This window comes from Lycium barbarum, chromosome 6 (assembly GCF_019175385.1).
Source record: "Lycium barbarum isolate Lr01 chromosome 6, ASM1917538v2, whole genome shotgun sequence".
Lineage (NCBI taxonomy): Eukaryota > Viridiplantae > Streptophyta > Magnoliopsida > Solanales > Solanaceae > Lycium > Lycium barbarum.
In genome coordinates, this window is record NC_083342.1 from 26240943 (window position 1) to 26313031 (window position 72089).

Here is a 72089-nt window from a genome sequence, read left to right on the forward strand (position 1 = left end):
ACAGGTGAACAAGAAAAGAAGATGATATGTGTCTTGCGGAAGTACGAAAAGGCTATTGGATGGCTGATAGCAGATATTCAGGGGATTAATCCAACACTTTGCATACATAAAATCCTGCAGGAGGAAAATACCAAGCTGGTGGTGCAACACCAACGCAAGCTAACTGAGAAGTTAGAGGAAGTTGTACAAAAAGAAGTGGTAAAGCTTTTAGAGATTATATTCCCTATTTCTGATAGCACTTGGATTAGCACTATCCATGTTGTGCCGAAGAAAGGAGGGATGACGGTGGTGCAAAATGAGAATAATGAATTGATTCCCACTCGAACTGTCACAGGGTGGAGAATGTGTATCGACTATCGGAGATTGAATGATGCAACTTGAAAAGACCATTTTCCACTTCCGTTCATTGATCAGATGCTCGAGAAAGTAGCTGGTCAGGGATTTTACTGTTTCCTTGATGGCTATTCGGGGTACAACCAAGATTTCCATTGCTCCTGAAGACATGGAAAAAACTAGTTTTACATGTCCTGCGGGGATATTTTCTTACAGAAGAATGCCTTTCAGTCTTTGTAATGCACCAGTAACTTTCCAAAGGTTCATGATTTCAATCTTCTCTGACCTGAACGGGATATGTCTAGAAGTCTTCATGGATGACGTCACCTTGTTTGGAGAAGATTTTGATAGCTATTTGAGGAATCTAGAGTCTGTTTTAAATTGATGTGAAGAGACTCATCTGGTATTGAATTGGGAGAAGTGTCACTTCATGGCTCGAGAAGAAATTGTTTTGGGACACTAGGTTTCTGTAGATGGAATAGAGGTGGACAAGGGCATCAAAAGTTTTCTCGGACATGTGGGTTTCTACATGAGGTTCATTCAGAACTTCTCTAGTATCTCGAAGCCTTTGACTACACTACTGGGAAAAGATGCTAAGTTCACTTTCACCTTTGGTTGTCTAAGATCATTCAATCTGGTGAAGGAAAAGCTCACTAGTGCCCTATAATGGTGACTCCAGATTGGGATCAGCCATTTGAGCTTATGTGTAATGCAAGTGATTTTGTAGTGGGAGAAGTTTTGGGACAGAAGAAAGACAAGTTGTTTCGGCTGATTTAAATATGCCGGCCACACTTTAAATAGTGCACAGGTGAACTATGCCACTACAGAAAAGGAACTCGTCACAGTGGTATTTGCTTTTGATAGGTTCAGATCGTATTTGATTGAGAGAAAAGTGATAGCTCATACATATCACTCTGCTCTTAAATATCTATTGAGTAAAAAAGAGGCTAAACCGAGGCTTTTACAATAGATCCTTATGCTCCAAGAATTTTATCTGGAGATCATTGATAGAAAAGGTACAGAGAATTAGGTTGCTGATCAATTATCAAGATTGGAGAACCCGTCTGTGGAGATGGTACCAATCAAAGAAGAATTTGCCAATGAGCAACTATTCTCAGTAGCTGCTATTTCAGAAAGACCACTTTGGTATGCCGATATAGCCAACTTTTTGGTTAGCGGATGGGTACCCCAGGATCTCACCTATGAACAAAACAGGAAATTACCAAAGTGAGGTAAGAAGTTACTTTTGGGATGACCCATTTTTATTTAAATGTTGTGCAGGAGGTGACACTCAATAAAAGTAAGGGTGCACTTGTTAAAAAAAGAAAAAGAAATAATGTATGCGACTAGTAGGGAGCAAGAAAAAAAAATATACATTATTTTTTTGCTCCTTGTTAGTTATGCATGAATGTGTGCTTAATGAGATAGGGAAATTGAATGGAAGTAGTGGTTGGAAGTGGAGAATTTAACAATAAGTGGTGAATGAAAGAAATACACTTAAGAAGGAAGAGGTAAGGTATTAAAGTGCTTAGGAAAGTTAGTCACTATTTACCCAAATATTCCCTACCCGTCCTTTAGCCTATATTATAACCCTCAAAGTCCTACTTGATCTTAGACTCAATATATTTATATTATTAGAGTATTACACTAAGGGCAAGCCTATGGTTCCTCGTATGTTACATGTGATTTTTCTTTGGGAGTGTGAGCGCATTTCCTTTTATACTATGCCCATGTGTGATTAAAATATATTTGTGGTGGTATTATTGGGAAACTCACTAAAATTTGGTGAGGGGCACATAACTTGCGAAAAAGAGGTGAGGTTTTTGGTTTTCTTGGTCAAGGTAAGTATCAAGCGGTTTGGTGAGTCGAGTTATTGAGGCTAGGGTGTTTCAATGGTGTTCATATTTATTTGGCATGATTAGTTAAGCTAATAAAAAGAAAAGAGATTGTTTTCCTAGAAAGTCTAGTTTCTTGCTAGAGGACGACCAATGGTCTAAGTGTGGAGTGTTGATGATAGGCTAGAAACATGGATTTTTTAGCGTTATTTCACATCTATATTGACTATACTTTAATTCTTATTGAGTTATAATGTAGTATTCTGTACTCATTACGTGTGTTCTTCTGTCAGACTTGATTCCGAGAAAACAAGCATGTTTGGTGCTAAAATTGTGATTATGGGACTTCAAAGTCTAAGTAGAAGTTCAATGGACAATGGCCATAAACATGGAATTAAAGCAATGTTAAGACAAATCAAGATTGTCTACGTGGCATCAACAAGCAAACATGCAGCCTAATTATTGAGAAATAATATTCTAATGAGTGGACGAAGTAAAAAATTAGATCACGTGAATTGGCAATTGAATTTGAACTTGAAGACTAGGCAACCAATCAAAATGGAGGACTCATTGTTGTTATCTATGTGGCATCTAAGTGACCAAGAGGAGCAATTACACATTGTAATCTTCAGAGAAAGAACTTGAAGTGCAGATCAATTGTATTGCTGCAGCGCACAGGGCGGGGCATCCCGTGTCGCGGTAATGTACTTCGGGCAGATTTTTTTTCTGATTTTTTTGAAGGGTATTCCGGTCCGGGCCTAGTTTTGGAGGGTTTAAATACCTAAAATACATGTTTTTGAGGTATCTTTTGGACGACTACCAAGAGGAGACAACTTAGAGTTGGATTGAAGATTTTGGAACTTTCTACCATTGATTAAATACGAAAATTTGGATCAAAATTTGGTTGTAATGACTTCTAGTTTAATTTCTATTTCTTCTAAGTCCTTTTATACTATTATAGAGTAGTTTTCTTATAGGGTTTTGACAGACATGCTGTTTTGAGATTTGTTTATAGATTGATTTTGTTCTTGCTAGAATATTCGTATGGGGTTTTGAACGTTATGCATAACTTTTCTTTATTTTAGTTAATCGAAAGAGAACTACTTTATTGAGCATTTTTGCTAGTATATTGTTATTGAAGTGCAATTCTTGTTAGTAATCGTAAGAGCTTTCTTGAATTGTTCTTGAATCAAGATTGAAAGATATTCGAGAGAAGTTTTCCTGCTATTAAATCCATTCGATAGTTCTAGCATATGTTCTTGAGCTCAAATTAGTCTATTTTGAAGATATTTAGTTCATTCAAAAGAAGAGTTTGTATATTGTAGGTAGACTTATCATTCGTTGAAATCGAAAGAGTCAACGAATCTTCGAAAAAGAACTTTGGGCGTTTATTAATTATGAATATTTCTTTTGCACCAGTCTTGTCATTTGTCCTTAACTCTCTTATTGATAGTAATTGTTGATCAAGTCCAAAGTTTTAATTATTCTCTTATGTCCATAGTAAGTTTGTTACTCATGGTTTACACCAAAAAAACTCTAAGGATTTGATTTCTTGAATAATACGGAGCAAGACTTTGTTTGAGTTATTAATAACACCAATCCCAGTGGAGATGATCTTAAATATATTATTTTTGACTAGCAAAGCGCTTAAGGAAATTATATTGTGTTTTGTGCACGTCAACATTCATGCATGATCACTTATTTTGGAAATATTGTGAGGAAATAGGGTAAGTTGAGGTTACATAACAGTAGATCGGGTTGCACGCTGGAAAAGTGGATCGGGTTACACACAGTAATAGTGGATCGGGTTGCACACCGCAACAGTCGATCGGTTTGCACGCTGCAACAGGTACATAGAAATCACGAGCCCCCCATGGGTCATGACTATTGATGGCGAGATGCCCTTAGCATGTGTGTACGGTACTTGAGAGAGAGATGGCCATTGCATTCATCGACTCATATGTTTTAGCTGATAATTTGGTGACTCATGTCTGTCTTGGGTTGATTTCATGATTTCTTGACACTTTACTTGTATACGATATGTGACCATACTTGTTTGCTCTATGTGCTACTTGTTAGTCTCCACTTTTTCATATGTTATCTAATCATTATTGGCATATGATACTTACCAATACTTGTGTTGTAAATATACTGCTCTTGCAGCACTTTTGTTGAGTGCAGAGTACGATCCAGGCTCCAGTTCTACGCCCTGTGGCTGATACGCAAAGGTGACATCCTCGGGTCATTCAGGGTGGGCTACCTGGTCATCTGTGGCCCCTGAAGGATACTTTTTTATTTACTTCTATATTTACATTCGACAGATAGTATGTAGCCTTTAAGCACTTTCAGACTTATTTTCTAGATTGTATTTAGCGCTCTTGTACCTTTTGACCAAATTTTGGGGATGTTTGGTTATTTCTAGTTATTATAAGTATTTAAGACCTAGTAAATTATTCTTATTTAATTTTTTTCTTATTTAACTTGTTTCAACAATTTGGGAATATAGTTCGCCCCCCTGGGGGAGGGGGTTATGTAGCTGCCACCATGACCCGCGATTTTGGTCATGACAAATTGATATCAGAGCCCTAGGTTACGCGGTCTTACAAGTACAAAACCTGTCTAGCAGAGTCTCGCGGATCGGTACGAAGAGCTCTGTACTTATCAGCGAGAGGCTATTGGACATTTAGGAAACTTCTATCTTCTTCACTCCTTCGTGCTACTTTATTCAAATTGGTATTTTTGTTGATCCAGATCGGTATCTAAGTTTAGTTTCTACTCTCTCACTGATGATGAAAACACGTTCTTGAATTTGTAAATGAGTGGGTTAATATGACGTGGAGTGGTATGGTACTAGGTGTGGCACTCTGATACGGACGTATGACCAAGTTCAGTTTCCAGCTGTGATTGAGACTCTTTAGTTCCATATGGGAAGGTAAAATGATAATACAGAGGACTGCATGATCTCCATGCCTTCATCGATTGGTTACTCGGAAGTAGTAGAAGTGCAATTATGACTTAACAAGAATGGTATGCTCAGGGTATGATTGGCTGGGAAAGTTTTGGTTTCGTCAAGTTATTATTATAGTCGGGTGGCACGAGTGTATTAATGGAAAATTAACGGTTCAGCAATAGCAGAGTATAGATTTCGATATATGGAAACAAGTGTAAGCTTGGGGTGGATCATCGGATTTGACAACAGATTTGACAAGAGAATAGTGATTGTGCTATGATGATGAAGAGAAGTTGAGGACGTAAGATTTCTTAAGATATTATGATAAAGTACTTCATTCTCCTACGAGACAGAGGCACAAGAAAGTGAATTTGGATGGATCAATCTCCGCTATATGAAGGGAACGATTGGTATCTGACGTGCTCGTCAGGATAAGGTTGCCAAATGTGCATGGGTGGATGTCGTCTAAGGTTATGGAAAGTTAACTTGGGCTTCGATATGTCAAAATTGTAGTGGTGGAGTAATAGCTAATGGTTTGAGGGTTCCTTCAGGAAATGATTATCTGTTATAGGTCTGGTAGAAATGTTATCTATGACGAGTGAAGTTTAAGGGAATAAACAATTGTGATTCTTCATTGAAGGGTGTGTTCATCAGGCCATTGGTGTTTCGAGGTTAGTGATAGAAAGAGATAATTTGAACCAACGGTTGTTGATTAACAGTTTTGTTGCAGTTATTTAATGTAGAGTGAATGTAAGGGTTCATGAATGTAATGAACCGTTTAGTTGTTATTGCATTTTCGATCCTTTTTAACTCTTTTTCGAGCTTCATTAGCTCATATTTGACCCGCGGGGACCATTGGCACGCTTCTCGAGGTCATCAGAGTTAATTTTGATAAGTTTTGGCCGGAAATTTGCTTTAAGCAAAAAAGAGTTGACTCAAAATTGACTTTTGGGTAAACAGACCTCTTTTGGAAATCCGTCGATTCCGAGTGGTCCGGATGGTCATTTAGAACTTGTGTGCATATTTTGGTTAGGCTCCCAATGCACTCGTGTACATTTTGAGACTTGGGTTGGGAAGTTTGAATTTAGTTATCGGGGGTTGACTTGGTTAACGAGGCCTCTGATGGGAATTCCGAGGCCACGAGTGCGTTCGTAGCGTGTTTTTATGTGTGTCTATGTATGTGATTTGTGAGCAGATGGCCTCGGGTATTAGTCGTGATTTTGGTTTGAGATTGTGTTTATTTTGAGAAATTATGGTCTGGTGTCCACCATAGCGGCCGCATTACCGTCCCAGCGGCACCGCCATTGCGGTGGGATGGGCTGCCGGGGTGGAATTGTATATTTGCAGCCGACCGTGTAGGGGGTCTGAGAGCCCGTCGGGGCGGCACCGCCGCAGCGGTCCCGACGCCGCCGTATCTGTCATGACCCGACTCGGGGCCACGACGGGCACCGAGTGCTAGCCCCCCCTCCCCCTCCCCCCCCCCCCCCCCCCCCCCGAGCACCCTCTTAGCTTACTCTTATACTTACATCTAGGTGAGCCACATAATTATACATACATTTCCATTCATGCGTCAACTAGTCCCAATTGGACAACAGTACATTTATATCACCATAGGCATCTATGCCACATCAATGTACATGGACAGACGTGGCCGACAAAATGATATACAAAACATAGGCCGACAAGGCCGGACATTTCTAACCATATACACATGACTACGAGCCTCTAGGAAGAGTATAACATATCACATGAGCGGAACAGGACCCCGCTATGCCCATAATTATATACACAAAAGAATAAGTACCCAAAATATGTGGCTCCGGAGGAAATGGAGCTCTCTATGAAATCTCTGAATAGGCAGCTATGGATCAAGTCCGTCTCCCTGAGCACCTGCGGGCATGACGCAGCGTCCACAAACAAAAGGACGTCAGTACGAAGAATGTACTGAGTATGCAAAGCATGATCAACATCGATATACAAGCATAATGAACCACATATGAAATAGCACAGGAGGGGAGACAATAATATCATCGTCATAGTACTTACCTGCCTTTCGTAGGACTTTCCATTTTTCATACGTATTAGTACACCTACGTCATCATCCGTATTCCATAATAGTACTCGTACCATACTTGTGCTCATATTCGTATACATGTCCTTATTCGTATTCTTATACATAGTCTTATCACATTCATATTCATATTATATACATAGTCCTTTCATATACATAGCATTTACATAGCATACCCGACCTCATAGGATCGGTGTTTCGTACATACTTGGAAAACCAAGGCTCAAGGTTACTCATACCTGGCCCTACCAAGGCTTCAGGGTTATCAGTACCATCTGCAGATGTGTGCGCGCGTTTCGTAATCGTATACATACTTTATACATATTCATATACATATATCCTACCCGACGTTATAAGCTCGGGGTGTCATTATAGCCTTTCATAGGCACATGTGAATATAATAGCCTGTAGGCACCTTTAGCATCATTATTATTATCATCATCATCACTAACATCATCGTTTTCGCTACATCTCTATCTTATGCTTACTCGTCAAATGGGGTGCGTAGTACATTCGTAGCACGTATCGAGGGTCGTGAGCTTATGAGCTCAGAGTGTCAATCACTTGAATACAACATACTCATATAGAGGATTTAAGAGTTTGGCCAAGGAACCATGCCTTATGAAAGAAGGGTTAGCCTTACATACCTCCTCGTCGAACTATTTTACACTTGCGCGTACTCCTTCGATGCTCAAGTTTCTACCTTCATTAATATAATAACAATAGCCATTAGTCATTAGTCATTCACATTACCCACATTCCTCATTTTACCCTCCATTGACCATTTTAGTATATACTTCTACCATCCAAGTATTTCAACTCCCCAATATGTTAACCAACATATGAATATCAAGAATCTTACCTTAGATGATGTAGGGACAAGCTTTGGTTGATAATACTTCACTTTGAGCAAAACCCTAGTTTTTCTCCATTTGCATTTCTTGTCTTGAATGGTATTTAATGGCTTGCTTACACTTGATTCACTTGTTTATGTTGTTGGTGACTTATAATCCTTGAAAACTTATGAAATAAATGTAGAGAGATGATTCTAGAGAGAAGTGGTGTAATGTAGAAATGAAATAAAACAAGTCTTTGTCCTCATATTTAATGAATTAAAAATCTGTGCTGAGGTGTACAGTGGTCGTCCATGGAGGTTTACGGTCTGTATTATAGTTTACGGACCGTCCATCGTGGTCGTCTTTAACCTAAGTAGAACCAGAAACTTTGGCTGCATGCATGGTGATTTACGACCATGGTTTACGAGTCGTAAATCACTTTACGGTCCGTCCTCCTGGTCGTATTTTACCACTTCTCAACTGGGCAGAAAGTTGAAACCTTGCATGGTAATTTACGACTGCCAATTTATGGACCGTATTCCATTTTACGGTCCGTATTTTGCACTTTATGACCACTGGGCAGTTTTGCCAACTTTTAACTTTTCACATTTCTCGACTTTTCATTCTAATCATTCTCGTCCATATATGCACATTGCTCATGAAACATTATACACTCGCACTCCTCGCACACATCACTAGTTCGTTTACTTGCGTACCAACGGGAAATTTTTCGAGGTGTAACAGTATCGGTATCGGGCCTGTTATTTCATTAAGTGTGTATTAAAAGCCCTTAATCTCTCATTTATTACTATTCCGAAAATTGAGCTTTTAGGAGAAATTCTAAAGTATTCTTGGTGGTAAGTCCTTCTAATCTCCTTGCTATTTCATTTTCCCTAATCATCTTAGAATCTCTTTTCCTTGATAATTCTTTAAGTAATGGAAGATTAAAAGTGGGTTTAATGAATATTCCTTCTAGGCTTCTAAATCAGGATTTGTTGATTGGGTTAGCTTCTTTAAGCATTGAATTGATGATTAGAACCCTTATTTCATTACTTCTTCCTAATTAGAGGCTAATTTGTGGAATTGGAAGTTAGGGTTTATACCCAAATTTGGGGGGCTTTTCCTAGAATTTGAATTAGAGTGATTTATTGATTATTCTAGCTTGCTAATGATGGGAATTGATCACGTAGAGGTTTAATTTAATGTTGGGACCTTTAGATCCCAAATTTCACCCTTCTAGTTCATAAACCCTATTCCATAGGTTGGGAATTTAGGTCTTGATAGAAGTAGGGTTGTTTTTATGTTCTTCTCTATTCTAATTCCATGATTCGCATATGCCTAGACTTTCTTGATCTCGAGGCTCAGCGAAAAGGGAAGGCTAAGGAGTGATTTTTGGTGTTATTGCTGTTCGGCCTTCCAGTAGGTTACGGTTCACCCTATGGTGAGACTTCATTTAGCGAAGCATATATTTAGACGATATTATCAGAGAAAGCATGTAAACCTTCAGGTATGAAGTTGGGTTGGATATTGTCATAGGTTGGGCCCTGTTGTGTGATTGGGGCTAGCCACCCCGTTGTGTTGTGACTTGATTTGTTCTAGTGTTGTTGGCTTAATGCCACGTGGTGATAGTAGACATTGGAGACTATTGTTATACCTCTTCATGATATTGAAATATCTTACTTGTTGACGTTTGATACGAGGATAGCGCTATATATGGCTTGTGTAGCCTTTTCATGATATTATTGGCGTACCCATGCTTGGTACTGCTGATATTGATCTTACTGTTGATGATGAGATCATGCTTACTGTTGAGTTGATTTATATAAGTCTTGCTAGGGCTTATAGTGTTGTGACTTCCATACCATATTCGTTAGCATTTATTGCATTGAGTTAGCATTTATGCATTCATACATGATGGAAATGGTTTGGAACTAATTAATGAAAGATTTATGGTATCTATAAGAGAAAATGTTTTAAATGCTCGATGGGAAATGGTTTCGGTTGATGTGATATTATATGATATAATTTGATAAAGATCCTCCGTGAGCAAAGATCCAAAACGAGTGGTACATGGACATTGCGGGTCCCTCCATGGGTTGTGCTACAAGGACGTCGATACTTTCGTTCGGAGTACATGTGTACATAGCATTCCATTGCATTGCATTTTATACATTATTGCATTGCCTTGTACTATGGCTTATATTGTGATGATCTGGTGATTTACTTCTGTTATTTGGATTTATTGAGACTTGGCACACTTGGGTTTAGAAGCTATAACCTAGGTGATGACGTGTACTTAGTTCTGGCTTGTGTTTGATTTATACTTATTGATTTATCTTCTTATCTTACCTTATTGTCTGAATTGTGTTAGCTAAACTTAGTCGGCCTATGATACCTACCAGTACTGTGATTTTGTACTGACCTGCACTTTCTGCATTCTTTTAGGAATGCAGAATTCCAGGTTGGATCTACTTCTATTTCTCGTGGCTAATAGTCGATATGAGAGTTTATTAGAGTCTACAAGGTGAGCTAGAGACGTTCGCTGACTTGAAGATTTTTCTTTATTTATGTCTTATTCTATCTTGAGACATATTCAGACTTGATGTATTATTGATATTTTAGACTTGTATATTCTAGTTAGGTGCTCTTGTATGGATTAGACCAGACTCTGGGGTGTATTTTCCTTATTTCCGCACTTTCTCTACATTATTATCATCAGACTTACGTGAATTTACTTCTTCCACTTATTTAATCATTTATTTATGTTTTGACTATTATTGGTTGAGGGTTCGCCTATCGAGGTGGGAAAGGTAGGTGCCCGCGCGACTTAGCATAGATTGGGTCGTGATAAATTGGTATTAGAGCCCTAGGTTACCCAGTCTATAATACAAGAGCGTGTCTAATAGAGTCTCGTGGATTGGTACAATTAGCTCCGTACTTATCATTGAGAGGCTATAGGACATTTAGGAAACTTTCAATTCTTTCATTCTCTCATGCGACTTCTTTCTAATTGGTATCTAGTCGATTCCAATTGGTATCTGACATGGTTGTCAGGATAAGGTTACGACTGGTGCCAAAAGTTATTCTTGATATAAGCTCGTTGATGTTAAAAGACTACTCGGTTATTAAGTGAATGCTATAGGAATATCGTTTGATCAGTAAATTGAATGGGTTGTATACTTCTGAGAAGTTAGTAATCAACTGATGGAAATGACTTCAGTTATGGGCGTATGCGATGAGTTAATGACTTAGGAAGTTGCTGGTCTCTACAATTCGATTTGACGAGAGGTATTATTTTTTGTTGTGGTTCGTTCGGCTCAGAGGAATGATTGGTTTAGAGGATAAAGTGGATTTAAGTGTTGTTGGTTGATAGTGATAGAGTAATTTAAGATGGAATACAGGAACTGAAGGATTACAATGAGGCATCCTGCCATCGGGTTCAAGAGATTAGGGTTCGTAAGACTTGAGGTGAGGTAACATGAGTACGTAAGTTGTGTTTGGACTGCGGGGGAATTAAATCACGACGTACGGTAAGGGGTGTGATCGATGAGGTTAATTGGTGACTTCAAGATTAAGGGCAAAAAGGAAATCATTGAAACACGAGTTAGCGATGTGAGAGCTTGGTTGCAATTGTACAGTGCAGAGTGGGCTTGAGAGTTTATGAATGAGTTGGAATGTTCAGTTATATCATAGACTAATAGAGATTAGTGGTGAACTTAGGTTGGGAACCTTGTATTCATTGGGTAATTTTTTTTTGGTTAGATCCCTCTATCAGTGGTGTTATTACTCGGCCTGGGTGATTGGATTAAAAGGGATAATCGTGCAAGTGGTTAGAGGTATTCAGATTCGATAATTGATGTGATTCTTCGAGGACTAGTAATGTTAAGGATTTGAGTAAGGGATTAGTAAACCTGGGTACTTGAAATGATAGAATAGACGATGATGGGTTAACTGAGTTAAGTTCGGTATACATTTCAAAAATTGAGTAAGGCAATTCGGGTAAGGACGATTCAGTGGGATACATGAGGATATTAGGGATACTGCTATGTGATACGTCGGATTTAGGGAGCATTCAATTCAGAGTGGTAAGCATTAAGGAAACACTAATGTGCAGAGTGTATGGTACGATCCTATCACCAGGATTAATTCGGCTAGTTTACAAGATTTATGATTATGTGGTATTCGATGGAGTGGATTCGAGGATTGATTACAATATCGATGATCGTGAAGTGATTAGAAAATTGGGAGTTGACAAGTCGAGAAATGGTATAGATGATTGTGAATCGATAAGAAAAAGGTATATCTTGGGGATTTCGTGGGTCAGTATGGATTGTGGTGTCGTCTTCTTGCATTTTCCAGTTGAGATATGTTTGTTGCGAGAGCTTAAAAAGGAAATCTATAGGGATGGACTATGTGATATGACAGAGTTCCGTGAGGTTAGTGATCCGCGACTAGTGAGAAGCATATTTCAGTGAACCGACTTGTTGAGGTTCATAAAAAGTGACTTGGTGGTACATCGCGAGATAAGTTTCGTGACCTTTCACAGTGGATGAGTTAGCATGTGTTAAGAGAGAAGATTATGGAATTCCTATCATGTGAGGTCTAGAGTTATATTTTTGAGGTGAGACCCTACTCATGGTGATATTTTTGTTGCAAGCAGTATTGACTGGACAATTTGGGTAATCGCTTTTGGATATTAAGGACTTGGGAGTAATTGCGTGAGATTTAGAGCAGCAGTGTAAGACCGGATACTTTCAAAGAATTTTTAAGCATGTCGAGGTGACACTATGTGAGGTTCGATGGTTATATAATTACTATATGAGGCTTCCAGTTTTACGTCGAAAGGTTCGGGGTGTATCAGATTTGCGTATCCGGTAAAGGTTGAGAAACATGAAGATTGTGCCCGAGTTGGACACTCGTATACGTACCTGTTAGATACAATCAGACTGATACTAAGGACAATGTGAAAATCAGTAAAAGCATGCTGTAGACTCATAATGCCATATATCAGTATGAACCTGTCTCCTGAGGAGTCACAGTTAACCAAACATAACAAAACATGCAAGCTGATAAGGCTGCCACTACACACGGGAATATCCAAAACGAACTATATCTGTATAGCCGACCAAATCATATATATACAACCCACATGTGTCTACAAACCTCTAAGAGTATAGCATAATTTATATCAAAAAGATCTGTACCAAAATATCTCAATCTCCGGAACAATGGAGCTCTCACGCAGTCGAGCAGAAGTCCTAAGCCGAAGGGTCACCAAACTGGGTATCTGTACCTGTGGGCATGAAACGCAGCCCCGAAGAAAGGGGGTCAGTACGGAAAATGTACTGAGTATGTAAAGCATGAAGTGTAATAAAGAATATCATGGCTAAGCAAAAGTTGACAGGAGACGCGTATGATAATCAAAGATACCAGTGCATATGTGCCTTATAAGATGAGTCATGCATACATATATAACATATCGTACCCGACCCTCTAGTGAGGGACTCAGTGAAATAATCATACATATACCGTACCCGGCCCTCTAGTGAGGGACTCGGTGAAATAATCATACCTATACCGTACCCGGCCCTCTAGTGAGGGACTCAGTGAAATATGATGCGTACTCGTCCCTCTAGTGAGGGACTCGGTGAAATATATAATATACATACCCGGCCCTCTAGTGAGGGACTCGGTGAACAATACAATAAAACTGTTCACGATTTCGTACCCGGCCCGGGACTCGGTGAATGATATATTAATGATATGCGCACGAGTAGAATATCATGAGTAACCATATGCAAACTAAATCATCATCTGAGACTCCATAGAATAATTAGAGTAAACCAACACTTGAGAATCAAAGACAATTATCATGTCAAGCACCACTGAGAATTAGAGTTCATTGGAGTCATGGATGTTAGTCGTTCGCTCACTTTATGTAATTCATGCCAAAAAGGAAAGAAGGGGTGACTTTACATACCTTGAAGCTTATATATTCGCTCACTTCCTACTTCTTGAACTCGCAAATCTACAATCAAGGGAATTTATACTATCGTTAGGCTCGTTACCAAATGCTTATCCTAAGTCTTTAAATTAACTCTTTCTAGGATCTGCCGAATTTTCGGCAGCACCTCCCCTATTTATATCCCTAGCCCGAATTCTTAATTCATCAACCAACAATAACAACAACAATACCAATATCAATAATATCAATTCCCATATCAAAGTATTCCATAAAACAGCCCACACGCTGTTTTTCAAATTTTCATAACTAATTAACTCACTATACAGTCGTTTAACCGTTCTATCTTTGTAAATAAACCAATATCATCCTAAATAGGAAGAGATTCATACCTTTCTCCCGTTAATAATATTGTATCTTCACATTTCCGCCCTAAGTTTAGGCCACAACACTCCGCTATACGATTCTGCACCAATAACTATACGTTATCCGGACTGGAATTTGGAAATTATACCTGGTTTGGGCTAAAAAGTGGGTTTGGGAAGGTTGGGGCATTTTCTAGAGTGTTTGGGATGTTTTTGTGTGTGTTTGGCTGAAAAATGGGGGATAACCCCCTTTTTATAACGGTCCAGGTTCTGCCTGGACCGACATAAAAAAACTTCAGTGTGATCGTGTCCCCTTTGGGCGCGTTCGCGCAGGTCTAAATTCTCTAACTGGATGTTCGTTCAGTAAAACGGTCATAACTCGTGTGAGGGCGCACGACCTATGGTTGGAAATATAATTAAATTATCTATAACATTCATTCTTTGTGTTTTCCCAAATTCCAAACTTATCATATCGTTGTGGCCCTTCCAATTCAGATCATCCGAAAATATTTCCTTGAATTATCTCTTTGGAGGGCCTATGCCCATATTTGGGTTAAGGGTCCTTCTTAGGACTTGCTCAACTTTCCATGTACTACTCATATATCTCCTCATATGTCCTCTATAGAGCCCCGACATGTGGGCCCCACTTAGCTTACAGTAACGACGGCTTTTCATCGAGCGCCATATGAACCGATTCACCCCATATGGTCTCCAAATATCATACATAGGTTATTATTACATTCTTATCATATAACCTTCATCCCGAACCTGGTCCTCAAAATTGCTCAGCGCGTTCGCGCCTTGTTGGCCCTTGGCCTTTTGCGCGTTCGCGCCACTCCCTGGCGCGTTCGCGCAGACCATTTTCTTGGTCTGCCAGCCCAACTGGTAATATCCACATCTCCTTACTCCGATGTCCCTTCGAGGGGCGGTTTGTTGCATTGGAAACTAGACTTCCCGAACTTCACTTTAGACTTTTGTTTCACTATCAATTAGGCCAAATTTTCTGTACCAACCCTTGCCCAACTTTCCTTCAAAGTCTTGGAAGCTTAATCCCCTTAACTCACTGGTTTTCCAATCCTCCTACGACCTTATTACGCAAACTCGGACTCTTATAATCGTAACACGAGCACCTATGATCTTGCATCTTCTCGATACCAACTTCGATGGCTGCGATTGAATAGCTAATGCCTAACGAATATCAACGAATAAAAACTATGAGGTGTAACAGAAATCGTAAAGTATAGCTCTTCAGTACTAAGTTGATAACTTGGATAGGACTCAACTTGTGGAGTCGGAAGTGATAGCCATGATTTGTTATGCATGAGGAAAAGATAAGATTGACTGCCACAGAGATGCATGGTATGAATGTGATTGGTTTCACAATTCGGAGTCAGTTCTACTGACTATTGGTGATATTTGAGAGTTGCGCATTCGTTCAGGGTTAGCGTTGTTCACGTTAAGCTGAAAGGTCTATGATTACACTTCCAGGAAGATATCTAAGGACTCGAAGCGTTTTAGCTCAGATTTGAGGTATGACAGATTTACCGAGCCTTTCAGGGTTTTCTAGTGGATTTGATGATATTTTCAGAGAACAATTACTTGGATAGAATAACGGTTTACAATGAGATTAGTACAGATTGAGAAGGAACTGTTGTGCTAGATGTCTTTATGGTGATCAGTTGGGTTCCGACGGACTCTACTCGGCGAGGTATCAGTGGAATGGTTCCTGTATTGTGATTTGAAGGTTTAAAAAGACTTGGAGCTAGCTAAGTTGGCTGTCAGTAAGATTAGTCTTGAGGGGATTGCTTAAGGATCTCAGATGAATCAAGGGTTCTTTTGGCGAGAGTAAGTTATGGGTTTAGAATTTTGGTATGTGTGTTCATATGTTCCAAGGAATTGCGGTGCGAGTAACGACCTTAGAGGATGTGGGAGAAGGAGTTGGCGGAATCAGAGTGTTTTATTGGTTCAGAATGGGCTATGGTTTGTGACCATGTTTCAGAGGATTGCTTTGGTTGGGGGAAAGTGTTGTGGGGTCTATTGCATTCAGAGTTGAGGTTTATCAATCATAGAATTCGAGTAGAGAAATTCGTTTATTCGAGGATCAGTTGTGAAGAAAATTCGAATACGGGGATATGAGGGTTGAAGATTGAGCTAAGTTTAGAGAGGTGTGACTGGTAAAGTGATCCCGAGGTATAGTGGCCTGTCTGAGACTATCCGTTGTTAGATCCTATGTTTTGAGAGTTAGTTGTTCTCTAGATCTGTCGGGAGTTCATCCGGTTTTCCTTGTTTCTATGTTGAAGGAGTGCCGTTTTGACGGTACCTATATCGTTCATTGGTATTCAGTTTTGGTTTGATGAGAATCCTTCCTAGTAGGAGAAGACCGTTATGTGTTGAGCTATCCCAGTTGTTGCGGGCTCAGATATCCATCCCCGTTCTCTTCCTTGTCGCTCGAGGACAAGCGATTATTAAATTGGTATTTGATATAACGACCCGTTTGGTTGTTATTACGTTTCCAAGCCTTTTTTACCCCTTTTCAAACTTTATTAGCTCATATTTAACTCGCGGGGACCGTTGGCACAATCCTCGAGGTCATCAGAGTTGATTTGGATAAGTTTTGGGGGGAAATTGGCTTTAAGCGAAAAAGAGTTGACTCCAAGTTGACTTTTGGGTAAACGGACCTTTTTTGAAAATTCATCGATTCTGAGATGTCCGGATGGTCATTTAGAACTTGTGTGCATATCTGGTTCGGTTCCCAATGTACTCGGATGCATTTTGGTACTTGGGTTAGGAAGTTAGAATTGAGGTATCGGGGGTTGACTTGGTCAACAAGGCCTCCATTGGGAATTTCAAGGCCACAAGTGTGTCCGTAGCGTGTTTTTATGTGTGTATGTGTATGTCGTTTTTGAGCAGAAGGCCTCAGGTATTAGTCGGGATTTCGGTTTAAGATTATGTTTATTTTAGGAAATTCTGGTCTGGTGTCCGCCAAGGCGGCACTATTACCGTCCCAGCAGCACTGCCATAGCGGTGGGATGGGCCACTAGTTCGACATTGTATATTTACAACCGACAGTCTCGCAGGTCTGAGAGGCCGTTGGGGCTGCACTGCCGCAACGGTCCCGACACCACTGTATAGGTATCGGGCCTGTTAGTTCATTAAGTGTGTATTCAAAGCCCTTAGTCTCTAATTTATTGCAATTCCAGAAATTGAGCTTTTGGGAGAAATTCTAGAGGATTCTTGGTGGTAAGTCCTTCTGATCTTCTTGTTATGTCATTTTCCCTAATCATCTTAGAATCCTTTTTCATTGATAGTTCTTTAAGTAATGGAAGATTAAAAGTGGGTTTAGTGAATATTCCTTCTAGGCTTCTAAATCAGGATTTGTTGATTGGGTTAGCTTCTTTAAGCATTGAATTGATGATTAGAACCCTTATTTCATAAGTTCTTCCTAATTAGAGGCTAATTTGTGGAATTGGAAGTTAGGGTTTGTACCCAAATTTGGGGGTTTTGCCTAGAATCCGAATTAGAGTGATTTATTGATTATTCTAGCTTGCTAATGATGGGAATTGATCACGTAGAGGTTTAATTTAATGTTGGGACCTTTAGATCCCAAATTTCACCCTTCTAGTTCATAAACCCTATTCCATAGGTTGGGAATTTAGGTCTTGATAGAAGTAGGGTTGTTTTTTTATGTTCTTCTCTATTCTAATTCCATGATTCGCATATGCCTAGACTTTCTTGATCTCGAGGCTCAGCGGAAAGGTAAGGCTAAGGAGTGATTGTTGGTGTTATTGTTGTTCGGCCTTCCAGTAGGTTACGGTTTACCCTATGGTGTGACTTTATTTAGTGAAGCATATATTTAGACGACATTGTCGGAGAAATCATGTAAACCTTCGGGTATGAAGTTGGGTTGGATATTGTCATAGGTTGGGCCCTGTTGTGTGGTTGGGGCTAGCCACCCCGTTGTGTTGGGACTTGATTTGTTCTATTGTTGTTGGCTTGATGCTACGTGGTGATAGTAGATATTGGAGACTATTGTTATACCTCTTCATGATATTGAAGTATCTTACTTGTTGACGTTTGATACGAGGATAGTATGATATACGGCTTGTGTAGCCTTTTCATGATATTGTTGGCGTACCCATGCTTGGTACTTGTGATATTGATCTGACTGTTGATGACGACATCATGCTTACTGTTGAGTTGATTTATATAAGTCTTGCTAGGTCTTATAGTGTTGTGACTTCCATACCATATTCATTGGTATTTATTGCATTGATTTAGCATTTATGCATTTATACATTCATACATGATGGAAATGGTTTGGAACTAATTAATGAAAGATTTATGGTATCTATAAGAGAAAATGTTTTAAATGCCCGATGGGAAATGGTTTCAGGTGATGTGATATTATATGATATGATTTGATAAAGATCCTCCGTGGGCAAATGTTACACCTCGTGGTTTCGTCCGTTGAGATTCGTTAGGCGTTAGATGTCCTAATCGTGGAAACGGGAGTTACCTTAGGATATATGAGATTACGTGTTCCCATAATATGGTTATAGGGGTTTAAGCCCATGAAATGAGCTACGAAAGGATTTAAGAACAAGCAAAAAAGGAATGGAGTTTGTGGGAACTTTGGTAAAACTTGCAAACGTTTCGGACAGGATTTTTGTCCAGATTGGGGGAGGCATATCTCCTAAAATATTAGGAGTTTTGGTGTGTTTCTTTTATCCAAATTGAATGTTATCGAGTCTAGTTTCCAACGCAACAAACCGTTCGTCAATGTGACGTCTGACTAAAAATTTATGCATGTTTTACGATAGACTGTCTGAGCAGAAAATTTCTGCGGACCATTTGACGGCCCGCAAGAATTTGGACGCCCCGCAGAAAATTCTGCTGTCCGTAAAATTGCACCAGCCCGGCGTCAAATGGTCACAGTGAACCATATTTGATTGGGCAGTTCTACGGACCATTTTGACTGTCCGTAGGAACTTTTAAGGCCCGTCAAAATGGGGGCAGAATTGCCCGACGGGATTTTAAGTTCCACTTTATATAATTCACTCCACTTATTTTGGACATTTCATTTCACCAAATCAGATCCAAAGGCTTTCTAAAAACCCTCTCTTCCACTCCATAAACTAATCCAAGCCAAAATCCAAGGGAGATTAAATATCAAGAGGCAAGAATCAAGATACCCATGTGCTAGAGGTCTTGCTAGGGTTAATAAACTCCAAGAATTCTTTGGATATTGAAGCTAGGGTTTTCATATAAGTTGATAGCTTGCTCCAAAGCTCATTCTTATGAGAGAAAAGGTTAGTTTTCATGCTTATTACATATTATCAAGAATGTTTGGTTGTTGAACAACTTGGGTAGAAGGAGAAAGTAAAAGATGAGTTCTAAATGTAGTTTTTATGATCTTTTTGAGTAGTAAGCTAACTTGAGTTATGATTCTTAGTATAATATGGATATAATATTGCTATGGAAGGTAATAATGGTGATGAGGAAGCATTATTATGAAAATGTGCTAAAATGGGTATGAAGTTGCTAGTATAAGGATGAATTTTGAAGGCTACGTCGAATGTGAATACTTGATTATGATATTGTGGATATTATTATGATTGTTGGGAGTTGTTTTGTGATATAGTGGAAGTTGAAAAAATAGGGGAAATGCTGCCCAATTTTCATTAGAACATGAATTATCCTAGTTTGAATTGAAGAGTATCATTAAGGCTTAACCATGGTATGAATCCTTCTAAATGTAGATTATTCAAGCTTCAATGGTGAACGCTAAATAGTTAAGAAGTCGAAGAGGTATGTAAGGCTAAACCTTCTTTCATTAAGGCATGGTTCCCTTGCTATATATGTATATATATCTGTTACACCTCGAAAATTTTCCGTGAGCCTACAATGAATAGACCAATGAAGGGTATGAGTGTGCGATGTTTTACTAAGTAGGGAATGACTAATTATGAATTTTTGGAATTTAGAAAGTTGTAGAATTTCAATTCAACCAGTGGTCGTAAAGCATAATACGGCCCGTAAAGTGATTTACGGACCGTATACTGCCATCGTCCTCCAACCTTTCAAAAAATTTAACTTTCTGTCAAATGCTTCAAATGGTTAAAAAAGACTTGGTATACGGCCCGTAAACCTCGATCGTAAACTGCCATGATCCTCAGCCAACCTTTCTGTTTTGACATGCTTAAATACGACCACACTATACGGTCCGTAAACTGGTATACGGCCCGTAAAGTGTGGTTTACGACCACTGTTCACCTCGACGACTGTTCATTAAAAATCAGATTTTGAGTTGTTAAAAAGGGACCATAAGCTCATATTATTTCATTTTCTCATCTATACCACTCAAGAAGTCTCTAGAAATCTCCAAACACTTCATCCATGGGAATTCAAGAGAATCAAGGAAATCAATGATCATCAACACCAAATCAAGGAAGCAAAGCTTATGAAACTCAAGTAGAAGTTGTCTCCTTCAAGAAATACCAAAGGAGAGGAGATAGGGTTTTGGTGCTAAGGTAGAAACTCAAATCAAGGCTTGTTCCACCATCAACCAAGGTAAGTTTCATGACCATTCCATGTTTTTTAAAGTATTGGGAAGCTGAGACACTTGAAACATAGAAGAACATAGAAAATGGGTCTTGAATGAGTGAATAGTGTCACAACTGGAAGATAGTTGAATGGAATCATGAAAGTTAATATGCTATGATTATGAATACGTTGTAAATGATGTTTAGGTCTTGAAATAAGTATTATATACAAGGAAATGGGATAACGAGCTATAACCATAAATGAGAAGGAAATTGGAGAGAAATGGTGGATTTTGCTTAAGGCATATGAATGACGATTGTTGTTTGCAATATTATGAGTGTTGTTGTAAATGTTTAGGAGTTGAAATAAAATGGGGGAAAAGTAGTAGAAACAAAGGAAATTCCGCCTAATTTTCTCTATAGATAACAACGCGTTTTTAAAGTTGATTAACTAATGTTAATACGATTCTCTCGTGAAGGTAACGACGTGACCTCGAAGGAAGACGAGTGATAGATAGTATAGCTAAGCGACAAGGTATGTGAGGCTAATCCTTTCTTCCTAATGGAATGAATCCTATAGCATGAATTCCTTTCCTCTTGATGAATTCCTATATTCCGGAAAGTTAAAAGCCTATATGCATAAGTGCCCATATAAGATAAAGAGATATGTTATGATGATGCCATGTTGTTAATGATGTTACTTATTGCTCACACTCACCTTATGTATCATTTCCTTAAAGGTGAGGCAGAATGCTTATATATGTTCATAATGGAATCGAGGGTTCACGACCTTGCGTCACCTTGATAGAATGCAGTCGTGCTAGAGTCTTTATGGATGTATGATGACAAGTGTATTTTGATAAGCATATTATTATAAGTATTTTATGATAAGCATGTCATGATTGCATCACACCGGGCCTAGTTGGCCGGGCAGTCACTGCCAAGGCGGGCAGCGATACGGATACACCATGACCTTTTGGCATGGGCAGACACCACTAGTGGGCGGCATGAGATGGTACCCCGGACGCGGGAGGCCTGGACGGGGGCTATGTTATTGATTATCACACTGTTCCGATATGGACGGGCAGCTTACATATTATGCATATATGATATGGTGATGAGTATGAGTAAGACAGTATGCATCCCTTCTCTTATGATTGTCATTCAGATCCAGATGTTTCGTACTGATATTCTCATTATGTTATTATTGTCTTTCTTCATTGTGTATGCCTCTCATACTCAGTACAATATTCGTACTGACGTCCGTTTTCTTTGGACGCTATGTTCATGCCCACAGGTAGGCAAGGAGGTGAGCTAGATCCAGATCCATAGTAGCTGTCAGCTGATTGAGAGCACTCCATTATCCGGAGGTGCTTATGCTCATTCTTTTGGTATATATGCATATTTTGGGCACGACGGAGTCTTATTCCATCTATGTGTATTCAGTCTGTCAGTAGAGGCTCGTAGATACGCAGTGTGGGTTAGATGGTCTCATAGGATGTTGTTATATGTATGTATTATTTTGATGGCCGAGAGGCAAGTGTATAAAAAGCATTTATGTTTTCATATAAAATATAATTTTTCTACAATGTGTGTACAAAGTTAATAAAAAGTCAGTAAATGAGTAAGATGAGTAGTAGACCAAGCGGTTCTCGGTGGCTAGCTCCGGGTACCCGTCGCGGCCCCTAGCTGGGTCGTGACAATATCCTTTCATGAGTTCCATAATGATTTATAAATAACTCTACCTCCAAGAGTACCAAAGCTCATGATTCTCGATACTATCACGATACTAGTACTTCTTTTATATGATAGTTGATCCTATAAGGATAGATGTAACGAAAATGATGATGACAATAATGTTGATGATACTTACGGATTTTTATGTATACGTGTCTAAGTAGATATATGACTATTATGTAACATCGAGTTTATATGACCGGGTATGATATCTATTGCGCGCACACCACTGTAGTTGGGTATGAATAACAGTGAGCCTTGGTAGGGCCAGGTATGTACGACACCGAGCCTTGTCATGGCCGGGTATGTGAAACCACCGAACCTTCGTGGTCAGGTATGCTATGGATGCGAATATGTATATGAATATGGATATGAATATTGATACGGATATAGATATTTGTATATGTATATATGTATGTACACAAGCACGCACTAGAAATGGAAGGTCCCTATGAAAGACAAGTAAGTAATGACGATGATGGCTACTATCTCCTGATTCTCCCATCTTATGCTATTTCTTATGCTGTCTCTTATGCTCATGTTATGTTGTTGATTATGCTTTACATACTCAGTATATTATTCATACTGACGTCCTTTTATTTGTGGACGCTGCGTCATGCCTGCAGGTGGACAGGAAGACAGGCTTGATCCATAGATATCTTATTTAGAGACTGTATAGAGGAGCTCAATTTCTTCCGGAGCTACAGCTTTTGGTAGTTATTCTTTTATGTACATACCTATGGGCATGGCGGGGTCATGTCCCGTCTATATGATGTGACATACTCTTCTTAGAGGCTCGTAGATAGTTGTGTATGGTTAGATGTCTTGTAGCCTTGTCGGCTTACATTTTGTATATCATTTTGATAGCCACGTTGGCTTGTATACATGGATATGGGCATCGTTATTGATGATGATATAGATGTGTTGTTTCCCAACAAGATTAGCACTATTGATGCATATAAATTATGAGTAAGCCATGTGGCTCACCTAGATGTAACTATGAGAGTACGATAAGAGGTACTCGGGTGGGTTAGCACCGGGTGCCCGTCATGGCCCTCCGGTTGGGTCATGACAAAAGTGGTATTAGAGCAGTTCTGTCCTAGGGTGTGTCTATGAGTCGTGTCTAGTAGATTCGTTTTTATGGGTGTGTTGCGCGCAACACTTATAAACAGGAGGCTGCGGGCATTTTAGGAATGAATGACCTTCTTTCTTCATAAGATCGTGCGATAGAGCTATGATATAAAGATTTCTTTTTCCTTAACTGTGTATTGTGTATTTCAGAAATGCCTGTAAAGATAAAAGCTACGGCAGCCCGAAAGGGAAAGACAGTGGCAGGAAAGTGGGCTGAAATAGCACCGCCAATGGTTGTAGAGGAAAGTGAGTCCCAGAATGCAGCTCAATCTCAATCCTCCCACTTCGTATCTTTTTCTGAGGAGCATGAGCGAGCCTCAGCCCCAGCTCTAGTACCCCCAGCTCCTCCACCGGATGCTTCAGGCCAAGATGTAAAAGAGGTCATTCATTTACTTACTCAGTTGGTTGCCGCCCAGACTCAGCGGCAAGGTACAGGGCAAGGTGATAGGGCTGTTAGTGCAAGGGCCCGTGATTTTATTTGCTTGAACCCTCCGAAATTCTTCAGGTCGAAGCCGGATGAGGTCCCTCAGAATTTTATTGATGGGATGTGGAGGACACTTCGGTTAATGCATGCTTCGGACATTGAGTCGGTGGAATTAGCATCCTATAGATTGAGGGATGTCGCGGCTCATTGGTGCACAGTTTGGATGGCTTCACGGGGAGTCAATGCACTTCCCCTGGTAGGGCAAGAATTTGTGGATGCCTTCCTCCAACATTACTTGCCCCCAGAGGTTCGGCGGGCTAGAGCCGATAAGTTCTTAAATCTTAGGCAAGGAAGTATGAGTGCTTTAGAGTATAGTCTTCGCTTCAACTCTTTGGCTAGGTATGCTCTGGCTATGGTAGCGGATATGGGTGACCGAGTGCACTGATTTGTGAGAGGCCTAGGGCCGCATTTGATGGATAGGTGTTTGACTGCGTCTCTTCAGGGCTTCGAGTTCTCAGTTTAGGGTGATTCGGGTCAGGCTAGGCCACCCGTTCCATGATGTTCCAAGTGTGGGAAGTTACATTTGGGCCAGTGTCGACTAGGTTCAGAGGTTTGCTATACATGCGGTCGGCCAGGCCATATCATGCGTGATTGCCCCTCGGTTGGTGGTAAGGGTAGAGTCCAGCCTTCATGATCGGTAGTCGGGTCTTCATCATCGATACGCCCTATGGGGGAAGGTTCACAGGAGCCGGTCAGCCATGGTAGAGGTATAGGGAGAGCTCCCGGTTCTAGCGGTCCTCAGCACCGTATTTATGCCTTGGCTGGACGCCAAGATCTTGAGTCTTCTCCCGATGTCGTCACAGGTATATTATCGATATTTTCTCATGATGTATATGCTTTGATAGATCTGGGCTCTATTCTGTCATATGTTACTGTGTGGGTCGGTTTGGGGTCAAATCGGAATCGATCAAACCTTTTGAGGTATCTGCACCCATTGGTGAACTGGTAATAGCTAGACGAGTATATAGAAATTGTGTAGTTGTGATTTGTGACCATCGTACTATGGTTGATTTACATGAGTTAAAAATGGTGGACTTTGATGTTATCATGGGCATGGACTGGTTGGCTTCTTGCTATGCCAATATGGATTGTAGAATGAAAAAGGTTCGGTTCCAGTTTCCAGGAAAACAAGTTTTAGAATAGAAAGGAAATACTGCGTCCCCAAAAGGTAGGTTTATTTCCTATCTCAAGGCAAGGAAAATGATCGCCGAAGGTTGTATTTACCATCTAGTTCGGGTTCAAGATGTAGAAGCTGAATCGCCAACTCTTCAGTCTGTCCACGTGGTGAATGAGTTTCCGGATGTATTCCCGGAAGAGCTTCCAGGCCTCCCTCCAGAGCGGGAGATTGATTTCGCTATATATGTGCTACCGGATACAAAGCCCATATCTATTCCTCCTTACAGAATGGGTCCAACGGAGTTGAAAGAGTTGAAGGAGCAATTGAAGGACTTGCTTGAAAAAGGTTTTATTAGGCCTAGTTCTTCCCCGTAGGGAGCACCCATATTGTTTGTGCGAAAGAAAGATGGCCCCTTGCGGATGTGCATTGACTATCGGTAGCTAATTAAGGTGACAATCAAGAATAAATATCCGCTTCCGAGGATTGATGATTTATTTGACCAATTGCAAGGCACCAAATGGTTTTCAAATATACATTTGAGATCCGGGTATCATTAAGTGCGAGTTAGGGAGAAAGATATTCCTAAGATAGCCTTCAGAACCCGATACGACCATTTTGAGTTCCGGGTAATGTCATTCGGGCTAACTAATGCACCGGCAGTATTTATGGATTTGATGAACAATGTGTTCAGGCCCTTCTTAGATTTATTTGTGATTGTGTTCATTGACGATATCCTGGTATATTCTAGGTCCGAGGCAGAACATGCGGATCATTTACATATCGTTCTTGGAGTTCTTCAAACTCGAGAGTTATTTACCAAATTTTCTAAGTGCGAATTTTGGTTGAACTCAGTGACCTTTTTGGGGCATAATATTCAGTCGATGGTATTCGGGTAGATACCTAAAAGATTGAGGCAGTGAAGACTTGGCCAAGGCCCACAACACCTACGGTGGTTCGTAGGTTTCTAGGCTTAGCAGGTTATTACAGAAGATTTGTAGAAGGAGTTTCTTCTATTTCCGCACCACTCGCAAAGCTGGCCTAGAAATCAGCTAAGTTTCAATGGACAGATGCTTGTGAATGTAGTTTCCAAGAGCTAAAGGATAGATTAACTTCTGCCCCAGTCCTGACAATTCTAGAGGGATCGAAAGGTTATGTTGTCTATTGTGATGCTTCAGACTTTGGGTTAGGCTGTGTGTTGATGCAACATGGTAAGGTAATTGTGTATGCTTTAAGACAGTTGCAGAAACATGAGAAAAATTATCATACCCATGATCTTGAATTGGCTGCAGTAATTCATGCACTGAAGATGTGGAGACATTATTTGTATAGCGTCCATGTTGATATTTATACAGATCATAAGAGCCTTCAGTATATCTTCAAGCAGAAAGAATTGAATTTACGGCAACAGCGATGGTTGAAATTGTTGAAAGACTATGATGTTGACATCCTGTATCATCCCGGGAAAGTAAATATTGTGGCTGATGCTCTTAGCCGTAGATCTATGGGAAGTTTATGCGATGTGCAGCCAGAGAAAAGAGAGATGGCTCGTGAGCTCCAACAGTTAATGATGTGGGGTGATTTTATGCCACAATTGATGCTTTTCTGCTATAAGTTTTACATGTTTTTAAGCAAGTCTATGTGATTTTACGTGGTTTTTAGTGTTTTTCAGGAAACGGAACAGATTCGGAATGAAAACAGTTGAAAGTGCAGAAGTGGTCGTAACTCAGTTTACGGTCCGTATTCTCAAACACGGGCCGTATTCCATGGGCGTATTAAAGAATAAGAAGAACTAGAAAGGCAGGCTGAGGAAATGGTGATTTACGAATAACTTTTACGGACCGTATTCCACTTTACGGTCCGTATTTCAAAGCGTATTTAACCATTCGAGCATCTGGCAGAAAGTCGGAGTTTTGGAATTTGAAAGACGACTGGGCAGTTTACGAACCGTAAACCAATTTACGGTCCGTATCTCATGAGATTGAAGTTGCTCAAAACTGGAAGGAAGACCTGGTCGTAAACGGGTTTACGGACCGTATTTCACTTTACGGACCGTATTTCGTATCGACGGGGACCAAAGTGCAAATCTGCAACTTTCACGTTTTCAGAACCTATAAATAGTCATTGTAGGGTTTTAATAAATCAGTTATTATTTTTTGACTTTTGGCTTAGAACATTAAATACTCTCTAGTTTTTGAAGGTTCAAACATCAAATCAAGTATTATCAATTCCTCTTTTCTTCCAAAGTAAGCAATTATGAATTCTTCAATTTCTTATTTCTTGTTCTTTGTCCTGAGTAGCTAAATTCCCTTACTAGGGTTGTGAACCCAATGATGGGTGTTGTGTGAATTGGTTGTGATTGATATACACATAATGGATTATTAGATTTTATTTATTCTTCATTCTTCATTCATAATTAATGGTTGCAAACATTGATTAAAGACATAACCCTTGATTTATTTGGGAAAATAATTAGGGTTGGTAAGAATAAATAACAAGGACTCAAAGCTTTAAACTTTGTTTAATAAATTCACTTAGGAATAAGAAGAATTTACTTGGCATGATTAATCGTTCTTCATAGTTACTTTCTTATATTTGGGAAAATCATAGAAAGAGATAATCTTTATTTATTGGGAAATAGTAGAGATTCATATAGAGATTAAGTGCATTCATATAATGATCCATTAGAAGTATATCAAGATCAATACCCATGATCATACACTCTATCTAACGAGCACACAACCGTAGTTTCTTTTACTATAAATTTCCACTAAAGCAAGTAGATAGCAATTAGTCATAGAAAAACCAACTATTACCAAAATCGTCGGATTAAGACATTAGACCTAAGCTTAGCATCCTACGACTTTAGTAACCTTTCCACATCATATTCCCCGTGGGATTCGACCCCAACCTTGCTGGGTTACTATATTTGACAACGTCCACGTTATACCATTAATAGGTATAATTTTAGCGTATCAAATTTTGGCGCCGTTGCCGGGGAATACGGTTTTGAAATTACTAAATAGTGTTTTCTTTATTGAAGTCTTTTTCTTATTCCATCACACGTTGTGAATATTTGCATAGTTGTTTTCTGTGTTTTATTTTATTTTTAGAAAAAAAAAATGGCATCTTTGCATGAAAACTTGTTTAGTAGTGATTTTTATTGTGAGCATGGCCAAAGTGGTGAGTTCAAACTCATGATGGAGTGCCTACTAGTTGAGGGTAATGAAAATCAAAAAGCCTTGGAAGAATACTTGGAAACTAGTCTCCAACTTGGTTTGATGACAGACGAAGAAAATCCTCCAAGGGCAAATCATTATGAACTCCCCAATGCCCAAGATGAAAGGGTAAATCATGAAGATGAGTTTATTAGGAATGCCAAAGAAAAAAATAAATTGGAGTCAACCATTGTTCTGGAAAATCTGGTTGGTATTGATTCCAATCCGGGGGAAAAAGGGGATGTCGTAATTCAAGAAGTTCAAGAGCCTTATATTTTGCAATTCGAAAATTCAAGAAGGCAGAACGACATTCCTCACTTGAAAGCCAAGAAGTGTAAGACGAAAAATATTTTACTTGGCGTGATCATCTATTTACCACCCCCCGCTGCTCATGGTCACAAACTTGAATCCAAGTTGGGTGCTCAATTCATAAGGTCCAAATGTCGAGAAAAGTGGCAAAGTTGGTAACTATCATGCCACGACGTTAAATCAAGCGCTTGGTGGGAGGCAACCCATCATTTATAAATTTTTAGAATAATTTATTTTATTATTTTTTACTAATATTTAAAAAAAAAGGAAATTGGGGTGGTAATGTGTAGAAGAAAAGGAAGATTGTTGTTATGGTGAGCAGAGATGAATATAGCACTCAGTCCTAGCAGATATGCCTAAGATTTTTTGTATGCTTATGTGATGCAGTGAGGACACTGCAAATTTTTTAGTTGGGGGTGGCTATCTGGCATTGTTGTATTATAAATATGTGTTTAGGACCCCCCTTGGCTTTTCTTTGCCAGAGTTTTTTTCCTGAGGGGTTTTATATTTTTTGTTGAAACTGGCATGTTTAGATGTTGCTTAGGTTGAATAGAGTAGTTGTGACTTATTTGGTATTACTCTGTAACTGATGGTATGTTGTTATGGTTGTTGTTACTCTGTAACTGATGGCATGTTGTTATGGTTGTTAGAAATTTTGGACCCCTCGAAAATTTGAAAAATGCATACTTAGAACAGTTATTGGTTGACATGATTGATTCTTTATATGACATTATGATTATTGGGGTATTGTGTGTGATAAATGACTACTTAGGAGGTCACAACTGTAAGAATAATTATCCTTATGCCAATGTGTGTGTGAGCTGTTAGTTTGGTTCTGTTTATGCATGTATAATATAGAACTTGCCTCGTTAGTCATGTATGAAATCCGAAAGTTAGTTTGGTTGTGAGATGATCTTAGGCTTTCTTTGTGTAAATAGTCACTTTTCCTAAATAAGCCTTACCAAAATTCCAAAATATCCGTAGTTTCCCTCTGTGAGACTTTGACCTTTTTCTTGGCTAGCCAATTATGAAACCTTACCCTTTTGAATAATTAATCCATCTTCGCACCCGTTCCCTCCTTGATGCTACTAGATAGATGAGGTAAAATGCCTAAGTTGGGGGTGAATTAAATGTGGAGTAGCTGTTAAAAACATAAGTTGGGGGTGGTGGAGTTTGCTAGTGGGAATTCGATGTGGTAGTTGCATAAAAAAATCAAAAAATTGTAACACAAAAAGATTTGCAAGTTGGATAGGAATAAAACCACATCGAGGTCGAAAACTTGAAAGAAAATAAAAGGGGTTGGAAAGAAAAGGGGTGAATTAAGGTGAAGAGATGTTGTAGTGTTCAAGGAGGGGGAAGTCACTAATATCCAAAAAGTATCCTACCCGTCCCTAAGCCTACATTACAAGCCGAAACAAGTCCTAATGTGGTCACAACCGAACAAGCCTAGGATGAAATCATAGAAAATAAGGGCAAGCCTATGGTATTTGCATGTGTAGATACGAATTTCTTTGTGAGTGTGAGTGTTTTTCTTTTCTCTTTCGTCTTCGTCCCATTCTTGTTATATATATATATATATATATATATATATATATATATATATATATATATATATATATATATGTGTGTGTGTGTGTGTGTGTGTGTGTGTGTGTGTGTGTTGGGACATTCTTTGGTCTATGTAAGGGCATAAGGATGAGAATTGAGCAAAATAAAGTGACCGCCTAAAGTAGCTTTTGTGTGCATCATAATGTGTTCGATAATGTAATGTCATGCATTGAAGCTTCATTGTTAGTCATAGCATTCTGGAGTTATGCATAGCGCTTTGAAATAGAAAATTGGGGTGGTCCTTTGAAGAAAAACATGCATGCCGGTAGTTCAGAATCAAAATCAATGTAGACATTGTTATTCTATGATATCTAGGTGTTAGATTGAGTCATTGTTTTGTATGGCTTGCTTGAGGACAAGCAAATACTTTAAGTTGGGGGTGTTGATGTGGCGTGACTTTACGCCACAATCGATGCTTTTCTGCTATAAGTTTTACTGGGTTTTAAGCAAGTCTATGTGATTTTACGTGATTTTTAGTGTTTTTCAGGAAACAGAACAAATTCGGAATGAAAACAGTTGAAAGTGCAAAAGTGGTCGTAAACTCAGTTTACGGTCCGTATTCTCAAACACGGGCCGTATTCCATGGGCGTATTAAAGAATAAGAAGAACCAGAAAGGCAGGTTGAGGAAATAGTGATTTATGAACAACTTTTACGGACTGTATTCCACATTACGGTCCGCATTTCAAAGCGTATTTAACCATTCGAGCATCTGGTAGAAAGTCAGAGTTTTGGAAGTTGAAAGACGACTGGGCAGTTTACGAACCGTAAACCAATTTACGGTCCGTATCTCATGAGATTGAAGTTGCTCAAAACTGGAAGGAAGACCTGGTCGTAAACTGGTTTACGGTCCGTATTTCACTTTACGGACCGTATTTCATATTGACGAGGACCAAAGTGCAAATCTGCAACTTTCACGTTTTCAGAACCTATAAATAGTCATTGTAGGATTTTAATAAATCAGTTATTATTTTTTGACTTTTGGCTTAGAACATTAAATACTCTCTAGTTTTTGAAGGTTCAAACATCAAATCAAGTATTATCAATTCCTCTTTTCTTCCAAAGTAAGCAATTACGAATTCTTCAATTTCTTATTTCTTGTTCTTTGTCATGAGTAGCTAAATTCCCTTACTAGGGTTGTGAACCCAATGATGGGTGTTGTGTGAATTGGTTGTGATTGATATACACATAATGGATTATTAGGGTTTATTTATTCTTCATTCATAATTAATGATTGCAAACATTGATTAAAGCCATAACCCTTGATTTATTTGGGAAAATAATTAGGGTTGGTAAGAATAAATAACAAGGACTCAAAGCTTTAAACTTTGTTTAATAAATTCACTTAGGAATAAGAAGAATTTACTTGGCATGATTAATCGTTCTTTATAGTTACTTTCTTATATTTGGGAAAATCATAGAAAGAGATAATCTTTATTTATTGGAAAATAGTAGAGATTCATATTGAGATTAAGTGCATTCATATAATGATCCATTAGAAGTATATCAAGATCAATACCCATGATCATACACTCTATCTAACGGGGACACAACCTTAGTTTCTTTTACCATAAATTTCCACTAAACAAGTAGATAGCAATTAGTCATAGAAAAACCAACTATTACCAAAACCATCAGATTAAGACATTAGACCTAAGCTTAGCATCCTACGACTTTAGTAACCTTTTCACACCATATTGCCTGTGGGATTCCACCCCAAACTTGTTGGGTTACTATATTTGACAACGTCCGTGTTATACCATTAATAGGTGTAATTTGAGCGTATCAGTTAGCTAGCCTAGGAGTTCGAGTAGTGGACTCAGGTAGTATGGGAGCTATCATTCAAAATGCAGCGGTCTCGTCACTAGTAGTGGAAGTGAAAGAGCGTCAATACGAAGATCCCATGCTAATTCATTACAGAACTATACTCGCTCAGAAGGAGAAGTCATCATTTGAGATTTCTGGAGATGGAGTTCTCCGATGCCGAGGCAGGTTATGTGTTCCTGATGTTGCAGGGTTACGCCACCAAATATTGAGAGAAGCCCATTGTTCTCGTTATTCTGTTCACCCAGGAGCAACGAAAATGTATCATGATCTTAAATCTATATATTGGTGGAATGAGATGAAGAAAGATATAGCGGAATTCGTAGCCCAATGTCTTAACTGTCAGCAAGTGAAAATTGAGCACCAAATGTTACATCCGACATTTTTGCATATTCGGAAAATGCGAAATAACTTTGATTCGTATGGAATGAGGCCAAATTTGGACCTTGCTTAGTATGAATGTGTTGACTATGAAATTATTGGTGTGAAATATGGAAGGAGGCCAAGGGGAAAAAATTGGAATTTTAGAAATTAGTTTCGGGAATTACAAAACAAGAATTCTAACCAAATTGGACTAAAAAAAAATAAGAAAGTGAGGCCCAAATCCAAGGCCCAACCGGCCATAGTAGTGTCCAAGCCCACAAGAAATTGTGTAAGTAATTAATTATATATATGATTGGATAATTCTCAAGAACCTTCAAGAAGACACAAAGCAAAAACAAAAGAAAAGAAAGGGAGCATTTCGGGTGAGGAAAGAAAAAGAAAGAAAAGAAAGAAAAAATTTCTTGGAGCTAATCCTTGGTTCAAAAATTAAATTCTTGTGAGATTAGTACTAAGCTCAAGGCCCTCTACAAGTTGATATAAGTATTGTGGCAAGAAAGCAACCTTAACCCCAAGTGAAGAAAGGTAAGAATTTTATGCTTTTGACATGTTATGAGAGGTGTATGTATGTTGTAGTAAGTTGAAATGAATGAAAAACATGGAAATTTTGTGTGTTGAGAACTATGCATGTTGGCCGAATGCATGTACATGTATTACATGTCTTTGATGATTTAATTTCATGTTGTAATTTAGTTATAGTATGATGGAAATTGTATTAGAAATGAAAGTGGAATGAATTAGTGAAAGTTGGAGAGTATAGTATGTGGCCGTGTGGTACTATGTTGATTATGGAATATGAATTTAATCTTGTTAGTATGTTAAGTGTGTTTTGGTGAAGTGAATGGAAAGATAATAGCCTTTGTTGTCATGGAAAAATGGTTACTAAGTTGTTGAAGGAAATTATGCAACTTTGTTATGGTTTATGTAAAAAAATGAAAATGAAAGTATTACGGGGCAAACTATGATTAATGTTGATGAATTTGGAAGATGGAAATGTATAATGAACTTGTATGTTGAAGGTTAGAAGAATCGGATAAGTTGTGGCTTTGGTGGAAAGTTTGTATGTTTGTATATCTTATGTATATCTTGTGAGGATGGTATGATATGCCTCCGAATCGTGTTGTAATGAATTTGATGGGTAATGAACATCAAAATAATAAGTTTGGTTTGGAAGTGTAAGGTCGGAACGGAAAATGTTAAGTTATGACGGAAAGTTGGCAAATTGTGCCTTATTATGTATTTTGAGCTACTTGTCGTTATTATGAATATTGTTGTTGGGTTGTGTTGATTGTTTGGCTGTGTTTAACTTTTGGGGATGTCATATATACAGAGGAAATGCTGCCGAAATTTCGGTAGGCAAGTATGTGTTAAGTTTGGACTATTGAAAAGTTGAAACTAACAAATGGTAAACTTGACAATTTCTAGATTTTAGACGAAATTGGAATCGACGCCAAGCGAGCGTAAGGCGCTATCGAGGTATGTAAAGACTTCCCCTTTATTCTTAGGCATGTTCTGAATGTAATAGGCTCGGCCGCGAGCCTTGAATATGACTCCGTTCCTCGGAATTCGAGATGAAAATCTGCTCCAATTCCTTCAGTACGATTGAAACTAATTTCTCATAAAATGCCTTTAAAGTGAACTTTTGTACGAAACTTTCTCAAACGGAGTCGGAATACTTCCGAATGATTATGGATGACCTCATAAGATCTTTTATCAGTAATTTACGCATGTCACCTCGAGTTGGTCCGAGGTGGACCCACGGAGCCCCGATACCTCTTGTATGGCCTAAATTGCCTTATTTTTGTCCGTTTTTCACAAGAAATATCTGAACTATCATTTTGACCATGATATGGCTGTTGTTATATAAATCTTGCGAAATGGTTTTGGACATCTGAAAATCTGATTCTGGTAATAATCTGTCGTGCCTTCCCAAGCAGGATATAGCCGCATTTTTATGAACGCTATCCGAATACTTCGATTCGACTCGCCATTTGGCCTATTTCAGTTTGATTGGGTCTGTATAATGATATTTATGAATGTGGTTTCTCATTAATCAGTTCGTGCATGTGCTATGATTCCTTTCACCGGTTTATATCGTGCGGATGGGCCGCCGAGTCCCTTGTCGGGGGCCGGGTCCCATGTATGAATTCCGAAGTATGATGTGTCCGGTTCCGGGGTACTGTGGTATATGTCGTTCCCGGTTACCGTGTATATGTTACGAAGTATGATGTGTCCGGTTTCCCGGCGTGTGATCTGTGCCCGGGGTTACCGTGGTTATGATATGATGTGTTATGTGACGGAGATGTTCGAAGATATGAAATCTTCTGAAACGTGATATGTTGTGGCGCCAAAGGCAGGAGTGGCGACCACGTTCTTATGCCCTATTATGATTCTGTCTGTCTGATTGGATTCTGATTCTGTCTGTCCGTATGGATTATGATTTTATCCGTCCGTCTGGACTATGATTCTGTCCGGTATCCTTCTGTCTGTCTGTCTGAACTACGACTCTGTCCGGTATATCTCTGTCTGTTTGTTGGATTACGATTCCGTTTGCTATACTTCTGTGCTTCTGATTCAGACTATGATTATGTTTGTTATGTTTCCGCTTTACATACTCGGTACATTTTTCGTACTGACCCCCGGTTCTTCGGGGCTGCGCTACATGCCCGCAGGTACAGACGCACTTGAAGATACGCCGCCAGTCTAGGGCTCAGATTCTGCTATTTTGAAGAGCTCCTTTGATCCGGAGCGTGTACTTTTGGTATATATCTTCTGTCTTCTGTATATTCTGTATGTATGGCAACTCCGGGTACGGCGGGGCCCTGTCCCGTCATATGATTCTGTATGTCTGTTAGAGGCCTGTAGATGTGTTTGTGGGTTAGGGTCTTTCTGTGCGGATGTGTGTATATGTTGTGTTTGGGGCGATCCCATTCGCCGCGGCGGCCGGTCCGCATATGTTTATATGTTGCTTTGTTGGCTGGTGTGGCCTTTGTTGGTATTTTCTGTGCGCAGGGTTATTTTGGATAGTCTGTAAAACAAAGGAAACTCTGCCAAAATTTTTCTGGAAATTATTTAAATTTGAAATATAGCCTTGACGGCTTCTGCTTTATACTTGAATGCATTTGATAACAGTTGAGATAGCATTGGATAGGTGTGTTTGGGTGCCCACATCGGGTACTAGTCACGGCCTACGGGGTTGGGTCGTGACACCAAAAGCCGGGTGGATTGTTGCAGCCTATAGAAATTCCAATTTGGAAATGGGAAGTAATTAACATGGACTTCATTACAGGCTTACCCCGTTCTCGATGTAAGTATGATTCTATATGGGTGATTGTGGATAGACTCACGAAGCCAGCTTATTTCTTACCGGTCAAAACTACATATGTAGCAGAAGATTATGCAAAGCTTTATGTTAAAGAGATAGTGCGACTTCATGGTGTTCCAGTTTCTATTATGTCCGATAGAGGGACTCAGTTTACAGCCAATTTTTGGTAGTCTTTCCAAGAAGGTTTGGGGACTCGGGTGAGCCTTAGCACGACATTTCACCCACAGTTGAATGGGCAGGCTGAACGTACCATTCAGACTCTTAAGGATATGTTACGAGCATATGTATTGGATTTTGGGGGTAGTTGGGATGATCACTTACCACTTACTGAATTTGCTTATAATAATAGTTATCATTCTAGCATCAAAATGGCCCCATACGAGGCTTTGTATGGGCGAAAGTGTAGATCTCCAATTGGGTGGTTCGAAGTTGGAGAGACCAAATTGATAGGGCCAGACTTGGTCCAACAAGCTATAGAGAAAGTCAAGCTTATACAGGATCGATTATTAACAGCTCAGAGTCGTCAGAAATCCTATGCAGATAATCGTCGAAGAGACTTGGAGTTCCAAGTGAAAGATTGGGTATTCTTGAAGGTGTCGCCAATGAAGGGCGTCATGACATTTGGCAAAAAGGACAAGCTTAGTCCACGGTACATTGGACCTTATGAGATTGAACACAAGGTAGGCCAAGTGGTTTATGAATTAGACTTATCTGCGAATTTGGAGTCAGTCCTTCCAGTTTTCCATGTATCAATGCTTCGTAAGTGCACTGGAGATCCTTCTAGAATTGTACCAATAGATGATGTTCAGGTTGCTAAACAATTGTCTTATGAAGAAGTCCCCTTTGCCATTTTAGATAGGCAAGTATGAAAGCTCAGAACCAAAGAGGTAGCTTCAGTTAAAGTTTTATGGAAGAATAATAATAGCGAGGAAATGACTTGGGAAGCCAAAAAGGACATGAAGTCTAGGCACCCGTATTTATTTTCACCTTAAGAAGAGATTTAGGCAGAGACGCCATTAACCTCAGGTATGTAATGCTTCTCTTGATGTTTTCTTGGTCGTGTGTGGCCATGGTTATTGTCATGTTGTTATAGCCCTGTGAGGCGATGTATTTTGGGTTGCTGTGTAGGATGGTAGTGCCATATTATAGGGGAAACTCTGGCGAAATTTTTGTAGAATCCCCAAGAGTCTATCATATATCATTCGAGGACGAATGTTCCTAAGAGGGGGAGAATGTTACACCTCGTGGTTTCGTCCGTTGAGATTCGTTAGGCGTTAGTTGTCCTAATCGTGAAAACGGGAGTTACCTTAGGATATATGAGATTACGTGTTCCCATAATATGGTTATGGGGGTTTAAGCCAATGAAATGAGCTATGAAGGGATTTAAGAACAAGCAAATATAGGAATGGAGTTTGTGGGAACTTTGGTGAAACTTGGCAAAATATTCGGACAGGATTTTGGTCCAGATTGGGGGAGGCATATCACCCAGAATATGAGGAGTTTTGGTGTGTTTCTTTTGTCCAAATTGAATTTCATTGAGTCTAGTTTCTAACGCAACAAACTGTTCGTCAATGTGATGTCTGAGTAAAACGTTATGCATGTTTTACGACAAACTGTCTGAGCAGAAAATTTCTACGGTCCGTCAAAGTGCACCAGCGTAGCGTCAAATGGTCATAGTGAACCATATTTGACTGGGCAGGTCAACGGACCATTTTGACGATCCGTAGGAATTTTTACGGCCCGTCAAAATGGGCGCAGAATTGCCCGACGGGATTTTAAGTTCCACTTCATATAATTCACTCCACTTCTTTTGGACATTTCATTTCACCAAATCAGATCCAAAGTCTCTCTAAAAACCCTCTCTTCCACTCCATAAACTAATCCAAGCCAAAATCCAAGGGAGATTAAATATCAAGAGGCAAGAATCAAGATACCCATGTGCTAGAGGTCTTGCTAGGGTTAATAAACTCCAAGAATTCTTTGGATATTGAAGCTAGGGTTTTCATATAAGTTGATAGCTTGCTCCAAAGCTCATTCTTATGAGATAAAAGATTAGTTTTCATGCTTATTACATATTATCAAGAATGTTTGGTTGTTCAACAACTTGGGTAGAAGGAGAAAGTAAAAGTTGAGTTCTAAATGTAGTTTTTATGATGTTTTTGAGTAGTAAGCTAACTTGAGTTATGATTCTTAGTATGATATGGATATAATCTTGCTATGGAAAGTAATAATGGTGATGAGGAAGCATTATTATGAAAATGTGCTAAAATGGGTATGAAGTTGCTAGCATAAGGATGAAATTTGAAGGCTAAGTCGAATGTGAATACTTGATTATGATATTGTGGATATTATTATGGTTGTTGGGAGTTGTTTTGTGATATAGTGGAAGTTGACGAAATAGGGGAAATGCTGCCCAATTTTCATTAGAACATGAATTATCCTAGTTTGAATTGAAGAGTATCATTAAGGCTTAACCATGGTATGAATCCTTCTAAATTTAGATTATTCAAGCTTCAACAGTGAACGCTAAATAGTTAAGAAGTCGAAGAGGTATGTAAGGCTAACCCTTCTTTCATTAAGCCATAGTTCCCTTGCTATATATGTATATATATCCTTTCATGAGTTCCATAATGATTTAGAAATGACTCTACCTCCAAGAGTACCAAAGCTCATGATTCTCGATACTTTCACGATACTAGTACTTCCTTTATATGATAGTTGATCCTATAAGGATAGATGTAACGAAAACGATGATGGCAATGATGTTGATGATACTTATGGAATTTTATATATACGTGTCTAAGTATATGTATGACTATTATGTAACACCGAGCTTATACGGCCAGGTATGATATCTATTACGCGCCCACCACTGCAGTTGGGTACGGATAACAATGAGCCTTGCTAGGGCCAGATATGTATGACACCGAGCCTTGTCATGGCCGGGTAAGTGAAACCACCGAACCTTCATGGTCGGGTATGCTATGGATGCGAATATGTATATGAATACGGATACGAATATGAATATGGATACGGATATGGATATTTGTATATGTATATATGTATGTACATAAGCACGCACTAGAAATGGAAAGTCCCTATGAAAGAGAAGTAAGTAATTACGATGATGGCTACTAACTCCTGATTCTCCCATCTTATGTTATTTCTTATGCTGTCTCTTATGCTCATGTTATGATGTTGATTATGCTTTGCATTCTCAGTACATTATTCATACTGACATCCTTTTGTTTGTGGACGCTGCGTCATGCCCGCAGGTGGATAGGGAAACATGCTTGATCTATAGATATCTTATTCAGAGACTACATATAGGAGCTCCATTTCTTCCCGAGCTACAGCTTTTGGTATTTTTTTTTGTGTACATACCTATGGGCATGGCGGGGTCCTCTCCCGTCTATGTGATGTAACATATTTTTCTTAGAGGCTTGTAGACGGTTGTGTATGGTTAGATGTCTTGTAGCCTTGTCGGCTTACATTTTGTATATCATTTTGATAGCCTCATCGGCTTGTATATATGGATATGGTTATTGTTATTGATGATGATATAGATGTGTTGTTGCCCAACGAGATTAGCATTATTGATGCATATAAATTATGAGTAATCCATGTGGCTCACCTAGATGTGAATATGATAGTGCGTTAAGAGGTAACCGGGTGAGTTAGCACCTGGTGCCCGTCATGGTCCTCCGGTTGGGTCGTGACAGCAAAGATCCAAAGACTCATTACCGTTGGGCAAAGATCTGGATCGAGTGGTACATGGACTTCGCAAGTCCCCCATGGGTTGTGTAGATATGATTCGATAAAGATCCTCCGTGGGCAAAGATCCGAAATGAGTGGTACATGGACTTCGCAGGTGGTTGTGCTACCGAGACGTCGATACTTTCGCCCGGAGTCCATATGTACATAGCATTGCATTGCATTTCATATATTATTACATTGCATTGCACTATGGCTGATATTGTGATGATCTGGTGATTTACTTGTCCTATTTGGATCCGGAATGGATATATTGATACTTGACACACTTGGGTTTAGATGCTTCAACCTAGGTGATGATATGTACTTGGTTTTGGATTGTGTTTGACTTATACTTGTTGATTTATATGCTTATCTTACCTTATTGTCTGGATTGTGCTAGCTAAACTTAGTCGGCCTATGATACTTGCCAGTATTGTGGTTTTTTACTGACCTGCACTTGGTGTATTCTTTTATGAATGCAGAATTCCCAGTTGGATCTACTTCTATTTCTCGTGGCTAATAGTCGATCCGAGAGTTTCTTAGAGTCTACAGGGTGAGCACGAGACATTCACTAACTTGAAGATTCTTCTTTATTTATGTCTTATTCTATCTTGAGACATATTCAGACTTGATGTATTATTGATATTCTAGACTTGTATATTTTAGTTAGGTGCTCTTGTATGGATTAGACCAGACTCTGGGGTGTATTTTCCTTATTTCCGCACTTTCTTTACATTATTATCATCAGACTTACGTGAATTTACCTCTTCCACTTATTTAATTATTTATTTATGTTTTGACTATTATTGGGTTGAGGGTTCGCCTATCGAGGTAGGAAAGATAGGTGTCTGCGTGACTTAGCATAGAATGGGTTGTGACAATGAATGAGTGTATGTGCGGCTACATCGTCGCCTATTGAGGGCTAGTGATGGACTAATAAGAATAACTCTAGCATTGGACACGTGTGAAGTTCTAGTTCTAATGAATTACCAGATATTGCATCTAGATCTCATATAAGATTTGTGGGAGTGGTATACAAGGGTTAATGCTTGAAAGGTTCTACAATTACGGGTGTCATGACTTGTAGAGTTGACCGGATGAGAGGAATGACCGCACTAATGTTAAAGGTGCTCTGGTTCGACAAATTAAGGCAAGGGGTGGTTTTTCGCGGGCAAGCATCTTTTAAGGATCTTTGAGTGAGGAGTCGATCTATAAGGACATTTGAAGTGGTAGATCAATGATGGATTGAACTAATTCAAGTTACAAGGAGCATTTCAGAAATCAAGTCAACGATCAGCAATATCGGTTGAAACCAGGAGAAGTGAGTCCACTATAGAACATTTGAGTATCGATGTTGAGTCAGTAACTGAGGAACTAAGTCAGAAAAGGGGTTCTTCAGTTAATGGACTTTGGCAAGGGTACTTAGGTGAAGTTGTATGAGGACGTTAGTAGGATTATGTAAACAGTAATTAAGGATCGCCTACGGATTATGGATCAATTCAGTGGTGGTTTAGGGTATTGCATCAACGATGATTGATTCTTGTTGGGATAACCATAGTTTGTTGATATTTATAGCGGAGAGGCTTCTTGAGGAAATTGTATAGGTGATGCGCCAGATTTAGAGAAGAATTCAGTTTTGAAGTCAAGTGAGGTAAGGGAAATCTCAGTTGTTTGAGTGTTTGGCATATGATTACCTCCAGGGTTGGCTTAGCTATTTTGCAAGACTTATGATATTGCGGTGCACCTGTGAGTGGGTTTGAGTGATGATCGGTTGATAGCGGTGAGTGTACCTTTGAAATGGAATATGGAAAATGAGGAATTAAGGTAAGTTGTGGGTGATCTTGAATCGGAGTGAGTAAGGTACATCTTGACTAGTTGTATCATATACAGGTTATGGCGACATATGTTATATCTTTCAGATAGGGTGTAAAAGTGATAAGTATCATTGAGCAAGAAAGTCTATGGACAATTCGACACGGTGCACGATGACTACTAAAGGACTTACATGGGCGCGTTACCATGCATTGAAGCTGAGGTTTCCAGAATTCTTCCTTGAGGACAAGGAATCATCTTAAGGGAGAAGAAATGTTGTGTTTGCGAGAGTGGTACCTGAAGCTTGCATGGTGGGACATAGCTATTAAACTAGGGAACTAAATAAGTCTGTGATATTCATACAAGTGACGGTATTATCTACTTAATTGTTCTATTTGATAATTTTTATGATTATTATGATAGAAATTACTCTACTGCAAAGAAAATTTGGAAAGCGTTGCAGAGTAAGCATGATACCGAGGAGGCTGGGCCGAAGAAATATGCTGCTAGTAGATTTTTTTATTTCTAAATGGTGGACAACAAATCAATGGTAGACCAAGATCAAGACTATATAATGATCGTTGGAGAGCCCAGGTCCGAGGAGATCAAAATTGGAGATAACCTTATCGTTTGTGGCATAATAGATAAACTTCTGCCTTCATGGTAGGAATCTCAAAAAACTATGCGCCACATATAAAAGGAAACTACACTTGAGACGTTGATCTTGCGAATTTCCTGGAAGAAGAGGCAAGGGGCCAAGATGCACTTTTGCAACCAGAAAAGAGCACCTTACATCCGGTCACAAACAAGGTAAATTTAATTACTTCAAATAATTCTGCTTCTAGTGCTCACAAAAACACTTCTATGGAGCCTAAGAAGAAAGCATTCAAGGAAAAAAATGGTAGACCTGCCAAAATAAATAAATAACGGTATTAATAACCAAGCAAAAAATCAAAAAGTTCAAGATGGGGGACCATGCTCTATCTGTCGCAAGAGTGGAAATATTGCTCGATTATGCAAGTTTCGGAAACGTGGTCCTACGGATGTTGCGAATAGCCATTTGTGGTGGTGATAACTGTCACCACCACAATAACATAAATTACTTTAAAGTATTAAAAGGGTTTTTCCACTTGAAGTGACGTTTTGAAGAGGGATTACTTATTCATTAAATAGTTGCTACTTGAAATTGAGTTTTGGTGTTCCAAGTAACCTTATTAAATCCCTAATCAAAAGGAAAGTTTTGACTCTTTATTTTTTGGTCTGCTAACTAGAAATTTGGATAAGGAATTCTGTTGACCGAGGGGAAGGTGTCAGGCACCCCTCGAGTCCCGTGGTTCTAGCACGGTCGCTCAATAGACTAATATTTGGCTTAATTAATTTTTGGATAAAATGTATTTATTGTCCTATGCTTGCCTAGTTTGCTTATTTATTCATTCTCTTTCTGCGACGAATTTAGAATTAATTCAAAACTCACCTCGCTCCCTCACATTTATTTTAACGAGGGGCTAAGGAGCGTAACCGCACACATAGCTTTTTGAAATGTTTGTTTGTGATAGCCAAAGAATGTAACTGCACACATGATCAACACATTTTATTAGAGAGTCAAGGAGCGTCGCCACACATGACAATTAAAGTTAACTAAGTATTGTAACTGAAAATATGATTAATATATTTAGTGCACCTAAATTTGACTAGCAGCTAATCTATCCTAGTGTCCACTTATTTTAATTCAAATAAGACAAAGCAATACACAGTTTCGCTCATGTTCCTTTGATCGCATCCATAATCGGAGCCCCCACGAGACAACTGGAGTTATATTTTTCAATTTCATTCTGTAACTCATTAATGACTATATGTTTATATGCAATTTCCAGCACCCATGATTAAACAAAAAACCAAACAACCTAAAAGATAATAAAATAAAAGTTAAAGCAACAAACAAATAAAATAACATGATAAAAATATGATATTGTACGTTGTAACTCTAATACTCTAATAGCAAAGTATCAAATACAACATGCTTATTGTTAGACTTTAAAAGTACTCCTACCATAACTGGTTAGACCATCAAAAATGGGAAAAAAGCTCAGTGACATGTAAATAAATTTATTATAGATAATTAAATGGAAAATATAATAGCTACTTCAGATCCTTCACAAATTGATGTAAATTTCTTCATCCACTTTAGAAAAAAAATTAACTTAAGCATGCAATAACAATCACATGTTATACCAACTTTATCCTAAATTTAACGACACAAGAATCTGAACATACTTTATGTTATAACATCGAAGAACAATAGGCGGCTAAACAAATACAAAATTTGAGCAACCTCGTAACATTGAAATCAGGTCTCATATAATCGTGATATTAAATTATACAAAGAAGATTGAGTGTTACCTCTTGTGAAGATTAATTCACAACTAAAAAAGGCTACAATCTACTGATTTCCAAAGCTAACAATAGCTAACTTTCAGGTCCACGAGCTCGAAACAGCGAACGAAACCCTTTTTGAAACTCCAAAACTGCTCTATGTTTTTTTCTCTCTCCGTGTTTTTGCTCTTTTTTTTCTTTCTGTGTATCGTTTCTGATGTTTCTGTGTTTTGTGCGTGTATGGATTTTTCTCTCTCTTAGTTGTGTGTGTTTTACCTGAAGAAAAGGAAGTGAAAGGAGTGGAATTTGTATTATGGTTCAATTAGGTTTATTAGTGGAAGAGACGTGAGTGAGACGGAGATTTGGAAGGGTGTTATTTGTGGAGAGTTATTAGGGTGAGGGATATATGAGGGAGAGGGTTTTAAGGTTGAATTTGGTTGAGAGTTTGAAGTGGGTTAGGGGACGTGTAAGTGGATATTTATAAAGTGGTTTGCTGGATAGTTTTTAGGGATTCTTTTTTTTTTCCTCTTATTTTTCTCTAAAAGATAATACAAAAATATATAATAAAATATTAACTAACCATTTTATGACTACTAAAAATATGAAAAAGTTAACTAACTGGTCCAAAATAAAATATAACTAAGAAACCACTAAAAAGCACTAACTTATTTATTAAAACCTAAATTAGAAGAAAACATATTTTTTTTTTTGTAAATTTCCTTTTCTTTTGAAAAATGAAAAAAAAACTTATCCTAAAATGTGACTTTATATTTTGTAGTTTTTAATTTTTAAAAGTAATACTTACTAAAAATGAAATAAAAATTAAAATATTTAACTAAACCTAAAAGAAATATTTAAACGCTAAATATGGCGTAAAAGCTTATGTTCGGCCAAAAATTAGGTGTTCACAGAATGTCCCTCTTTGGTTGGAAACATGAAGAGTTTTCAAGCAAAGAAGTGAACACTGTGACTGATTTTTGACCTGACCATTTTTTGAAATGCGAAAGAAATAAAAGAGTAGGATGTGACCGAGTCCTGGTTTTGGGCAGTCTACATATCTCGGGTTATAAGAGAATCAGGTCACGTGTAGTTCAAGTTGGTAGAAGGATGGAATGATGAGTTGGAGAATCGAGTGAGGTTCCTTCGAGGTTCCGGTCCGTGGCTCCTGTTATTACAAAAATAAAATGAAAAAGACAACAAATGATGAAAGGAAATACAAGGTCCTATCTATTACTTGTCTCGAGCCGTCCTTTAAGCCGTCACTTGGATCTTCAGTTATCACCTCACCTTCTTTTGGTGGGCTCAAAGTTTGGTCTTGAAGTTTGAATTTGAGACTTGAACTTGCAACTTGGAATGAGCTGTTGATGCTACTCCGAATGACATTTTGTAGAATATTCTTGGATGCTTGTTTCTTGATTAGAAGCTAAGAAGATGTATCTTGAGACGTTGGGTCGCCTTATGTGTCAAAGCTGACTCTAACTGCCTTCGATATTGAACATTCTTCTTTCTCTGACCAAAGATGGAACTTCATTCTTGAATATCAATTCTGCGCTTGCGGGTGAACCTGCAAGCTATCAAAGGCAAATAAAAAACAAAAACGAACAAAAATTTTTGTCCCAGTTTGTACTAGAAATTTTTTATGAGTGTTAGCAAAATCATAACCTACTTGTGACTATATTCGGAAGTAGTCAGCCTGAAATTTAAAAACATGACTTTACTAGGAGGTAGTCGACCTGAAAGCATGACTATATTCTGAGGTAGTCAACCTGAAATTTAAAAACATGACTGCGTTTGGAGGTAGTCAACCTGAAATTTAGAAATAGCCTGAAATTTAGAAATATGACTTTATTCGGAGGTAGTCAACCTGGAATTTAAAAATATGACTTTATTGTGAGGTACTCAACCTAAAATTTAAAAAAATGACTGTGTTTGGAGGTAGTCAACCTGAAAGCATAACTATATTATGAGGTAGTCAACCAGAATTTTAATAATATGACTTTATTGTGAAGTAGTCAACCTGAAATTTAAAATATGACTTTATTGTGAGGTAGTCAACCTGAAATTTAAAAATATGACTCTATTTGGAGGTAGTCAACCTGAAAGCATAACTATATTTTGAGGTAGTCAACCTGATATTTAAAAACATGACTGTGTTTGGAGGTAGTCAACCTGAAAATATGACTTTATTCGGAGGTAGTCAACCTAAAATTTAAAAACATGACTGTGTTTGGAGGTAGTCAACCTAAAAGCCTGACTATATTATGAGGTAGTCAACCTAAAAGCATGAGAAAAGCAAGGGTTTTTCTTCCCTAAAATGCAACCAGGAAGTGTTGTACCTTATGAAGGCATGAAAAGAAATAGAGTTTTTTGTTCCCTAAAATGCAACCAGGGAATGTCATACCCCGTGAAGGCATGGAAAAAAGTAAGGAATTTGTTCCCTAAAATGCAACCAGGGAATGTCATTCCCTGTGAATTCATGAGATAAGAAATAGGGGTTTTCCCTAAAAATGAGACCAGGGAATGTCGTACCCTGTGAAGTCATGAAAAAAGTAGGGGTTTTTGTTCCCTAAAATGCAACCATAGATTGTTGTAACATGTGAAGGCATGAAAAAAGTTGGGGTTTTAGTTCCCTAAAATGCAACTAGGGAATGTCGTACCCTGTGAAGTCATGAAAAAAGTAGGGGTTTTTGTTCCCTAAAATGCAACCAGGGAATGTTGTACCTTGTGAAGTCATAAAAAAAGTAGGGGTTTTAGTTCTCTAAGATGCAACCAGGGAATGTTGTACCCTGTGAAGTCATGAAAAAAATAGGGATTTTTGTTCTCTAAAATACAACCAGGAAATGTCGTACCCCGTGAAGGCATGAAAAAAAGTAGGGAATTTGTTCCCTAAAATGCAACCAGGGAATGTCATTCCCTGTGAAGTCATGAGATAAGAAATAGGGGTTTTGTTCCCTAAAACTGCAACCAGGGAATGTCGTACCCTATGAAGTCATGAAGAAAGTAGAGATTTTTGTTACCTAAAATGCAACTAGGGATTGTACCCTGTGAAGGCATGAAAAAAGTAGGGGTTTTAGTTCCCTAAAAATGCAACCAAGGAATGTTGAACCCTATGAAGTCATGAAAAAAGTAGGGGTTTTTGTTCCCTAAAATGTAACCAGGGATTGTTGTACCCTGTGAAGTCATGAAAAAAGTAGGGATTTTAGTTCCCTAAAATGCAACCAGGTAATGTTGTACCCTGTGAAGTCATGAAAAGAAATAGGATTTTTTCGTTCCCTAAACTGCAACCAGGGAATGTCGTACCCTGTGAAGGCATGAAAACAAATAGGGATTTTTGTTCCCTAATGCAACCAAGGATTGTTGTACCCTATGAAGTCATTAAAAAAGAGTAGGGTTTTGTTCCCTAAAATGGAAGCAGGGATTGTTGTAACCTGTGAAGTTATAACAAAAGGTAGGGGATTTTGTTCCCTAAAATGCAACCAGGGATTGTTGTAACCTGTGAAGTCATAACAAAAGGTAGGGGATTTTGTTCCCTAAAATGCAACCAGGGATTTTTGTAACCTATGAAGTCATAACAAAAGGTAGGGGATTTTGTTCCCTAAAATACAACCAGGGATTGTTGTACCCTGTGAAGGCATGAAAAAAGTTGAGGTTTTAGTTCCCTAAAATGCAACCAGGGAATGTTGTAACTTGTGAAAACATGAAAAAAGTCGGGAGTTTTGTTCCCTCAAATGCAATCTGGGATTGTCGTACCCTGTGAAGCATGAAAAGAAAGCTTTTTTTCATTATTTTTGAAAAAATAAATGCCACGGTTTTGAAATTGAGAACTTTGAAATTCTTTTTTTTTTTTTTGGCTTTTTTTTTTGAAATGGAATTATTTTAAAAAAAAAAAATATATGTCCCAGTTTTGATCTTTTGGGGACATGAGACTTTTTACTTAGCGAGACCGAACTATATTGTAGGTCTGCCTACATATGCTGCCGTAACAAGAATCAGGTCAAACGTAGTTCATAAAAAGCTACATTTTTTTTTTGTTTTTTTTTTTTAATTTTTTTTCTTTTTCAAAAGGGTGTCTCTTGTAAGGAGCACCAAAGGATTAAGCTAGAGAAATCAATTCATCGGTTTAGCATATCTTGACTTTAGTTGACACCAACTATTAGTATTATGCATCAGAAATCACCACCAATTACTCTCGGACGAACCGGAGGTCAACTTAGAAGTGATTCCTATATTTCAAATGGTACCTCAAACATACCTAAGTATTGACAAGATTTATTCATCTTGCATCAGTTAGAGGTTTCGAATTCTTCCTATCCTCATGCTTCAAGTGCCCTTACCACAAGTAATGTCCTAATTCACACTCAATAGAAGCGTTTAGATCTTAGGACGTTTAAGAAATAAACTCACACTCAGAAGGATGTTCAATGCATGCAATTGAGATACAATATGCTTCGCCTTCATGTAAGTATCCACTAATGTGAGGACACTCAGAATGGGATCAAGTAGGACTTGTTATTGGCTTGTAATGTAGGCTTACAAATGGGTAGGATATATATTTGGGATAAAGTGACTATTCCCTCCTTGAGCATACCACTATACTTCTTTGTTTTTTTTTTCTTTTTGTATTTTCGCACTTGATATTTATTTTCTTTGTTGTTTCTTTTTTTTTTCTTTGACTTTTCTCTTCTCTCTCTCTTTTTTTTTTTTGGGCTTTCCTCCACTTTTGGAGTCTTTTTTTTTTTGCAGCTTTTTCTATTGTATTTTTTAATTTTCTTAGACTTTCTCATTTTCGCCTTTACACTTTGTCACTCAACTTAGATCTTGTTAATGTGCTCAGGAAGATAGAGCCAAATTAGGTAGTGCATTTAATCGCTCAAAAGATATAGGCTAAGATGTGGTTTATCCAAGGAAAAAGGTTTAAGGCTCAAAAGGGTAACACTAGGGACCATATGTCATTTGGTAGGCTTGAAAGACACAATTGGGTCAAAGAAAGCCTACAATCATTTCTCAAACCAAGTGTTGCTCAAAATTTTGCCTCAACAAACATTTGGGCCAAGTTCTAGATCAGTAAAGCAATGTCATAATTTTCAATCTAATGCTCACTGCACAATGCACAAGAAACGATGAGGTCGGATTCATTTTAACCATAACTTTTAGCAAAAGAATTTCTCAAGTGTCACTTAGGTATGAACAAGAGGTACCAAAAGAATCTATGGTTCACGACAAAGTTGATCCTCTTTATCATCTCAATTTTTTCACACTTGTTGCCTTCCCGTGAGAACTTCTAAATATGTTGGTACCAACCAAGTCAAGATTTTTGTTTTTGTGGGACCGAACCCAAAAGAAGGGTTGCCTACGTATCTTGTTGAAACAAGAATCAGGACAGATGTAGTTCATTAAAAAAAGTATACAAATAATTTTAAAAAAAAATCTGGGATAAGGAAATAAAAGGTCTAGTTTTTATTTTATTTTTTATAAGAATAAAATCTCTTTTTATATATTTTTATTTCAATAAGGAATACCGAATCCGAGAAGGGCTGCCTACGTATCTCTTCGAGATGAGAATCAGGTGTGCGTAGTTCGTGAAGATAATGGAAACGTATTATTTTCTTGAATTTCTCCTTTCTATTTTTTATCTTTATAAGAAAAGAAATTTTCTTTTTTAATATTGAAGGAATCAACTGAGGAATAAAAGAAAATATTTTTGGTATTTTTTAGTGTTTGAATTTTCTACAAAGAGTAACCCTAAAAAATAAGATAAAATATTTTTGGATTTTTTGAATAAGGAATAAAAACTCTTTTTTTTTTTTAGAATTTCTGAATAAGGATCACTGAACCCGAGAAGGGCTGCCTATGTATCTCATCGAGATGAGAATCAGGTGTGCGTAGTTCGTGAAGATAATGGAAACGTATTATTTTCTTGAATTTCTCCTTTTTTTATTTTTATCTTTATAAGAAAAGAAATTTTCTTTTTTAATATTGAAGGAATCAACAGAGGAATAAAAGAAAATATTTTTGGTATTTTTTAGTGTTTGAATTTTCTACAAAGATTAACCCCAAAAAATAAGATAATTTTTTTTTTGACCGAGGGGAAGGTGTCAGGCACCCCTCGAGTCCCGTGGTTCTAGCACGTTCACTTAATTGACTAATATTTGGCTTAATTAATTTTTGGACAAAATGTATTTATTGTCCTATGCTTGCCTAGTTTGCTTATTTATTCATTCTCTTTCTGTGACGAATTTAGAATTAATTCAAAATCCACCTCGCTCCCTCGCATTTATTTTAACGAGGGGCTAAGGAGCGTAATGACACACATAGCTTTTAGAAATGTTTGTTTGTGATAGTCAAAGAATGTAACTGCACACATGATCACACATTTTATTAGAGAGTCAAGGAGCGTAGCCACACATGACAATTAAAGTTAACTAAGTATTGTAACCGAAAATATGATTAATATTTTTAGTGCACCTAAATTTGACTAGCAGCTAATCTATCCTAGTGTCCACTTATTTTAAATCAAATAAGACAGAGCAATACACAGTTTCACTCGTGTTCTTTTGATCGCTTCCATAATCAGACCCCCCCACGAGACAACTCAAGTTATCTTTTTCAATTTCATTCTGTAACTCATTAATGACTATCTGATTATATGCAATTTCCATCACCCATTATTAAACAAAAAGTCAAACAACCTGAAAGATAATAAAATAAAATTTAAGCAACAAACAAATAAAATAACATGATAAAAATATGATATTGTACGTTGTAACTCTAATACTCTAATAGCAAAGTATCAAATACAACATGCTTATATTAGACTTTAAAAGTACTCCTACCATAACTGGTCAGACCATCAAAAATTGGAAGAAAGCTTAGTGACATGTAAATAAATTTATTATAGCTAATCAAACGGAAAATATAATAGCTACTTCAGATCCTTCACAAATTGATGTAAATTTCTTCATCCACTTTTGAAAAAAAATTAACTTAAGCATGCAATAACAATCACATGTTATACCAACTTTATCCTAAATTTAACGATACAAAAATCTGAACATACTTTATGTTATAATATCAAAGAACAATAGGCGGCTAAACAAATACGAAATTTGAGCAACCTCGTAACATTGAAATCAGGTCTCATATAATCGTGATATTAAATTATACAAAGAAGATTGAGTGTTACCTCTTGTGAAGATTAATTCACAACTAGAAAACGACTACAGTCTACTAATTTCCAAAGTTAGCAATAGCTAACTTTCAGGTCCACGAACTCGAAACCGCGAACGAAAACCTTTTCGAAACTCCTAAAATGCTCTATGTTTTTTTTTCTCTATCCGTGTTTTTGATCTTTTTTTTATTTTTATTTTATGTGTACTGTTTCTGATGTTTTTGTTTTTTGTGCGTATATGGGTTTTTCTCTCTCTTAGTTGTGTGTGTTTTACCTGAAGAAAAGGAAGTGAAAGGAGTGGAATTTGTATTATGGTTCAATTAGGTTTATTAGTGGAAGAGACGTGAGTGAGAAGGAGATTTGGAAGGGTGTTATTTGTGGAGAGTTATTAGGGTGAGGGATATATGAGGGAGAGGGTTTTAAGGTTGAATTTGGTTGAGAGTTTGAAGTGGGTTAGGGTACGTGTAAGTGGAGATTTATAAAGTGGTTTGCTGGATAGTTTTTAGGGATTCCTTTTTTTTTTCCTCTTATTTTTCTGTAAAAGATAATACAAAAATTTATAATAAAATATTAACTAACCATTTTATGACTACTAAAAATTTAAAAAAGTTAACTAACTGGTCCAAAATAAAATATAACTAAGAAACCACAAAAAAGCACTAACTTATTTATTAAAATCTAAATTAGAAGAAAACACATTTTTTTTTTTTGTAAATTTCCTATTCTTTTGAAAAGTGAAAACAAAACTTATCCGAAAATGTGACTTTATATTTTGTAGTTTTTAAAAGTATACTTACTAAAAATGAAATAAAAGTTAAAATATTTAACCAAATCTAAAAGAAATATTTAAACGCTAAATATGGCGTAAAAGCTTATGTTCGGTCAAAAATTTGGTGTTCACAATAACAGACATACACATGGTTGAAAATGTTGATTGATGGTGGGGTTATTCTGGTGCAAATCGTCATGTTTGCTATGACAAAGAATGGTTCAAATTTTATACTTGGTGATTCCCACACCACTCAAGTTGTAGCATCTCTTGCCTTCGCGCTAAGGTTTGACCAACGGGAACCAAGAAGGAATCATGTTTTCGTGTGAGTTTGCCGAAGGGATTACTTTGAGCCACTATAACCTCTTTATTAGTTGAGAATTTGGGAAAACTTTCTTAATGAAAGTTGTAACCCTTTGAAATACCTTTCCATCCATTTAAGGATAGTCCAAACGGATCTTTGTGCAAATAGTTATGCGCATTTTACTGGACACTAAGCAGTCTACATGGCCGGCTGCGCGACCAAGCTTCAGGTGCGCGACCCGGCACCGGAGACAGTGTTGCTACCTTTTCTGTGTGGTTGGCCCTTCCAGCTACATGGCCGCGTACCTGTAACACCCCGTAAAATTTAACTTGGTGTGAATTTGTAAAAATCTAGTATTTAGATGATATTATATCTATATGAATCCATTCTTGATGGATTCGGGTGAAAGATGGTCGTTTTGAAGTCAAACCAACTAGTGAAGTTCTTAAGGGCTCTTAAATTCGCCTAAGTTTTGGTAGGTCTGTCTTCTGGGCGATTTTCATGAAAATGTGTTGCGAATTTGGAAAAACTTTCTGGATGAAAGTTGTAGATCTTTGAAATATCTTTCCAACGGTAGGTCTCCCAGCCCAAACAAAGTTGTGTACAAAGAGTTATGCCCGTTTTACTGAAGCCTGTCTTCGCTGGAAATTTTGCCTGTGTTACGGGGAGACGTTACGGACCGTAACACGTGTTACGGGCCATAACATGAACCGTAACATCTCAAAAATTTCCAGAAACTCTCTGAAAATTTCCACTAAGGGACGGTCCAAAGGACGGTCCGTAACACGAAGGACGGTCCGTCCTTCAGAGGCGTCCTCTGGCTCATTTTCACCAGAAAAATATAAATAAGACCCTTGTTTTGTTTATTCCTCCACTTCCTAAACAACCCTAAGGACGAAAATCATTCCCCCAAGTCTTAAAATCAAAGGTAAGGACATCCTTAACATTACTAAATCATTCTAACATCAAACCCATGATTCTTAACATGATTTTTGTGACCAAAACCTAGGGTTTGCAACATAATTCTTCCCAAAGTGATTCAAGCTAGGGTTTTGGTGTTCTTCATTAGAAAAGTGATTTGTTAAACCTTGTTTAACAAATTAAGGTATGTCTATTTTGAACATACTGTTTCTATCGGTTTTTACGAACTCTTTGGTTGTGATTTGTATGTCTCTTTTGAAAATCGTTTTTGACTATGAAAGTGAGTTGTATGTCTATTTTGAACATACTGTTTCTATCGGTTTTTACGAACTCTTTGGTTGTGATTTGTATGACTCTTTTGAAAATCCTTTTTGACTATGAAGGTGAGTTGTATGTCTCTTTTGAACATACTGTTTCTATCGGTTTTTACGAACTCTTTGGTTGTGATTTGTATGCCTCTTTTGAAAATCCTTTTTGACTATGAAGGTGAGTTGTATGTCTCTTTTGAACATACTGTTTCTATCGGTTTTTACGAACTCTTTGGTTGTGATTTGTATGTCTCTTTTGAAAATCCTTTTTGACTATGAAGGTGAGTTGTATGTCTCTTTTGAACATACTGTTTCTATCGGTTTTTACGAACTCTTTGGTTGTGATTTGTATGTCTCTTTTGAAAATCCTTTTTGACTATGAAGGTGAGTTGTATGTCTCTTTTGAACATACTGTTTCTATCGGTTTTTACGAACTCTTTGGTTGTGATTTGTATGTCTCTTTTGAAAATCCTTTTTGACTATGAAGGTGAGTTGTATGTCTCTTTTGAACATACTGTTTCTATCGGTTTTTACGAACTCTTTAGTTGTGATTTGTATGTCTCTTTTGAAAATCCTTTTTGACTATGAAGGTGAGTTGTATGTCTCTATTTTAAAAACCTTATTATGGATAGATGTCTTTTTCTCGAAAGTTCTTTATTGAATAAAAAGGGTGAACTTCTCATACAAAACCCTAATGTATGTCTCTCTTTTAAAAACCTTATTATGGATATATGTCCTTTTCTCGAAAGTTCTTTATTGAATACAAAGGGTGAACTTCTCATACAAAACCCTAATGTATGTCTCTTTAAAAATAAATTTCTTTTTGAATATAAAGGTAATTTATATGTCTCTTTTGCAAACTCCTTGAAAGATCGATTCTTTATAAAAGCATGTTTTGAATGATATGATGAATTGGTTTTACACTTTTGAAATCTATTACATGTTTTGATTAATGGTTAATGTGTGTGAGGGGACAAACCCACATTAAACCTAGATTGTAACAAACCCTACATATGTATGTGATATTATGAATGTTTTCCTTTATAGGAGATGCTTAATAATGATGGTTAAGGGTTGGTAATGATATTCTCATTGATGAATTAGGACGTAGAATCTTTCGTAAAGAAGTTATACGTTTTCAAAACATTCTTTGAAATGATTTATCTTTACGATATGGCATAATGAACTTTAATGGTAAATGGTGATGTGATTACCTTGGGATGAATTTTAATTCGTCTTTTATGCTATGAACTCTGTGGATGTGATTTTGCCTAGCCATTCGGGAGGATGAGTGGTCACCGGGGTTTTCATATTCCGGTGTGCTTACGCCTAGCCATTCGGGAGGATGAGTGGTCACCGAGGTTTTCATATTCCGGTGTGCTTACACCTAGCCATTCGGGAGGATGAGTGGTCACCGAGGTTTTCATACTCCGGTGTGCTGACGCCTAGCCATTCGGGAGGATGAGTGGTCACCGGAGATTTCATATTCCGGTGTGCTTACGCCTAGCCATTCGGGAGGATGAGTGGTCACCGAGGTTTTCATATTCCGGTGTGCTTACGCCTAGCCATTCGGGAGGATGAGTGGTCATCGGGGTTTTCATATTCCGGTGTGCTTACGCCTAGCCATTCGGGAGGATGAGTGGTCACCGAGGTTTTCATAGTTCGGTGTGCTTACGCCTAGCCATTCGAGAGGATGAGTGGTCACCGGGGATTTCATATTCCGGTGTGTTTATGCCTAGCCATTCGGGAGGATGAGTGGTCACCGAGAATTTTATAATCCGGTGTGGTGCGTTTTGACAAGGGAACCCTACGGTCATCCCCTCGATGTGATTGATTCTTGGGCTTGTATCGGCATGTGTGATATTCGTAATCTCTCATGGAACTGTTGTTGACAATCATGATCAATTTGAAAGGCATAATTGAAAGTTGTAACTTGACAAAAGACTTTATAATCGGTTTTGATAATTCTTATGGAGATACACATGCTGAATACTTGTTTTTATATTGATTAATGGCTTTGTAAACTGTTTAACAAATGATATTAAGAATCACAAAGTGGAATGACTGTTTTTATGCTATCTTTTTTTCAGAACTGATTTCTTTATGTATTATTATATTTTATTTTTATAATACTTGTTGTCCCTGAGGCACTCACTGAGTACGAAAGTACTCAGGCATACCATTGTTGTTTTTTATGGTATGTTAGGTAACAGAGAAGAGCAGGTTCGTGATACTCTCGACGCTTAGGAGAACTTGCTGCTGTTGTTGATTTGGTGAGCCCACATCCTTGTTAGTGGGACACTTCCTGTTTCATTTATTATTATAGATTTCCGGGCTGCGTCCCGAAGTTAGACGATGGTTGTGTCTCTTAGAAGCTCCATAGATAGTTGTCAGAATTGTGGGTAGATTATCAAAAGTCTCGTATGACTTAACGGGTGTTTGCCACATTGATGACTATTACTTATAAAGACTTCCGCTGATTTAATTCATGTATTCATGATTTGTTACATTTAATTTATAAAATGTTGGAGGCGAATGTTGAACCTGGCGGGTTCAAGTATCATTATTGTGTTGTTTAGGTTCTTCCGATGTTGTTCATGACGTCGGATGCCGGTCACGTCTAGGGTGGGTTTTGGGGTGTGACAGTACCAGGAAAGTCATTTTAAAAGCCCTAGGTCCTACCTCACACCCCAAATACGAAAACTTGCTCTAGAAAGGGAAGCTCTCAAGAACCCAAATTCCTCCAAGGTTCCTCTATCATCCAAGGTAAGATTTGGCCATAGAATATTGATTATTTCTTCATCTTAACACAAATTAATACCTCCTACACATGCAATCATATGTTTTCAAGAAAACCCTTTTCAAGGGTTCAAGTGAAGCAATTGGAGTTCTTGTTCAAAAGTTTGGATTTTTCTATGGATTTTGAAACTAATAAGGTATGTAAGGCTAACTTTCTACGTGTGGGAATGTTATTGATCTTCCCCATGCCTCCTTCGTCATGATTACTACGAATTACATCAGAAATAGAGATTATGCCCTAGTTCATGAAAAGTTAAGGACTTCTACCCTTTGAGAATATAGTTTCGTAGGGCATAAACATCATAAATGAAGACTGTTAATATACCTGTGACAACATCTGCACAAGCCTCTGTGTCTTGACGACCTGCCAGTGCATACAAGTTGTTCTGACCTCTGCCTGTATTACCAGACTGTGGTGCACCATGTCCTGATTAGGCCTGAGAATTGCGCAGAACTGTTGAATTTGTGGACTGAGCCACATTACCTCCAGTTTATATGTTGCAAATGCGCAATCCCTCAGATAGTGACCCTACTGATCGCACCCAAAGACACCATTCATTCCTGAACGACACACTTCTGAGCGCCTCTTACCACACTTGTTGCAAGTAAGGTGCTGAAAACCTCTGTGGCCCATGCTAGCCAGTGACTGTGAGCCTGCTCTAAAATTTTCTTTTCTGATTAAATTTAGACCTCGGGACTGGGCACTGGCTGTAGAGGTAGCAGGTCCTGATGACCTATTTTTGAAGAACTGATGATTTTCACCTCCCTGAGATCCTCCATGGTTGAAGTTACCTGTGGACTTAGCTCTCTTGCTAAATGCTCTGTCTTTCTCTTTCTTCACTTTCACTTCTTCCTTTATTCTATCTTCGTTACCTTGTACAAAAGCAACTATCTTGGTGATGGTCATGTCTCTATTCTGAGCGACAATATTAGCATCTCCAAATAAGGAAGGTTCAAGACCCAACACGAAGCGCTAACTCGAGCCCTCATATCGGGAACCATATGCGGAGCATACTTGGCCAAAGAAATGAACTTGAGGTAGTACTCATTCACACTCATATTATTCTGCTTGAGCCTCTCGAATTTAAGGGCCTTTGCCTCCCTGACCTCTAGCGGTAAGAAGTGCTCAATGAATGTATCTGCGAATTCATCCCAAGTCGCAGAAGACGCATCTTCCCTCGAGATTGTTCCCACGACTCATACCAAATGTTAGCAACATCCTTCAACTAATAAGCTGCAAACTCTGCTGCCTCTATCTCGGTCCATGCATGACACAAAAAATCTTCTGAACAGTATGAATAAAGTTTTGCGGATTCTCAGCCTTATTGGACCTTGTGAACACTGAAGGGTTTATACGAATGAACTCCTTAATCCTGGAACTGGATGACCCTTCATGAGTACCTGCACTTGGAGCCGTTCCCTGACACCGAGCTTACGTAGCAACAATATGGATGAGAAATTGGATAGTTCCCCTAACATCCATATCAGTAGCACTGGGCGGCGGCGGGACTGTAGAGTAGACCTCCGCAGGCCTCTTAGTAGCAAGTGGGTGTGATGTCTGGGGTACTGAACTTGATGCAGGTCCCTGAGTCTGAGAGTCCACTTCTTGGGCAACATCAATAGTATCACTTTGGCTAGTAGCTAACTTTCTTTTGGTATACTTTCTCTTAAAAGGCATTTTCTGAAAGAAACACAATACACACGAGTTAGAAGAGTTCCTGAAGGCATAACTCTAATTGCACGATCTAGAGTATGAACGAAATGAGACAATCCTAAATGTATTGGTGGTCAATTGTTTACATATGTGGCGAGTGTTGACACCTAATTTTTGATCTCCCATAATTTATTTTAATTACTTAAAGCACTTGAATATTAAATGGGGTAATATATGTTTTTTTTTTAGAAAATCAGAATGATCTTATAAACTATGTAGATAATGTTTTACCCTTATTGTTTGGTAAAACAATTTCTATGATAAACCATTTGGAAATTACTTTACAGCAATAAATGATGCATTTTACTAATTTCAACCAGAAAATAGTGTGAAATAGCTGTTTATTTAATTTTTCAAATTATCAGAAATTAATCAGCAAATATTTACCGCATTTTAATTCAAGGAAATTGATTGATTGAAATAAATAATCATTTTTTACGCCTAAATTTTAATTTCTGCATAATCAATTTGTATGGACAATTCTCAAATTAATTATATTTCATTTAGATAATTAATTATGGTTATATTTGTAAATTGCTTATTATATGTTTAATTATGGCTACAATTGAAATAATCAATTAGTTAGTCAAATAGGGCCATAATTGAAATAACAAAATTCATGTTTTTATTCGATTAAAGCCATACTTGTAAATCCAATATTTTGTGAAATAATCAATTAGTTAGTCAAATAGGGCCATAATTGAAATAACAAAATTCACGCTGTTGTCCAAACACGGTATATTTCATCTTTTTTTGCTCTGCTTTTAGTCGATTCAACGGTAATACTCTGTGAATCTTTAATTACCTTTGGTTGTTTGTGAATTTGAATCTCGGGTTGCTATTGGTTCACGAGGAACCTAGAAGATCGACCTTTTGAGGGTGAGATCTGACCCTTCATTCGCTTTTTGCATCTAATCCTAACCCTACAACATAGATGTGAGGAGGAAACTTCTAAGAAGGGGAGTTATCCCACATCGGCTAAAGGAGGGTTTTGGGGTTTTCTATTTAAGGGACCATATTTCTTTGTTGTAGAACAAGTTTCAGCATATTGAAAAAATATATACTCACAAGACGCGAAATACTTAAAGATTTTTTCAAACATATTTGAAGTCTTTAGATTTTCTGAGTCAAGTAAAGAATTTTAAAGGAAAAAAAAAGGGGAATTTGTTCTCTTTTGTTTTGCTGGGTTCTGTGGCTGAGTTTAGGGTTTGGAGGAGCAAATTTCCAAGTTAAAATCTCGATACAAGACTGCACTTGCAAAAGGTAAAATTCTTTTCATTTTTATTTATTTATTAATTAGCTTATTTGTTGTATATGTGTGGGAGCTGTTAGTGTAGTTGTTTTAATTTGAGTTAGGTTTATATGTGCTAAGTTAAGTCATGTTCATTTTTTCATTTGTTGTTTCAGTTTTGCATTTGATGTCTACTTAGCCTCCTGCTAAATGTGCTTAGTTAAGATTCATTTAGGTTTAATGTTTTAGCTTCTGTGGCATTGGAAATCTAGTGATGATGTTTCTCCTGTTGAACTCTGTTTGGTATTTCTTGATCCATTAATGAAGTTTGTTTGCTTATTAAATGAATAATAGTAATAGAATATGTAGTTAATAATCTATAAAGGATGGACTAGGGGATTATGGTTCACCATTGGCTAAATAAAGTGTTACATCTCGAATATTTCGGATTGTTGCATTGTGAGTAGACTAACACGAGCTTAAGAAGAACATGAAGTCCTTATGAGATAAATGAGAGTATTTGATAACTTTAAGTGCGTACCATCAGATTTTGACGTTATATGAATAGGTGAAACTAAGTTTGTCGAAGGAAGTGAAATGTAAGTCATGTTTGGGAAATTTTCGCAACAAGTGATCTATAATTTGTTTAGTAATGTCTTGAGGGAGAGCTATAGGGCCCCTTAGATGGTTAATGAAGTGTTATACATGTGCCAATAAGGTTCCATAAGGATTGGGAGTTGAACGAATCGACGAGATTAAGTTTCGGAAAAAATGGATTATACGGTCATTTATACAGACCGTATAATTTATACGGCCCGTATAGTTGGCTGGGCCCCTCCGTAGAATAATTCCAGAAAAGGGTGACCCTCTGGTGGGATTGTACGGACCGTATAATTTATACGACCCGTTTAATTGGCCGTAGATCCGGGTCGGGCCAGATTTCTTTTTTTGCTATATATGACCACCCTTGTTCGTTTATTTCATTTCCCACATTTCCCCAAGTCTTGAAAGCTCTAGAACCTTCCTCCAAGAATATCCACACAAACCCAAGAGAAATCATAGATCAAATAGCAAGAATCAAGAGATTTAAGTGTTGGAAGACTCACTAGGGTTTGTAGGATTCAAGAACTCCTTGGGTATTGAAGTTAGGGTTTCATTCAAGTTCGTAACTTGATCGAAAGCTCATTCCTATGTGATAAAAGGTTAGTTTTCATGCTTATTTCATGTTATTAAGCATGCTTGGTTGTTGAACAACTTGACTAAGGGGAGAAAGTGGAAGATGAAGTTCAAATATAGATTTAATGGTATTTCGGGTAGTAAATTAACTTGAGTTACCATTGTTAGAATGTTATGAGTGTAATCTTGTTATGAAGGATAATAATGATGACAAGGAAGCGTTGCATGTAATTGTACAAAGGGTTGATGTGAAGTTGCTGATATAAATGAATTATGACAATGAATTTTGAGACTTAATGGAATATGACTACTTGATTATGATATTGTGGATGTTGTTATGGTTGTTTGGAAGTTGTTTCGTAATATGGTGGAAGTCGATGAAATAGGGGGAATGATGTCCAATTTTCGCTAGCTCATGAATTATTCTAGTTTGAACTTAAGAGTGTCTTTAAGACCTAACTTTGCTATGAACCCTCTTAAATGTAGATTTCTCGCTCTTTGGAGGTGAACGTTAAGTAGTTAAGAAGACGTAAAGGTATGTAAGGATAACCCTTCTTTCCTAAGGCATGATTCCCTTGTTGTATACATATATGTAAAATCCATAATGTCTTCCATGACGCCTCCTTTTCTAAAAGTGCTAAAGCCCACAAGTCTTGATACTCTCATGATATCGTTGATCTCGTCCTACGATAGTTGACTCTCTAAGGAAAGATGTATTGATGATGATGATGTTGACGCTACTTATGTACTCCTATGTGTATATGTATGTATATATGTATGGCCATTATGTAACACCGAGCTTGTATGGCCGAGTATGATATGCATTGCGCGCATACCACTGCAGTTGGGTATGGACAACACCGAGCCTTGCTATGGCTAGGTATGTGTGACACCGAACCTCTATGGTCGGGTATGGTACTACTATATATGTATGCGTATGCATGGAAGGTTTCTATTAGAAAAAGGGTAAGCAAATATGATGAACGTCTCAAGAGGTATATATATATAGTTCTCCTATCTTATAGCTCTTTTACCTCATGTTATCCTTCATGTTATTATTATGTTACTGCTTATGCCTTACATACTCAGTACATTGTTTGTAATGACGTCCTTTTATTTGTGGACGCTGCGTCATGCCCGCATGTGGACAGGGAGATAGACTTGATCCTTAGAATTCTTATCCAGAGATTGCTCAGAGGAGCTGCAGCTGTTGGTACTATTCTTTTGTGTATACATATGGGCATGGCGGGGCCCTGTCCAGTCTTTATGATGCTACGTACTCTCTCTAGAGGCTCGTAGACAATTGTGTATAGCTAGATGTCTCTTAGCCTTGTTGGCTCGTATTTTGTATATCATTTTGTTAGCCTCTTCGGCTTGTGTATATGTATACGGGCATGATTGTTGATGTTGATATAAAAGTGCTCTTGCCCGATAAGACTTATATTATTGATGCTCAGGAATTAGGAGTTAGCCATTGTCATGACCTATTTAGCCTATGCCGTGCGGGAACTTACCTTCCCACCTTGGTAAGCGAACCCTCATCCTAATCATGAATTAATACATAAATTGAAGGAAATTAAGTAGCAGAAATAACAGATACGTAAGTCTCACAATATATATATAGATAGATAGTAGTAAAAATGTGCGGTAAACAGTAGATACCCCCAGGGTCTAGTCTGAATAATGCAAGAGCATCTAGGGAATAATACAGTCTGGAAGTACTAATACCTAATATCTATGTCTCTGGAATGAAATAAGACATGTAATAGAAGATTCTTTAAGGTCAGCGGGCGCCCTGCTCACCCTGGAAAACTCGAGTGGAAGATGAAGAGTCGATCAACCACAGGTCAGAGAAGTGTGACGACCCGACTAGAGGGCCATGACGGGTACCCGGAGCTGACCACCGAGCACCGTTTCGTCATACCATTATCCTGCCCACTCGGAACACATATAGTCCCCATGGTGATACTCGTCATTATCTGGTCATAAACTGCTCATCAAAACACGTGCATATATATAGATCAGCCCTCACGGCAACAAAAGAACGATATACATAATATACAATTAGGGTCACATAACATCTACTACCCACACATGAGTATCTACGAGCCTCTAACTGAAACACTGAAGTCATGAGGACGAGACAGGACCCCGCCATATCCAAGTATGTACACAAAAGAATATGTCAGAGCTGCACCTCCAGAATATGGAAGTGCTCCTATGCAAGCTCGTCTGGCTCCTAGGAGGCTGGGTCGTCTCCCTATCTACCTGTGGGCATGAACACAGCGTCAAAAGGAAAAGGGCGTCAGTACGAACAATGTATAGAGTATGTAAGGCATGCTAGGAAACAAGAGGATAAAAGTTAAGAAAATAACCGGTGACTACTTGCCTCTTAAGGCGGAGTCATGCATGCAAGCTTATAAAGTAAATATCATCATATCATATATTGCTGCGGAACGTGCAGCCCGATCCATTTATCATCATATATCAATATGTTGCCGCGGAACGAACGGCCCGATCCATTACCCATACATCCCGCATCCGGGACGGTATCATAAAATACCAGCTGATCAGGTGGCTGTGCGTCTATAGCGTCTCACCTTTCCCCATGTCCCCTACACACACACACACACACACACACATATATATATATATATATAAACATAGCATGCATGAGAGCCCAAATAAAAACACGCTTTATCGGAGTGACGTAAGGTCGTGAACCTCCGATTACATTATGGCCTCATCGTCATCGCTACGTCTCACCTTGAAGGAACTAACATCATGAGGTGAGACCACAATGAAGAATAGCATCAATGAAATCGTAAACGTAGAAATATCGACTTCATGAACACATCATTATCATCGTCACTGTCATGGAACATGTCTCATAAGAAACTCTCGAAGTTCTTTAACTTCCATTCTTAGGGATATAAGAAGGTCATGGGAGTACAGAAAAGAATTATAAAACAAGAGTCATGCCTTTGAAAGAAGGGGACTAGCCTTACATACCTTTATATCTCCCTAACGATAGTGACTTCGTGCTCTCCTTCCGAATTCACAATTATACATACAAGAGGGTTCGTGCGAAGATTAGATTGTTGGAAGTATACTTAGGCTTAAACTAAAGCGACTAAGGCTAACGAAAATTGGGCAGTATTTCCTCTGTTTTGATAACTTCGCCTTATATAATAAAACAACTCCCAAACATCATAACAACACCTATAATATTATAACACGTAAATTCCCTCGAGTTAGACATTATTTAACTTCCAAATTTACCTCCACGATCCTCCATAACCATAGCTATAATACAACATCATGTTTATCATTCATCTAATACGTTCTCAACATCATTAGCGTCATCCATAACAAGATTATACTCATATTACACCATGAATCACAACTAAACCTATCTTTCAACTCATCATATCCTTATTAGCATACTTGAGCTCATACTCCATACTTGTTTCTAATTCAAGTTCTTCAACTACTCAACACCATCACTAACATGAAATAATCGTAAAACTCACCGTTGATTATGTAGAGATGATCTTTGGATGAAAATACTCCACTTGAGAAGAACTCAACTTCAATACCTAAAAGAGATTCTTAACTTTTATCAACCCTAGAAAGCATCTACACCTTTGATTCTACAATTCTTGATGTTTGATCTTTGTTTCCCCTTCTTGGATAGGTGTTAGTGTGATATGGAGAAAATTCTAGAGGTTTTAGGAAGATTGGAGAAGTGGAAAATCAGAAAAATAAAAGAAAACCGTGTATTTATAAAAATAGAGTTCGGACCCGACCCGAAACCTACGGTCTACTATGCGGACTGTATTATTTATACGGTCCGTATAATGGACCGTATGTTTCTTCCAGAAACTCACCCTTCACTGGAAGGGTTCTACGGTCAGGTATACGGGCCGTCTAAAATATATGGTCCGTACATATGACCGTATAATCCATAATCTTTTCGGATTTGCCCTCGTCGCTTCGTTTGATACCGAATCCTTATGGAACCTTCTTGGTACTTGTTTAACACTTCCTTAATGATATAACGAGCATTATAACTCGTTCTCGAGACCTTACTGAATATTCATTAGTTTGACAACCATGAAATCCTTCCCAAACATAGCTTATACTTCTCTTTCTTTGACGAATCTAGTTTCACCAAGTCATATAACTTAAAAATCTTATCGTATATGCCTTAAGGTTGCCAATAATCCTCTTATAATCATGGGAATTTCATGTTCTCCTTAAGCTGGCGTTAATCTATTCACGATGCAATGACATGAAATTGCCGAGGTGTAACACTCTCCCCCCTTAAGAACATTCGTCCTCGAATGTTAAATTCTCGGGAATTCTGCTGAAATTTCGCCAGAGTTTCCCCTGTAATTTAGCACTACCATCCCGTCATAGCAACCCAGAATAATATCACCACACAGGGCTACAATATCGACAATAATGAACATGGCCACACATGACCCAAAAGCAATAAAGAAGAGCATTTCATACCTGGAAACACTGGCGTTTCATCTTGAGCCTCCTCTGGGGGTGAAAATAAATATGGATATTTGGATTTCATAGGTTCCTCTGTTTCTCAAGTCATTTCTTCTCTGCTATTATTCTTCCACAAAACCTTGACTGAGGCCACTTCCTTGTTTCTGAGTTTTCGCACTTGTCTATCTAGTATGACAATAGGAATTTCTTCATAGACCAATTTTTCGGTGACTTGAATGTCGCTTGCGGGTACTATTTTGGTAGGATCTCCAACGCATTTACAGAGCATCGATACATGGAAAACTGGATGGACCGAGTTAAGTTCTGGAGGTAAGTCCAATTCATAAGTGTCCCACTCTGCGTACAATCTTGTAGGGTCCGATATATTGAGGACTAAGTTTTCCCTTCCTACCAAATCTCATCATACCCTTTATTGGCGACACTTTCAAAACTACCCAATCATTGACCTGAAATTTCAGATTCCGTCGGCGATGGTCCGTATAAGACTTTTGGCGGCTTTGAGTTGTCAACAACCGATCTCTAATAAGCTTAATATTCTCAACCGCTTGATGGATCAATTCTGGGCCTATTAACTGTGTTTCTCCCACTTCAAATCATCTGACGGGCGTCCTACACTTTCTCCCATATAAGGCTTCATAAGGGGCCATCTGAATACTGGCATGGTAACTATTATTATATGCAAATTCAATAAGTGGTAAATGATTTTCCCAGTTACCTCCAAAGTCCAATGCACAGGCTCGCAACATATCCTCTAAAGTTTGAATGGTGCATTCAGCTTGTCCATCAGACTGTGGGTGGAATGCAGTGCTAAATTTCACTTGAGTGCCTAATCCTTCTTGAAAGGACTTCCAGAATCTGACCGTGAACTGTGCTCCTCTGTCAGTAATGATAGACACTGGGATACCATAGAGTCGCACTATCTCCTTGAGATATAATCTAGCATAATCCTCTGCCGAGTATGTAGATCTGACTGGTAGAAAATGTGCTAATTTCGTGAGCCTGTCTACAATCACCAAAATAGAGTCGTATTTACGCCGAGAACGAGGTAAACCCACAACAAAATCCATATTGATTGCTTCCCATTTCCAGGTTGGAATTTCCATCTCTTGTAAAAGCCTTGCCGGTTTCTGGTTCTCAATTTTCACTTGTTGACAATTCGGACATTGAGCCACAAATTTAGCTATATCCCTCTTCATTCCTTCCCACCAATACATTATTTTGAGATCATGGTACATCTTTGTCTCTCCTGGGTGGACGGAATAACGAGAGTAATGAGATTCTTCCAGAATCTGACGACGCAATCCCGCAACATCCGGAACACATAGCCTGCTTCGATACCTGAGAATCCCATCTGCAGAGATCTCAAATGGTGACTTATTTTTTTGGGAAAGTGTATCTCTATAATAGCTCAATTTGGAATCCTCATATTGGCGCCTTTTTACTTCTGCGTCTAGGGACGAAGCAGCTGGGTTAAGCACAGTAACTCCTGTATTGTCCGAATCCATTAAGAGAACTCCTAGACTAGCTAGCTGATGGAGCTCACGGACAAATTCCTTCTTTTCCAACGGAACATCACACCGACTGCCCATGGATTTACGACTAAGAGCATCGGCTACCACATTTGCTTTACCAGGATGGTATAGAATATTTACGTCATAGTCCTTCAATAGTTCTAGCCATCGCCTCTGTCGCAAATTCAATTCCTTTTGCTTGAAAAAATATTGAAGGCTTCTGTGATCTGTGTAGATATCCACATGGACACCGTACAAATAATGCCTCCATATCTTTAAAGCATGAATGATCGCAGCTAATTTAAGGTCATGGGTCGGATAATTCTTCTCATGTTTCCGCAGTTTCCTGGAAGCGTAGGCAATGACCTTACCGTGTTGCATCAGTACACAGCCTAACCCGACACCGGAGGCATCACAATACACCACATAACCTTCTGATCCTTCTGGAAGTGTCAGGACTAGGGCTGAAGTCAACCTGTATTTCGACTCTTGAAAGCTACGCTCACAAGCATCGGTCCACTGAAATTTGGCAGCTTTCTGCGTCAGCTTCGTCAATGGTGCTGAAATAGAGGAAAATCCTTCCACAAATCTTTTGTAATAACCTGCCAATCCCAGAAAGCTACGAACTTCTGTAGGCGTTGTAGGCCTGGCCAATTCTTCACAGCCTCAATCTTTTGAGTATCGACCTGAATACCATCGGCTGAGATGATATGGCCCAGAAACGTTATAGAGTTCAACCAGAATTCACATTTTGAGAATTTAGCATATAATTCGCGAGCTCGAAGAATTCCAAGGACAGTACGCAAATGTTCCGCATGCTCTTCCTCTGACTTAGAATATACCAGGATGTCATCGATGAACACAATTATAAATAAATCTAGAAATGGCCTGAACACATCATTCATCAAGTTCATAAACACTGCTGGAGCGTTAGTCAAGCCAAACGACATCACCCGAAATTCGTAATGACCATATCTAGTTCTGAAAGCCGTCTTCGGAATATCTTCTTCTTTAACTCTCACTTGATGGTATCCTGACCTCAGATCTATCTTGGAAAACCACTTGGCTCCTTGCAATTGGTCAAATAAATCATCGATCCCCGGAAGTGGATATTTGTTCTTTATTGCCACCTTATTCAGCTGCCTATAATTGATACACATCCTCAAAGATCCATCTTTATTTCTTACGAATAAGACAGGTGCTCCCCACAGCGATGAACTGGGCCTAATAAATCCCTTCTCGAGCAAATCTTTCAACTGTGCTTTTAATTCTTTCAGTTCTGCAGGAGCCATTCTGTAGGGAGGGATAGATATTGGCTCAGTATCCGGCAATACATCGATAGTGAATTCAATCTCCCGTTCTGGTGGAAGGCCTGAAAGCTCATCCGGAAACACATCTACAAACTCGTTTACTACCGGGATGGATTGAAGAGTCGGTGATTTGCTTCGGTATCGTGAACCCGAACTAGATGATAAATATATCCTTTAGCGATCATCTTCCTTGCTTTAAGATAGGAAACGAATCTACCTCTTAGAGATGCGGTATTACCTTTCCACTCTAGGACTGGTTCTCCCGGAAATTAGAACCGAGCCACTTTGGCCCTACAATCTACATTGGCATAGCAGGAAGCTAACTAGTCCATGCCCATAATGATATCGAAATCCAGTATTTCCAGCTCAATTAAATCGGCTACGGTGTGCCGACCACACACTACATTCACACAATCTTTGTACACTTGTCTGGCTATCACGGGTTCACCAACTGGGGTAGATACTTCGAAAGGTTTAATTGGCTCAGATTTTATCCCAATACGGCAGGCGATATAAGGAGTAATATATGACAAAGTAGAACCCGGATCAATAATTGCATATACATCATAAGAAGATACTGTCAGAAAATACCTGTCATAACATCGGGGGAAGTTTCCTGATCCTATCGTCCGACCAATGCATAAATACAGTTTTGGGGACCGCTCAAACTAGAAGCTCCTCCTTTGTGTCACACCCTAAACTTACTAGGGAGTGATGGGCACCCGACCCCATATTCGGAGCCGAGCGAACCCTCTGACTCTTATTACATACATACTCCTTTCGGACTTTCAAATCAAATATGCATGAAACACATAGTAAGGCTTTCAGAACTTTCTTTCTATCGTTCTCAAATCGAACAAAATCTGTAATCATATGGAATCTGTAACATATCACAAAATGTCACATCGGCTGATGGAGCCGCTTACAAAACTGATATTCTGTACCCACGACTCAGTCTGCAAAGTCTCTAACACAAATCAGAAATCACAACTTATATACGCTCTGACTCGGCAACACTCCGGAAGGAAGTGGAGTTCGCCAATCCCGCTGAAACACCTCCTAGCAAAGTCTTCTACTCATCTGGGTATACCTGCGAGGCATGAAATGCAGCCCCCGAAGAAAGGGGGTCAGTACGAAATATGTACTGAGCATGTAAAGCATGGAATCAACTGAACAGAATCACAAGCGAAATAAGGAATACAGACGATTAGTACAGAAAGTAAGCACAATATACAAATTAATAAAACAATTTACTGGAGACACAAATCATGCATGCCAGGAACGGTATCCGGTCCCTTGCGGGACCCGGGGAACGTGGCGCCACCCTGCCATTGGCGCCACACACATCATACTCCAGAAGATTGCTCCGTAATCTCCGTCACACATCATAAAATCACATCATAATATCATATCATATATGGTTCGGCGAATCATGAACACATCATAACACCATAACACATCATACTCCGGATTACATGTATGGCACCCGGCCCTCAAGTAGGGGACCCGGCGAACCATACGCACGATACATACCGGCCCGGGACTCGGTGAAAGAGGTCATGACACATGCACGAGCAGAGTAGTGAGAAACTATATGAACATAAATCAAGACTCGATAGATACGTACACTTACCGACATCTGAAGGCTCAAAAACAAGTTTCGGGTCAATCCGACTTAGTATAAGAAAGTTATGAGCGTTTGAAGTACATAACCTTCTACGAACGTTTCATAAGCCATTTTTGGAAAATCAAAGCAACCATCATATCAAGTATCTTTCGGATATCGTTACGGGTCAAATCAAATAGAGCTTTAGGAACCATATGTACGTATCAAAGTATATCAAAGACTCAAGGGAATAATCGAACGTGCTAGCATTTGAAAATCAAAACTTTAGTCATATAAATTATCTTTCGAATGCCATTCGGAAACATATCAAATAGGACTTCGGACATCATGGATACGCATCAAAACCATATGAAATAGCTTATGGAAGTCAAGAATATTAGCCATCCTAGTGGCTCTAAGAATAGGAGTTTCTTTGGAATCATATACATATTGTCTGTTCGTTTCACAAAGATCATGCCAAAAGAAAGAAAGGGTAAGCCTTACATACCTGTCCCACTTCCAATTAACTACGCCTATTCGTCCAACTTGCTAGTCTACATTCAAGAGAATTGACATTATAATTAGACTCATCGACATATACTTGTCTTAATCTTTCAAATAGACTCACTTATAATCTGCCGAAATTCGGCAGCATTTCCCCTGTAAATACAACATCCCCGAGAATCTAACTCGCCCAATTTAACAACAACAAACCCGAGAATGCAACTCGGCCAAATCATCAACAACAATCCGAGAATTCAACTCGGCCAAATCATCAACAACAATACCAACAATTATACTAACAACTTCAACAATCAATCCAAAATGTATTCTAACATTAGCAACCTTTTTACACAATTCGACGGCATTTCATTTATACTCAATTTCCATCACATATAGTCAAGCCAACATCAATGCTTACCCATTCAAATACTTGCCCAAGAACTTACAAACACATTTCAAGAATATTTCAAACAAGTCACACAATATTCAAAACAATCTAGCCAATATGTCATTCCACCCGAAACCTTCCAAATGCAACAAGAACCATAACAACACATTTCCTTCTTTCAAATCCATGACCTACACCAAAAATTCACACACTAACAACATTATCTTCCATAAATACAAGAAGACTACATTCAAGGCACATTAGCTTCTAAAACAACTCTCCAACCATTACAACTTCAACTAGAATTATCAAACTTTCATTTCCATCATAGAATCCATTACAACAACAACCAAAATGCTAAGTAAAAATTGGTTCACCATGCTTACACAACACAACACATGCTCGGCCATGCACTACATATACACGGCCACAACATAACTTCCATATTTTCATGAATTTCATTCCTTTCTACATACTACAACATACACAACCATCCATAACATATAAAAGAAGATGAAACTTTACCTTTTTCCACTTGTCTTCTTACTTGGCATGGGTTAGGAACTTGCAAGAATAAATGGTTTTCTTGCTCCAACAACCACTCCATGTTAATTAGGGCCTTCAAATTAGTTGGAAGACTAGAAGAAATAATTTTTTTCTTGATCAACTCCATGGAGCCAATTCTCCTTAGCCATGGCTGAATGGCTCCTTTAGTTTCTTCTCCAAGTTTCTTCATCTTTCTAAATGATGAAGATTAATGTATCTTATTCATTTTTTTCCACCATTTATCTATATATATATATATTTAAGCCCCTCAAGTAAGAATATGGACACATGGCCATGGGTGGGGCCCACTCTTTATGTCACACGACCAAAATAGCAATTTCAAGAATTTTCTTGAACATTTGTGAAATCCCCGTTTTGCCCCTATCCTTCCACAATATTACCATGGGCCATTTTGCGAATTTCCCTTTTTACCCTTAGCCTTTATCAATATTTCCATACTAATAGTATTCATAACCAACTTGTACATTAAAACAATTTTGGAAAATGGTCTTGCCCTTAACTTACCACGACCACCTCGAAACATCCGAACGTACAAAATACGGGCTATAACATCCTCCCTCCCTTTAGAACATTCGTCCTCGAATGTTCAACTGATCTCATGGGGTCTTGTAGCACTTCGGGGGGTCCCTTTTTATAGTTGCCCTTTTCTTCGTGCCCATTCCCTATCTTTTACCCTATTTTCTTTATAGTCGAACTCCTCGGTCTTTACATGAGTCCTCATTCGTGTCATGGGTTTCCCAATCCATTGCGCCAACTCATTATCCTTGTCCTACCCAGGTCATCTCTTCTCCGTTACTGTTTCGTTACAATACCTTAATAGAAGCCATGTCTTTGGTATGCAATCTTCACTTAACAATCCCATACGGCCACAGGCTGTTCTTTGCTCTTATTTATCTATAGTATTGCAGTCCAGTTACACTTATGGTAACTTATGATCCGAGTTCACTTATCTTCTTAGTTCGCAACATCTTTGAGTTCTTACTACCACCTTTTCTTTATTTCCTTCTCTCACATTTCTCGGCACAAGCATACTTATCTTTAATTTCTTTGTATTGGCGCTCCGATGTGGATTCCTTACGAGTATGATTGATCATTGCTTCACATCGATGATTCATATAATTTCATAGCGTGCATTCTCATATTCCATATAATTAATGGTCCATGAACTATTTTATTTTATTCATAGGCACTGCGTTCTTTCTTTTCTTTCAAAATTTCCCAGACTACCAATTGTTGATACTTTCGTTATAATAGTCGTCGTCGTTCGAAACATCCTTTAAATCTTATCATTTTCTCCATCATCCGTTTTGGACTTAGCTTGTAGC

The 72089-nt window shown here is 38.4% G+C and overlaps 2 long non-coding RNA genes across 2 annotated transcripts; one reads left to right on the forward strand and one right to left on the reverse strand.

Annotated features, from left to right (window-relative positions):
• Positions 1-6685: 6685 nt before the first annotated feature.
• Positions 6686-44459, reverse strand: LOC132599657 (uncharacterized). Its single transcript, XR_009566921.1, has 3 exons — positions 43992-44459; positions 13230-13318; positions 6686-7008 (listed from the first exon to the last, which is right to left on the reverse strand). It is a non-coding gene; the product is annotated as an uncharacterized LOC132599657 (long non-coding RNA).
• LOC132599656 (uncharacterized) lies at positions 32709-35805 on the forward strand. The gene is made up of 3 exons (XR_009566920.1): positions 32709-33223; positions 34124-34174; positions 35371-35805. It is a non-coding gene; the product is annotated as an uncharacterized LOC132599656 (long non-coding RNA).
• Positions 44460-72089: the final 27630 nt, after the last annotated feature.